At 45.3% G+C, this 72,089-nt stretch overlaps 1 protein-coding gene across 8 annotated transcripts; it reads left to right on the plus strand.

Annotated features, from left to right (window-relative positions):
- The first annotated feature begins 12,274 nt into the window (after positions 1-12,274).
- LOC121004948 (keratin, type I cytoskeletal 18-like) lies at positions 12,275-54,947 on the plus strand. 8 transcript variants are annotated; one of them, XM_040437394.1, is made up of 9 exons: positions 12,275-12,419; positions 12,862-13,130; positions 33,844-33,926; positions 35,453-35,609; positions 36,251-36,415; positions 39,857-39,994; positions 46,108-46,328; positions 47,326-47,381; positions 47,568-49,018. In XM_040437394.1, the coding sequence occupies exons 1-9, from the start codon at positions 12,380-12,382 to the stop codon at positions 47,738-47,740; spliced, it is 1,302 nt and encodes a 433-aa protein (XP_040293328.1). In that variant the 5' UTR covers positions 12,275-12,379; the 3' UTR covers positions 47,741-49,018. The 8 variants fall into 8 exon arrangements, with proteins under 8 accessions (XP_040293328.1, XP_040293334.1, XP_040293327.1 ...); XM_040437400.1 differs by lacking the exon at positions 12,275-12,419 and adding an exon at positions 12,451-12,637 and having other exon boundaries at positions 47,568-49,017; XM_040437393.1 differs by lacking the exon at positions 12,275-12,419 and having other exon boundaries at positions 12,724-13,130; positions 47,568-49,017.
- The last annotated feature ends 17,142 nt before the right edge of the window (positions 54,948-72,089 follow it).

Raw genomic sequence — 72,089 nt, forward strand, 5'->3', positions numbered from 1 at the left:
AGTCATGAAAATAAAGAAAACTCTTTGAATGAGAAGGTGTGTCTAAACTTTTGGTCTGTACTGTATATGTCGCAGGGAAATGATGAAAATGGAGATTTGATCAAATCCCTAAGGGAGATGATCAATTCACGGAAGATGTTTAAAATAACATCTCTGTGGGGTGATTTCACTAAAGAAAGTAAGTGATTTGGTTCAAATCCCTTAACTGTTTTAGTGAAAAGATGAAATAAACAAGTAAGAAGTCCTGGAAAAAAAAAGAAAGCAGTCAAAGGACCTTTCATTACCTCATAGACATGTGACCAGTAATATTGCTATGTTACTGGTCACATGGTGATGATGTCATCAAAGGTCCTTTATCCCATAGCTTTCACAGTTCGCTGATAAAAGGCCCCAGCGACGCCCCTGATTCTAGGTATATACTATTCTGGCAGGGGGAACACAGCCAGGCATATTTCTGTGGGGGCACACTCCTGGCCATGGGTTCAGATATAGAAAAAAATCAAACTCTGACCGAAGTTGTATCTGAAGAACAGTTTAATGAAACTATCAGGACGTTTTTGAACAAGCGGCATGATAAAGAAAAACCTTTGTGGACTCGCGAAAGGATAGAAGAAGCGATCACAGTCATTGAGCAATTTAAATTAGCACCACTACTTAAAGGGAACCAGTCACCTGGATTTTGTGTATAGAGCTGAGGACATGGGTTGCTAGATGGCCGCTAGAACATCCACAATATCTATTCCCCATAGCTCTGTGTGCTTTTATTGTGTAAAAAAACGATTTGATACATATGCAAATTACCCTGAGATGAGTACGAGCTTGAAAATAGGACTCTTCTCTGGTCACACAAGTAAGATATGACTCTTTTATGTTAATTTGCATAAAAGGCGGGAAGTACAAAAATGCATAATACTTATTGAATTCATCTGCAAATATACAGTACAGACCAAAAGTTTGGACACACCTTCTCATTCAAAGAGTTTTCTTTATTTTCATGACTATGAAAATTGTAGATTCACACTAAAGGCATCAAAACTATGAATTAACACATGTGGAATTATATACATAACAAACAAGTGTGAAACAACTGAAAATATGTCATATTCTAGGTTCTTCAAAGTAGCCACCTTTTGCTTTGATTACTGCTTTGCACACTCTTGGCATTCTCTTGATGAGCTTCAAGAGGTAGTCCCCTGAAATGGTTTTCACTTCACAGGTGTGCCCTGTCAGGTTTAATATGTGGGATTTCTTGCCTTATAAATGGGGTTGGGACCATCAGTGGCGTTGAGGAGAAGTCAGGTGGATACACAGCTGATAGTCCTACTGAATAGACTGTTAGAATTTGTATTATGGCAAGAAAAAAGCAGCTAAGTAAAGAAAAACGAGTGGCCATCATTACTTTAAGAAATGAAGGTCAGTCAGTCAGCCGAAAAATTGGGAAAACTTTGAAAGTAAGGGCTATTTGACCATGAAGGCGAGTGATGGGGTGCTGCGCCAGATGACCTGTCTTCCACAGTCACCGGACCTGAACCCAATCGAGATGGTTTGGGGTGAGCTGGACCGCAGAGTGAAGGCAAAAGGGCCAACAAGTGCTAAGCATCTCTGGGAACTCCTTCAAGACTGTTGGAAGACCATTTCAGAGGACTACCTCTTGAAGCTCATCAAGAGAATGCCAAGAGTGTGCAAAGCAGTAATCAAAGCAAAAGGTGGCTACTTTGAAGAACCTAGAATATGACATATTTTCAGTTGTTTCACACTTGCTTGTTATGTATATAATTCAACATGTGTTAATTCATAGTTTTGATGCCTTCATAGTCTAGAAAATAAAGAAAACTCTTTGAATGAGAAGGTGTGTCCAAACTTTTGGTCTGTACTGTATATACACATCCCTTGCTACCTGGAAAGAAATCTTGTGGGGTCTCAGCTCTCTAGGACGTATCATTCCTGAGATATTCCCAAAAAATGACCTGCATTATCCAATACAAGCCTGCCAGCCTTTCACTTAAATCCTAACTGCCATTTACACGGTCACATGTCCCTTATCAGCCAATAGAAGCTCGCAGGTCCTACTCCAGGTTGCCATAACAACTGATCACAGGTTTTAGCAGTTCGCAGGTCCTTAAAGGGCTTCTGTCACCCCACTAAAGTCATTATTTTTTTTTGGAATAGTTAAATTCCTTATACTGCGATATATGAAAATATAATGTTCTTACTTACTTTGCTTCAGCAGTTTCTTATAAAAATGAACTTTTATAATATGTAAATTAGGTTTCTACCAGCAAGTAGGGCGTCTACTTGCTGGTAGCAGCCGCAAAAAAAACGCCCCCCTCGTCGTGTTGATTGACAGGGCCAGCCGCGATCTCCTCATCCGGCCGGCCCTGTCAGCATTTCAAAAATCGCGCGCCAGTGTTCATTCGCGCAGGCGCTCTGAGATGAGGAGGCTCGCCTTCTCAGTGCGCCTGCGCCGATGACATCACCGAAAGAGAAGACGTCATCGTCGCAGGCACACTGAGGGAGTGCTGAGGAGGCAAGCCTCCTTATCTCAGAGCGCCTGCGCGAACGATCACAGGCGCGCGATTTTTGAAATGCTGACAGGGCCGGCCGGAGGAGGAGATCGCGGCTGTCCCTGTCAATCAACACGACGAGGGGGCGTTTTTTTGCGGCGGCTACCAGAAAGTAGACGCCCTACTTGCTGGTAGAGACCTAATTTACATATTATAAAAGTTTGTTTTTTATAAGAAACTGCTGAAGCAAAGTAAGTAAGAACATTATATTTTCATATATCGCAGTATAAGGAATCTAACTATTCCAAAAAAAAAATATGACTTTAGTGGGGTGACAGAAGCCCTTTAAATATTCAGTAATAAGTAATATGACGTATGTCGGCTCAACTATACTGCTACATGCATGGGGGGCAGGGGCCACTATTAAACAGACGGGCGCTGTGGAGTTCACTGTTAAAGAGGCGTGCGCTGTGGAGTTCACTATTAAAGGGGCAGGCACCGTGGAGGTCACTGTTAAAGGAGCGGTTACTGTTAAAGGGGCGGCGACTGTGAAAGTCACTATTAAATGGGCGGTCACTGTTAAAGGGGCAGCCACTGTGAAAGTAACTGTTAAAAGAGCGAACACTGTTAAAGGGGTGGCCACCCTGAAAGTCACTGTTAAAGGGGCGGTCACCATAGGAGCCACTGTTAAAGGTGCGGCCACCGTGAAAGTCACTGTTAAAAAGGCAGTCACCGTTAAAGGGGAGGCCACCGTGAAAGTCACTGATAAATGGGTGGTCACCGTTAAAGGGGCGGCCACCGTGAAAGTCACTGTAAAAGGGGCGGTCACCGTTAAAGGGGCACCCACCGTGAAAGTCACTGTTATAGGGGCGGTCACCATAGGAAACACTGTTAAAGGGGCGGCCACCATGAAAGTCACTGTTAAAAAGGCAGTCACCGTTAAAGGGGTGGCCACTGTGAAAGTCACTGTTAAAGGGGCGGTCACCGTTAAAGGGGCGGCCACCGTGAAAGTCACTGTTAAAGGGGTAGTCACCGTTAAAGGGGCGGCCACTGTGAAAGTCACTGTTTAAGGGGTGGTCACCTTTAAAGGGGCGGCCACCGTGAAAGTCACTGTAAAAGGGGCGGTCACCAGTAAAGGAGTGTCCACCGTGAAATTCACTGTTAAATGGGCGGTCACCATTAAAGGGGCGGCCACTGTGAAAGTCACTTTTAAAAGGTCATCCACCGTGAAAGTCACTGTTAAACGGGTGGTCACCGTTAAATGGCGGCCACCGTGAAAGTCACTGGTAAAGGGGTAGTCACTGTTAGAGGGACGGTCACCGTGAAAGTCACTGTTAAAGGAGCAGTCACCGTTAAAGGGGCGCCCACCGTGAAAGTCACTGTTAAAGGCGCGGCATTGTAAAAGTCACTGTTAAATGGGCGGTCACCGTTAAAGAGGCGGCCACTGTGAAAGTCAATGTTAAATGGGCGGTCACCGTTAAAGAGGCAGCCACTGTGAAAGTCACTGTTAAAGGGGCGGTCACCGTTAAAACGGCGGCCATTGTGAAAGTCACTGTTAAATGGGCAATCACCGTTAAAGGGGCGGAAAAACTATGAAAGTCAATGTTAAAGGGGCGGTCACTGTTAAAGGGGTGGCCACTGTGAAAGTCACTGTTAAAGGGCCGGTCACCGTTAAAGGGGCAGCCATTGTAAAAGTCATTGTTAAAGGGGCGATCACCGTTAAAGGGGCAGCCACTGTAAAAGTCACTGTTAAAGGGATGGTCACCGTTAAATTGGCAGCCACTGTGAAAGTCACTGTTAAAGGGGCAGTCACTGTTAAAGGGGCGGCCACTGTGAAAGTCACTGTTAAAGGGGCGGCCACTGTGACAGTCACTGTTAAAGGGACGGTCACCGTTAAAAGAGCGGCCATTGTGAAAGTCACTGTTAAAGGGGTGGTCACCATTAAAGGGACGGCCACTGTGAAAGTCACTGTAAAAGGGGCGGTCACCGTTAAAGAGGCGGCCACTGTGAAATTCACTGTTAAAGGGGCGGTCCCCGTTAACCACCTCAGCCCCCAGTGCTTAAACACCCTGAAAGACCAGGCCACTTTTTACACTTCTGACCTACACTACTTTCACCGTTTATTGCTCGGTCATGCAACTTACCACCCAAATGAATTTTACCTCCTTTTCTTCTCACTAATAGAGCTTTCATTTGGTGGTTTTTCATTGCTGCTGACATTTTTACTTTTTTTGTTATTAATCGAAATTTAACGATTTTTTTGCAAAAAAATGACATTTTTCACTTTCAGTTGTAAAATTTTGCAAAAAAAACGAGATCCATATATAAATTTTGCTCTAAATTTATTGTTCTACATGTCTTTGATAAAAAAAAAATGTTTGGGTAAAAAAAAAATGGTTTGGGTAAAAGTTATAGCGTTTACAAACTATGGTACAAAAATGTGAATTTCCGCTTTTTGAAGCAGCTCTGACTTTCTGGGCACCTGTCATGTTTCCTGAGGTTCTACAATGCCCAGACAGTACAAACACCCCACAAATGACCCCATTTCGGAAAGTACACACCCTAAGGTATTCGCTGATGGGCATAGTGAGTTCATAGAACTTTTTATTTTTTGTCACAAGTTAGCGGAAAATGATGATTTTTTTTTTTTTTCTTACAAAGTCTCATATTCCACTAACTTGTGACAAAAAATAAAAAGTTCTATGAACTCACTATGCCCATCACGAAATACCTTGGGGTCTCTTCTTTCCAAAATGGTGTCACTTGTGGGGTAGTTATACTGCCCTGGCATTCTAGGGGCCCAAATGTGTGGTAAGGAGTTTGAAATCAAATTCTGTAAAAAATTACCAGTGAAATCCGAAAGGTGCTCTTTGGAATATGGGCCCCTTTGCCCACCTAGGCTGCAAAAAAGTGTCACACATCTGGTATCTCTGTATTCAGGAGAAGTTGAGGAATGTGTTTTGGGGTGTCTTTTTACATATACCCATGCTGGGTGAGATAAATATCTTGGTCAAATGCCAACTTTGTATAAAAAAATGGGAAAAGTTGTCTTTTGCCAAGATATTTCTCTCACCCAGCATGGGTATATGTAAAATGACACCCCAAAACACATTCCCCAACTTCTCCTGAGTACGGAGATACCAGATGTGTGACACTTTTTTGCAGCCTAGGTGGGCAAAGGGGCCCATATTCCAAAGAGCACCTTTCGGATTTCACTGGTCATTTTTTACAGAATTTGATTTCAAACTCCTTACCACACATTTGGGCCCCTAGAATGCCAGGGCAGTATAACTACCCCACAAGTGACCCCATTTTGGAAAGAAGAGACCCCAAGGTATTCGCTGATGGGCATAGTGAGTTCATGGAAGTTTTTATTTTTTGTCACAAGTTAGTGGAATATGAGACTTTGTATGAAAAAAAAAAAAAAATCATCATTTTCCACTAACTTGTGACAAAAAATAAAAAATTCTAGGAACTCGCCATGCCCCTCACGGAATACCTTGGGGTGTCTTCTTTCCAAAATGGGGTCACTTGTGGGGTAGTTATACTGCCCTGGCATTTTCCAGGGGCCCTAATGTGTGGTAAGTAGGTAAATGACCAGTGAAATCCGAAAGGTGCTCTTTGGAATGTGAGCCCCTTTGCCCACCTAGGCTGCAAAAAAGTGCCACACATGTGGTATCGCCGTACTCGGGAGAAGTTGGGGAATGTGTTTTGGGGTGTCATTTTACATATACCCATGCTGGGTGAGAGAAATATCTTGGCCAAATGCCAACTTTTTATAAAAAAAATGGGAAAAGTTGTCTTTTGCCAAGATATTTCTCTCACCCAGCATGGGTATATGTAAAAAGACACCCCAAAACACATTCCCCAACTTCTCCTGAATATGGAGATACCAAATGTGTGACACTTTTTTGCAGCCTAGGTGGGCAAAGGGGCCCACATTCCAAAGAGCACCTTTCGGATTTCACTGGTCATTTTTTACAGAATTTGATTTCAAACTCCTTACCACACATTTGGGCCCCTAGAATGCCAGGGCAGTATAACTACCCCACAAGTGACCCCATTTTGGAAAGAAGACACCCCAAGGTATTCGCTGATGGGCATAGTGAGTTCATGGAAGTATTTATTTTTTGTCACAAGTTAGTGGAATATGAGACTTTGTAAGAAAAAAAATAAAAAATCATCATTTTCCACTAACTTGTGACAAAAAATAAAAAATTCTAGGAACTCGCCATGCCCCTCACGGAATACCTTGGGGTGTCTTCTTTCCAAAATGGGGTCACTTGTGGGGTTGTTATACTGCCCTGGCATTTTCCAGGGGCCCTAATGTGTGGTAAGTAGGTAAATGACCTGTGAAATCCGAAAGGTGCTCTTTGGAATGTGGGCCCCTTTGCCCACCTAGGCTGCAAAAAAGTGCCACACATGTGGTATCGCCGTACTCGGGAGAAGTTGGGGAATGTGTTTTGGGGTGTCATTTTACATATACCCATGCTGGGTGAGATAAATATCTTGGTCAAATGCCAACTTTGTATAAAAAAAATGGGAAAAGTTGTCTTTTGCCAAGATATTTCTCTCACCCAGCATGGGTATATGTAAAATGACACCCCAAAACACATTCCCCAACTTCTCCTGAGTACGGCGATACCACATGTGTGACACTTTTTTGCAGCCTAAATGCGCAAAGGGGCCCACATTCCTTTTATGAGGGCATTTTTAGACATTTGGATCCCAGACTTCTTCTCACGCTTTAGGGACCCTAGAATGCCAGGGCAGTATAAATACCCCACATGTGACCCCATTTTGGAAAGAAGACACCCCAAGGTATTCAATGAGGGGCATGGCGAGTTCATAGAAATTTTTTTTTTTTTGGCACAAGTTAGCGGAAATTGATTTTATTTATTTTTTTCTCACAAAGTCTCCCTTTCCGCTAACTTGGGACAAAAATTTCAAACTTTCATGGACTCAATATGCCCCTCACGAAATACCTGGGGGTGTCTTCTTTCCGAAATGGGGTCACATGTGGGGTATTTATACTGCCCTGGCATTCTAGGGGCCCTAAAGCGTGAGAAGAAGTCTGGAATATAAATGTCTAAAAATTTTTACGCATTTGGATTCCGTGAGGGGTATGGTGAGTTCATGTGAGATTTAATTTTTTGACACAAGTTAGTGGAATATAAGACTTTGTAAGAAAAAAAAAAAAATTTCCGCTAACTTGGGCCAAAAAAATGTCTGAATGGAGCCTTACAGAGGGGTGATCAATGACATGGGGGGTGATCAATGACAGGGGGGGTGATCAATGACAGGGGGGTGATCAATGACAGGGGGGTAATCAATGACAGGGGGGTGATCAGGGAGTCTATATGGGGTGATCACCACAGTCATTGATCACGCCCCTGTAAGGCTCCATTCAGACGTCCGTGTGCGTTTTGCGGATCCGATCCATCTATCAGTGGATCCGTAAAAATCATGCGGACGTCTGAATGGAGCTTTACAGGGGGGTGATCAATGACAGGGGGGTAATCAATGACAGGGGGGTGATCAGGGAGTCTATATGGGGTGATCACCACAGTCATTGATCATGCCCCTGTAAGGCTCCATTCAGACGTCCGTGTGCGTTTTGCGGATCCGATCCATCTATCAGTGGATCCGTAAAAATCATGCGGACGTCTGAATGGAGCTTTACAGGGGTGTGATCAATGACAGGGGGGTAATCAATGACAGGGGGGTGATCAGGGAGTCTATATGGATGGGGTGATCACCACAGTCATTGATCATGCCCCTGTAAGGCTACATTCAGACGTCCGTGTGCGTTTTGCGGATCCGATCCATCTATCAGTGGATCCGTAAAAATCATGCGGACGTCTGAATGGAGCTTTACAGGGGTGTGATCAATGACAGGGGGGTAATCAATGACAGGGGGGTGATCAGGGAGTCTATATGGGGTGATAACCACAGTCATTGATCACGCCCCTGTAAGGCTTCATTCAGACGTCCGTGTGCGTTTTTCGGATCCGATCCATCTATCAGTGGATCCGTAAAAATCATGCGGACGTCTGAATGGAGCTTTACAGGGGTGTGATCAATGACAGGGGGGTAATCAATGACAGGGGGGTGATCAGGGAGTCTATATGGGGTGATCAGGGGTGATCAAGGGTGAATAAGGGGTTAATAAGTGACGGGGGGGGGTGTAGTGTAGTGTGGTGCTTGGTGCAACATATTACTGAGCTACCTGTGTCCTCTGGTGGTCGATCCAAACAAAGGGGACCACCAGAGGACCAGGTAGCAGGTATATTAGACGCTGTTATCAAAACAGCGTCTAATATACCTGTTAGGGGTTAAAAAAATCACATCTCCAGCCTGCCAGCGAACGATCGCCGCTGGCAGGCTGGAGATCCACTTTCTTACCTTCCGTTCCTGTGAGCGCGCGCGCCTGTGTGCGCGCGTTCACAGGAAATCTCGCGTCTCACGAGAGGACGCGCCGGCGCGTCCAGGAGGAATGAATCAACCACCTCCAGGACGCGTCTGTGCATACAGCGGTCCGGAGGTGGTTAAATGGGAGGACACTGTGAAGTCACTGTTAAAGGGGAGGTCACCGTTAAAGGGGCGGCCACTGTGAAAGTCACTGTAAAAGGGGCGGTCACCGTTAAAGGGGCGGCCACTGTGAAAGTCACTGTAAAAGGGGCGGTCACCGTTAAAGAGGCGGCCACTGTGAAAGTCACTGTTTAATGGGCGGTCACCGTTAAAGAGGCAGCCACTGTGAAAGTCACTGTTAAAGGGCCGGTCACCGTTAAAAGGGCGGCCATTGTGAACTTCACTGTTAAATGGGCAATCACCGTTAAAGGGGCGGAAAAACTATGCAAGTAACTGTTAAAGGGGCGGTCACCGTTAAAGGGGTGGCCACTGTGAAAGTCAATGTTAAAAGGCCGGTCACCGTTAAAGGGGCAGCCATTGTAAAAGTCACTGTTAAAGGGGCGATCACCGTTAAAGGGGAAGCCACTGTGAAAGTCACTGTTAAAGGGATGGTCACCGTTAAAGTGGTAGCCACTGTGAAAGTCACTGTTAAAGGGGCAGTCACTATTAAAGGGGCGGCCACTGTGAAATTCACTGTTAAAGGGGCGGTCACCGTTAAAGGGGCGGCCACTGTGAAAATCACCATTAAAGGGGCGGCCACCGTGAAAGTCACTGTAAAAGGGGCGGTCACCGTTAAAGAGGTGGCCACTGTGAAATTCACTGTTAAAGGGGCGGTCACCATTAAAGAGGCGGCCACTGTGAAAGTCACTGTTAAAGGGGCGGTCACCGTTAAAGGGGAGGCCATTGTGAAAGTCACTGTTATTTAATATGAAATTGCAATAAATAAATACTTGAGCAACGCCGGGTCATCAGCTAGTCTGCATATAAAGCTATTGTAATGTTCTGCCATGCCAACCATTTTCTCCAGTCTCAGGAAACTTCTAGCAGCTTGAAAAATGGAGCAACAGTGACCCACACCTATATTGCGCGCGCAATACGCGCATTTTATATTGTCGATTTTCACAATTAAGAAAATAATCGTGAATTCGACAAATATTCACCCATATATTCCCGAAATATCACGAATTCGAATTTTGCCCCTGCCGCTCATCACTAGTCGCTGTCACCTGCGGGGAAAAAATTTGACTGAATGTCACAGATATTTAGGATGCATAAACGTTATACAGGAGATGTAGAGCAGATAATGTTGCTGTCACCAACGGCAATTTTTTTTTACTGAATGTCACAGATATTTAGGATGCATAAACGTTTTACAGGAGATGTAGAGCAGATAATGTTGCTGTCACCAACGGCGAATTTTTTTTACTCAATGTCACAGATATTTAGGATGTGCAAACGTTATACAGGACATGCAGCGCAACCAGAGGGGAAAAAATTTGACTGAATGTCACAGATATTTAGGATGCGCAAACGGGAGATGTGGCGCAGGTAATGTCACAGATATTTAAGATGCGCTAATGTAACACAACAGATGTAGCAGAGGTTGTGTCACTGTCAGCAGCGGCCAAACAATTGCACGCAATATAGCGCAGGTTGCGCTAATAATATATATTGCAGCCAGATAAAACAATAGTCCTTAAAAGGACTTTTGGGACTCTAACACCTTTCAACACTAAACAACTCCTGTAGAGAAACATCTGTGAGGTTTTTCAGCAAAAGCATAGCATTGAGCTCTACAGACCAGTTGTTAAGGATTTTGCCCTTAATGTAGAAGGTTGTAAGTTTGAATCCCCACAGAAACATTTTAAAAATAGAGGCTAAATGAAACTTAAATACACAAGGTGTCCCAAACTGTGAAAAGTTAGATTTTATTGAGAAAAAAAAATGGAGCAAAACGTAAAATATGATCAAATAACACTCGTGTTAACCCACACCAACCTTTTTAACTTGTGTAACCAGTATTTTTTGTTGGGAAACGGAGATGTGTGGGGGCTCATTTTTTGCGGGCCGAACTGTCGTTTTTGACAATAACCATTTGGGTTGTGTATCACTTGATCACTTTTTATCCTATTTTTATTAACGGCCTTTTTTAAGAAATTTTCTGTTACGCCATTCACCATATGGGCTAACTTTTTAAAAATATTTTAATAGTATGGGCGATTTCCCATGTGGCGATGCCCATAACTCAGTTTTTTTGTATTGCCTTTTATTTTGGGGTTGTTATAATTTTAATGTTTTTTTATATTTTCAAAACTTTTTTAAATTTTTTTTTCTTTTTGTTAAGTCCCCCAAGTGGACCACAACTTACAATCATCAGATGTAAATTGCTCCATTAGGCCTCATGCACATGGCCGTGTTCCGCGGCCGAGAGCGGTCCGTGGTAACACAGCCTGGATTCCTGTTGAGAGCAGGAGTGCATGACGTCATTGATTGCTATGACGCCGTGCGCTTCATGCTGCCGCTGCACTACAGTAATACACTATACGAGTGTATTACTGTAGTGCAGCAGCGGCATGAAGCGCACGGCGTCATAGCAACCAATGACGTCATGCGCTCCTGCTCTCAACAGGAATCCAGGCCGTGTTACCACGGACCGCTCTCGGCCGCGGAACACGGCCATGTGCATTCGGCCTTATTCTGTATAGAAATCACTTTATCACAGTTCAATGCTGCCATCTAGTGGCCTGAACTGGGATATACTAACAATGAGCCTGGAAGCCTAGTACAGGCTGGAACTCATTTTTAGTACAGGGTACTTTCCCTGATCTCCTCTGGGGGAAAGCGCGCCTGAAGAGGAATTCTGCGCTTCCGTTTTTTTAATGCTGTCAGATGCCGTGAGTAAGGGGAACTCATTGCTGTGAGGGGAGGGGGTATGTGGCATATTCTAGGGCCATGAGGGCGTGTGAGAACTGTGTGAGGAGCTTTATGGGGTGTAAATCTGTGAGGGAGCGCCGGAATCGACAAAATTTAACTGTGTTGTTAGTACATTATTACAAGATTGGGGGCCGCACTTTTGATTTTGCCCAGGGCCACATTTTGTCTAAAACCAGCCCTGCCCATGCTACACCATTAATTTATGTATAATCGTCTAACATTAGATTGCAAGGTTTATACTGTACTGTACAAACATTAGTTCCACTGACGTGTACAAATTCATAAGTATGCTCTTTCAACATCTACAAACAGCAGAGAAAGAAAAACTAAGATCAGAATAGTAATTACCATACAATTACGCATGTACGGTACTCAAGAAAAGTAGGGAACCTGGACAACTTCCCAGTCATTTCTCTCCTGTTAGTTCTCACAGTCATACCTCAAGAGAAGAGGCACTGTGAGGCAATCCTGCTCATCATACCTCAAGAATAGGCTCCATTATTTTCTATATCTCCTGATCCAGAGTCAACATGACTTGTCCCAAGGGAACAGCTCCCTATTCTTTTGTTGGTGAGTCTATTTAACTCCTTAAGTGACTGTGTGTGTATATCAGGTGCTGTATATAATACCCTTCTAGATACTGGCATTCCTGAAATTCCTCACAACCCCATCAAGAATGTTCAGCCAGACCAAATTAAAGCTGTTCTGGGAATAATCTTGTACTGGAGACCTGCTGGTCCCTTAACTCAAAGAATAAATAGCATAGAAGAAATGATTCAGAGCCCAAGGTGAGTGAAATTTGAGCCGTTAGACATGGTTCACTTGCTAAGCCAATAACATGCAGTTAAAGATAAGCCACAAGACTTTCTTAGTTTGTGTTACTATGGGAGCTGTATAATCACACATTAGATAGTCAGCATGCCCTATGGTAGCAGGTCTGCTCTCATGACATGTGCTGAATCTGGTAATCCCACGATTTTCCATATGTCTTTCAACCTATTGAATGATTTAGGGTTGAAAAGAAGCAATTTCCAAGATAACAGATGGAGCCGGAGACCACACCATGGGGTTACTATGGCCATTAAAAATGTCTACAGTACAAACCAGAAGGACGTTTTGATAGATTTGAATTGTCGCCTGGCTGCGTATCTTGAAAAAGTAAAGACGTTAGAGGAGTCCAACCACAAGCTTGAGCAACAGATCCAACAGGTGTCTGAGAAACGGGTGGTAAGGCGAGACTACAATAACCATCAGAAGACCATTGCTGAACTTGAAAGTCAGGTGAGAATATACAGGTTAATCTTCAGTCCCTCTAAAATGATGTTCCTACATGTGTCTTTTGGTCTGTTCTCCCTTTGATTCCTCCTAGATTAGATCAATCAATTGATGCTGTACTGTGGACCATAATGCAAATGAGTCAACGAGGTAACAGATTCAGCAGAACTGAGGAAGGATCAGTGTATATCAAGATAATGTAACTATGTAACTAAACCCTGTGGCCAAAGGTCCAAAATGTAATTAACCAAGACTAGGCTGTGGAGGGAGAAAAACCTCATGAGCAGGGCATCGGGTTGATCTGTGCCCTATTTAGTACTTTCTGTTGACACCCACCCTTATTGTTAACCATTTAGTGCTACAATCCTATAGTGCTCAACTAACATTGCTGTAAGGCACCGAAATAACACTCAGGCATTTGCCTAAATAACATACCTTTTCATATCTGCAAGCACCATGTGTAGAATTGGACATGCAAGCTCTAGGTCAGGGATGGCCAACCTGAGGCTCTCCAGCTGTTGCAAAACTACAACTCCCAGCATGCCCAGACTGCCTACAGCTAGTAGCCTACACCAGGGCATGGTGGGAGTTGTAGTTTTACAACAGCTGGAGAGCCGCAGGTTGGCCATGTCTGCTCTAGGTGCTCAAGCCACCAGAGTGACCCCTGTTAGTATTGATATGTGATACACCCCTTATCTTGCATGGGGTGGATATTTCTTGATCCTCTTTAAAAACAGCAAAATAAAAATTGGTGGCAATGGGCTCTGAGGGATTTAAAAACATAAAAGAATGGATACTCATCCTCATCAGTCCCCTACTGCTGTCATTCCAATGTTGATCTGGTCTTCACTTTCTGTCCCTGCAAGACACGCTGGCAAATGCTAGAAAATTCCCATTTGGCCAATCATTGGGTAAGGGGTATCACTATCACCGCTAATCTTAAAGGGGTTCTGAAGTTTTTTAAACTGATGATTTATCCTCTAGATAGATCATCAGCATCTGATTGGCGGGGGTCCGACACCCGGAGCCCCTGCCGATCAGGTGTTTGAGAAGGCAGCAGCGCTGGCAGGAGTGCCGCGGCCTTCTTGCTGTTTACCGCAGGCCCAGTGACATCACGACTAGTATCATTGGTGTGGGTGGAGCTAAGCTCCATTCAAGTGAACAGAGCTTAGCCCCGCCCAGGCCAGTGACACTAGTCGTGACGTCACTGGTCCTGCGGTAAACAGCGAGAAGGCCGCGGCACTACTGCCTGCGCCGCTGTCTTCTCAAACAGCTGATCGGCAGGGGTCCCGGGTGTCGGACCCCTGCCGATGGGATGCTGATGATCTATCCAAAGGATAGATCATCAGTTTAAAAAAAAATGCAGAACTCCTTTAACATAACTCATAACTAAAAAGTATTGCCACCATACTTTGTATAGTGCTTGGATTTTTTTAGGGTCAAGCTGTTAGGTCACACGTCTGACAGCAGAATTGAGATAAACTGCAGTCTGTTTGCAAAGGCTACCAGCAGAAAATTGTAAGCTGCTATTTATGTGAATAGAGTAAAAGATGTAAAATCAGACCAAAAACAGTAAATCTAAGTATCTGCAAAGTAATCAACTTGTTAAAAAGATCTAAACTGTGACAATCTTCTATGAGAATTCCCATATCCGTGGAATAAACAGAGGAGGAAAAAATAATGTTTGCTTGTTGGAGTCAAGAAATGTTCCAGACATCAGAGATCAAAGAGAGATGTACTAGGTTTTATTAAAATAACTTTATCATAGTGTACAATCATCAGCATTCATATGGGCTTACCCACTAATGAGGGAAACCATTGTGTTACTTCTATGTAGGTGTGATGTGTAGAGCTGCTTTTGAATACTGTACCAGGCACAATAATAGAAGGACAACTGTTTTGAAGTCTGTGGTTTAGTAGAACTAGGGCATGCATGTTATAGAGACAACCACTCTAACTGCTCTGAGACTCATGGCAAGGAGGAGTCCAGCTCAGTATGGTCCCATCTTTTTTCTCAGTGTTATCCTGCAGAGGACTAGAAGTATTCACATAAGCAGATGGTACTATGGTATATCACAACTGATCTTGGGTTGATCTGAATTCCACAACCCAAACCACTTCTGAGGATAAAGAAGTTGAAGCTCTAGTTAAGCACTGTAGCTCCTCTTTCTCATGATCGGCACAGGTCTCATGGATCATAATGGCGTGGCATCTCATTGATATGCCATAGCATCAAAAAATGTGAATACCCCTCTATAGAATAGAGGGACCTTAATTAATGGAATATATACCCCTATCTTCTTATGGAAGATGGAGGAAAAGTGAATAAGTGCTAGAACCCTGTCCCCCAGATAGATATTGGGCAATGTGCACAAGGATCAGAATTCCAGGATGGCTCTCGAGGCACACTCCTGTCATTGAATATGGTTGTATGTATAACCATTTGGTCTGGTTTCATTTCAGCTCACCTTCATTAGAGTGAGTCTTACACCTCGAAAGTCAATTTCAAATTATGCCTCACCATGTAGGATAGGTGCTCTGAAACACAGCTATACCTTTCTTGTGAAAATCCAGTCCTCTAATCCTGAGAAATGCTTATTTTTATGCAAATAACATTTTCAGTGCACTATGGGTGGAGTATTCCCTTCGGTGCATTTAGTTTTCCCTGCATCATCATCCCAGCTCTGAAATCTCAATGACTGCCAATCAGATAACAGGGGGAAGCACTGGGTGACATTACTGGCAGAGTAATGGGTCACCACAGGGAGTGGTCCTGCCCATGGTGCCCGGATATCCCTATTTGTATAAAAAAAAAAAGAAGAATCTCAGGAATAGAGAACCAGATTGTCACAGGAAAGGTATGCTTACTTTGAAAAGGTTTTTGGGGGTGATAGACTGGCTTCAAAGAGTATTTATAACTGAATTTTTAAATAATTTTTTTAAAATTCTCTTATCATTTTGTTTCTATAGCACCTCTGCAGATCTTTAGTACCAGATTACAAACAGGCTTTGTGTAATCTGTTTACTGCTGTGGTATTGCTATCCATCTGACCCCTACTTCTTGCTAAATTATCAAATGAATGTTCGTAAATGGATGACTGCAGGATTAGACTACACAGGGTTTGTTTGTAGTCTGTTACCATGGAGACATACAGATCCAAGTAGTAAACATGGCATGATAGGAGATCTTTCATGAGGACTATTTCAGACTTTTTCTTTTACTTTAGAGGCATTGGAACAATAAATACATTGGCTGAGACGATAGACATAGCTATAGATTTACTGCTGCTAAAAAAATACACAATGACTGGCATAAAAAATATAATAAACATGTAGATAGTGTAATCACGTAAATGTATTCAAAGCACTGAGTAAACAGAACAAGTCATCTTTTCATTCTCAAAATCTATTTTCATCCATATGGAGATTATGGTATTATGTCTAGTCACATACTGTATGGTATCTTGTTGGAGAACAATGACATCCAGAGCTCCATAAACATGTCTGTAAATAAACATGGCTGAAATACAATTAGGCAAGCAATGCAAATAATTCTATGGCTTGCCACCCATCTTATCATCTGATCATATGATGTCACTGTGCTATCATATCATGTCACTCACATGCTACTTAAATCCTTCAATATATGTCAGCATGTGATCGATCAGACACAATTCTCCAGACTAAATAGAAATGTCCATCAAATTTAGGGATATTTATTAAAGCGTTTACACTGTTGTGGTGTAAAAAGGACACAAATCATGGCGCATGCTATAATTACACAATAATTTGTGACTTTTTAAAAAGTAGAAAGGAAAATTGGGTGTGGCTCATAAATGTTTGGCGCACAGACTGCCTAGAAATATCAGACAAATTTATTAGAAGGCCTGTAGCTCTGAATAAATTAGGTGCATTCTGCTCTGCCGGACTTTGTCATTGCATTGTCAACTGGGAACCTTGTTGACCACCCGCTGTCTATTAAAGGCGGGCAGTGCAGATCCTCATTCTGCAGCAACGTGTTTTGGTGTCGTTGTAGATGAGGGGATGCCAAAACGCTCCTGCGCTAAGAACCAGCTGGCCTAAGTTCTTAGCACAGACTCCTGCTTAACAGCTGTTAACGCTTTGAGTATGCCGTGATCCATACCACAGCATGATCAAAAGGGATTCCCCCCTACGATCAGGTCAACAGGTTTCCCAGAACTTATGATGGACCCCAGGGCTGTCCACACTGACTGGCCTTATACTCAATTTGCCTCTGTTTTGTACATTTCCATCTGAAATTCTCTTTTTTTAGACAGGGAAAAAAAGTCCTGCATGCACGGTCAGAATTTTGTCAGTATTTTGCATGAGTGTTTGATCAATATTTGTAAGCAAAAAGCAGGAGTGGAGCTTTTAGGCAGCAACCAACTGACTACACAGCATTTCTCTATAGTAGTACATTTTTGCATCCCTCTCAGAAGGTCAAAAAAATGCACCCGGGGTCTAACAATGTGGATAGCCAGTAGTCATGCCTCTGCAAAATTCTGACAATGTGGCTGTCACTGCACAAATATGACAGCACGCATCTGGCAATTTGCGCAAGGGACTCGGAGGGCCTCTCTGCCTCCATCTCCACTGCATACGGCCACCGTCTGATGGGGTCATCTGCGTCGTTGTTGTCCTCCAGCTCCTCTCCTTTCCCTTGGGCAGATAAATCACCTAAGTGTGTATAAAATTCCTGGGCATTTATATCGTCTTCCTCTGCCAGTTCATCCTTCTCAGGTCTATAGTGGCCATGAGATGTAGGTGACACATCTGTCCCCTTGCCAATCATATTTATCAACATCCCCTCCAGGATGTGAAGGAGTGGAATGACATCATTCATCCTGTAGTTCTGCTGACTGACAAATAAAGTGGACTTCTCAAACGGTGTGAGCAAATGGCACGGGTCATGCATGAGCTTCCACTGGCTAAGATAAAAAATTATAGCAGGGAGTAAACCTGTCTGTCGTTGACTGCCTTCCTCTGCTCATCCAACGGGAAAACATATCAGGCAATGTTGGGGAAGAGCATTTTGCCTTTGTACCTCGAAGAGGACTTGTTTTGCATGGTAAGAGTGGCTGAAGTGCATGCACAGTTTCCTGAACATTTTTAACAGCTCTTGCAGTCTAGTGAAAGCCTTGAGGAACCGGGTGACAACGATATTAAAGAAGTGCGACATGCAGGGCGCATGGGTCAGCACTCCTTATGCAACACAGACAAATTATTCTTCCTGTTATCAGTAACCATGGTTCCTATCTCCAGTTGACGAGGAGACAGCCAGTATTCCATTTCTTTATTGATGAAGTGGAGTAGTTCCTCCCCGGAGTGGCTCTGTTCGCCCAGGCTGACGAGGTGCAGAACCACATGACAACACCTAGCTTTGCATAGATTATATGATGGAGGACCACTGTGAACTGTGTCTAGAGGGGAGGGTGAGGACAAGGTAGAGGATGAGGAGGCAGAGGAGGACATTGGCACAAAAAACCCAGCATTACAATCCGGAGGTGGCATTGCCATCATCTCGCCAAGTTGCTGGTGTGTCAGGGCCAGAACCACATTTGCCGAGTGGGCTGTAAATAACATACACTACTCACCAAAAGTTAGGGATATTTGGCTTGTGGGTGAAATTTCAGGATGAACCTAAAATGCACTCTAACCTTTACAGGTTAACATAATATGACCTTCCCTAAACTGTTGAATGCACATGTCCAACTGTTCAATGTTTCAGTACTTTTTGCATAACTGGCTGTTCTCTAACAAGGAGCTTAATGGCAAAGTTCACAACAGGTGTTTGATCCATGAATAACCCAATAAATTTCCTGGTTCAATTACAATTGGTATTTAAACAGTGCTCCTCAGCATGCTGTTCACATTTTGACATCATGAGACCAAGACAATATCATGAGACCAAGATGATCAACAAGGCTTCAAGCAGGATGTTCTCAGACAGAAGTTGCCACTGAACTTAGAGTGCCACAGAGTATCATCAGCAGGTTGCAACAGAGATACAGAGAGACTGGAAGAGTCACAGAAAGGCATAGAAGTAGACATCTTTTGGCACATCCCACACTGATGACTGCTTTATTGTGAACAATGCACTGCAGAAGCAGATGATGAATGCCACACAACTCCAGGCACATTTAAGCGACGTGAGAGGCACCCAAGTGTCACATCAGACCATTCAAAACCATTTACATCAATGTGGTCTGCATGCTAAACGACCTGCAAGGGTACTTGACTACCCCACCAGGCACAGGCGTCATAGTCCTGCATGGATCAGGGAGCTGGATGAGGGACCAGGGGGCCTCAGTGCTGTTTACTGATGAAAGTCAATTCACACTGAGCAGAAATAATGTCTGCCAACGATGTTGGAGATGTCAAGGAGAGCGCTATGCATCAGCCACTGTTGTGGAGACGAGCCTTTGGTGGTGGTGGTGGTGTTACAGTGTGGGCAGGTGTGTCTAGTCAATACAGAACTGCCCTACAGTTTGTGAATGGTACAGTGACAAGTCCATACTACATGAATAACATCATTAATCCAGTTATTGTGCCTCTGCATAAACAACACAGGCATAATTTCATTTTCATGGATGACAATGCGCCAGCTCATCGAGGTCACATAATTAGGGAACGGCTGCTGGAGACTGGAGTACCTCAAATGGAGTGGCCTGCACTTTCTCCAGATCTAAATTCCATTAAAAACCTATAAGAGCAGCTGAGTCGCTGGTTAGAGGCTCGTAACTCTGTACGCCAGAACCTCAATGGCCACCTTCAAGAAGATTGGGATACCATGTCTTAGCAGACAATAAGTTGACTTGTGAACAGTATAAGACCTCATTGTCAAGTTGTAATTGATGCTCAAAGGTCACATGCAATGGCGTCGCTACAGGGGGAAAAGGGGGGGCAATTGCCCCCCCTAGGTTATTCCTTCCCCCCCGGGTGCCCCCCCCCCCCCCGCTGATTCCCAAGGCAGCTGCGCTGCCTCTTGTGCCCCAAAGGCCAGCGAATACTGATGAGCGCTTCCATTAAGGAAGCGCTAATTAGTACCGAAAAACCAGGAAGCGGTGAACACTATGTACTTACCACTTCCTGGTCCTCGGCTGTCGGCTGTGCAGGGCTGCGCACAGCGTGAGGGTGCACTGTGACCTCACGCTGTACGCACCAGTTCTGAGCACAGCCTACAGAGGAGGAAGAAAATCGAGGGCAGCAAGGAGCCACGGAGTCCAGAAGCAAGAGAGGTAAGTGTTTTTTTATTTTATAAAAAAAGAGGCTGCTGGGGGCATAATGGGGGCTAATGAGAGGCATAATGGGGGCTAATGAGGCATAGTGGGGGCTAATGAGGCATATGGGGGCTAATGAGGCATATGGGGGCTAATGAGAGGCATAATGGGGGCTAATGAGGCATATGGGGCTAATGAGGCTGTTACAAAACTGTTATTTACCCTGTTAGTCTGAATGGATGAAACACATGGTGAGAACAATGGATGGCGGCCATTTTAACTCACAGACACTGTTCTGACTTTTCAACACGGTGCTATCTTGCCTGTATTTGGTGCACAGAGACATCATTCAGTAGTTTGAAACTACCAAACAGGGGACACATTTATTAGTGACTATTTTCTGTATAACTTGTATATTTTCGGTGTAACTGGCATAAAACTGTATCTTCCAAACTACTGAACGGATCTGGGTGAATTTCGGATATGTGGTTTACCCAGATCTCCCGGTTCCGAGAATATACTTGTTATGGGGTTATTGCATGTTTTGGGGTTCCTGTGATATGTTTTATAAAACTGTATTTCTCTGCCTGTGATAATTATATTCGCCATTGTATTCAGTAATCTTATCACAGGCAGAAAGGAGGATTTTGTGTGGGAGTGTCTGTGTTTATTGTACGGATTGATTGGTTGTATTTCAAACCCCTGTGGGCAGTACTATGTTTGTGGATTGTAAATAAAAGAGGGTGTATGCCCCAGGACAGTCAGTCCTAGCTTGACCTTCAAATCGCAGCCTCGCCTCGTTTTGTGGGGGGAAAGATTATCCTAGCTGTAAAATAGCTAGTGGGATTGTTCTACATTTACAGGATCCTTCTGGATATCGAGACGAAGCGGCTCCTCTCTCTCTCCCTAAACAGAGATCCAGATTATCCAAGCGGTCCAGCTTCCAGCTAGCCTGGGAGTAACCGTAACATTTGGATGGCAGCGGTGGGATTGTCATGGATTTCCTAGGAGAGGTACTGAACGGATGGAGAGCGCTCACGAAAAATTGAAACGTGCGACCCTGAAGGATTCACTCGAAAGCAGAGGGGGGAACGCCAGCAACCGTCCGAGAAGGGAACTGATCGCAGAACTAACCGAACTGGATCAGGGCTTCACGATGGCAGAAACCCCGACCACGAGTAGTGACGAAAAGACCAGGATTGTTCGGGAGAGGCTCTCGCTATACGGGCCGAACCCACCTATGGAACTGGTGCAGCAGTTGATGGCAGAAGCGGACGAGGATATACGGAAGGCTCAAGCCCACGAACTCAGCCTAGTGACCGCACACCGCAATGCCGAAGCACCGCAGGTAATCGTTCCTGTCGAAAACGCCGGGAGGCCAAAGATACCCTATGCGGCTTTTAGACCCTTCCTAGAGAGCGAGACAGGAATCGATGAATATTTGGCGGACTTCGAAAGGCAATGTGCCCTGCACCAGATTCCCAACAGAGAGTGGCCCACGACATTGTCTGGGAAACTATCCAGGCGAGCCCTGGAAGCATTTCGGACTCTGGGCGCTGAAGAAGTGACACAGTATGCGCTGGTCAAAGAGACACTATTGCAGCGGTACGCTGTAACTCCTGACACGTATCGCCGACAATTTCGTAGCACGAAAAAGAAGCCTAACTATACACATATGGAATGGGCGCACCGAATGTGGAGAGCGGAAAATCACTGGATGAGCGGAAGTAAAGCTGTGACTGGTGAGGAAATTTTACAATTATTTCTCTTAGAACATTTTTATAATGGCATGGAGCAGCAGGGGAAGGAATGGCTGCGAGACAGACGACCTTCTACCTTAGAAGAAGCAGCCAAATTGGCCGATGAACATTACGACTCCCGTCTACACGAACCCACGAACTACCGAACCCCAGCACGGGTCGAACACAAAGATGTTTACCGTATGTCGCCACGTATCGAATTCCGAGCCCCGGTGCCCGCGGGGCCCGTACGGTACTCAGGACCACCGAATAACAACTCTGATCGTCCCAGACCGACCTGCTACCAATGCAAGCAACCAGGGCACCTCATATCTAGCTGCCCCCTTAATGCACACCAGACCCCCCGGAATTATAATTACCCCTCTGGGTCATCTCGTCCTGCCCGGGCGCTCTGTGTTAACCAAGAGGCCCCTATGGAGGAATATTTGGGACCACTTCACGAAGCAGATCCTGTATATGCTGCTTCGGATAACCGCCAGCACCATCGGCAGAAGGTATGGCTCAAGGGGCGATCTACCGAGGGGTTAAGAGACACGGGGGCTACCATTACACTGGTCCAGAGCCATTTGGTGCCAGAGCACAAGCGATCAGGGCAGACTGTGGCCGTTAGAGTGGCGGGGGGGATGTGTACAAAATTCTGACCGCTAAAGTACATCTTGATTGGGGAGCGGGAAAGGGGGCCGTGAACGTGGGCATAATGGATAATTTACCTGCCGAAGTACTACTGGGCAACGATTTAGGCCCCATGACTTCTGCCTATGCTCCAGTATACAACAACGAGGCGAACCCAGTGACTACCCGAGCCCAAGCCCGAACGGAGCGAGAACTCTCACCAGTACGGGAGACACAGGTAAGACCTGCCCCGACCTTGACTGACCCGTTAGGTCCCTGTCACGACCGCTACCCCAGCAGCAGTCGTGTCGCACCAGACGGAGGGGAAGGGGGACCCTTATCTACGGATGGGAATAGTATGGCCACCCCTGACTAACCCTAAGCTGGCACCTGTCTGCCCTGATACCCTAGACGGGGTGTGAACCCGTGCGGCGAGCAGGATGCCTAAACCCTCAGTCACCCTAAAAAAGGCATAGAGTTGGGAAAGGCCGATGGGAGCACTAGTCACCATCACTCATGTCTAGGAGAACAGCAGGGGAAGACAGCAACAAACAAACTATATCAGAGATAGACTTATCCAGTCACGAGCAGAGAAGGCGATCCCAATCACGACAGTCCACGCCGGACAAGAGCTCCAAAGCAACACCATCAAACGATCTCCTTCAAAGGTCAGAATAGAACTGGAAGTAAGGACTATATCTGGCAATGACTGCAAGTGAAAGTGAAACTAATATAGAAGCTGGGAGTGGCAGACAGGACTCACCTGAGAAGGATGCCTACAAACTCCCAGTCAGGACAAAAAGGTTCACAAGGCAAAACCCAGATGACATACCCTGAACCACGGAGCAAACTTACAAGCTATCGCGAGTAGCAAGTCGCTGCGACCTTCTCCTCCCAGACCTGTCTGGATCAGTCACAGTCGTGACAGTACCCCCCTTTCTACGAGGGGCCCCTGGACCCTCAAGACCAGGCCTCTCCGGATGGGAGCTATGAAAAGCCCGAATGAGTCTGTCCGCTTTTATCTCTGATGCTGGAACCCACATTCTCTCTTCGGAACCATAACTTTTCCAGTGCACCAGGTACTGAAGAGAGCGGCGAACATATCGTGAATCAACAATCTTTTCTACCTGAAACTCAAGACTGCCATCAACAACCACCGGTGGAGGCGGTAGTGGCAATGGTTCAGGAGGTTCTACATATCTCTTAAGCAGAGATCTGTGGAAGACATTATGGATCCTTAGAGTCTGAGGTAGCTCCAGACGAAAAGCCACCGGGTTAATGATCTTAATTACCCTATAAGGACCAATAAATCTCGGACCTAATTTCCACGAGGGAACCTTCAACTTGATATTTCTGGTAGACAACCACACCAAGTCATTCACCCCAAGGTCCGGACCTTCAGAGCGCTTCCTATCAGCCGCACATTTGTATCTACCACCAATTCTCTTCAAACTTTCTTGCACACTCTGCCACACTGAAGAAAGTGAAGACGCAAATCGTTCCTCCTCGGGAATCCCAGACGGCCCCCCCCTCACTAAACGTACAAAACTGAGGATGGAAACCATACGCACCAAAAAATGGTGACTTATCGGTGGATTCTTGACGACGATTATTAATGGCAAACTCGGCTAACGGTAAATAAGATGACCATTCCTCCTGATTTTCGGAAACAAAGCATCTCAAATATGTCTCTAGGTTTTGATTGGTACGTTCAGTCTGACCGTTGGACTGTGGATGGAAAGATGAAGAAAACGACAGATGAACACCTAAACGAGAACAAAAAGCTTTCCAAAATCTAGAAACGAATTGGGTACCACGATCCGAAACAATATCGGAAGGGACCCCGTGAAGCTTCACGATGTGGTCAATAAAAACCTGAGCCAGTGTGTTAGCATTAGGCAATGCAGCAAGAGCAATAAAGTGCACCATTTTACTGAATCTGTCAACAACTACAAGAATAACAGTCTTCCCCGCTGATACTGGTAGATCCGTAATGAAATCCATTGACAGGTGCGTCCAAGGCCTGTTGGGGATGGCCAGAGGTAAAAGACGCCCTGCCGGACGAGTATGATCTACCTTAGAACGAGCACAGGTAGCACATGCAGACACAAAATTCAACACCTCCTGGCGCCATTTAGGCCACCAGAACCGACGAGACACTAACTCAGAGGTTGCCCTACTACCTGGGTTTCCTGCCAGTGTGGAGTTATGGTGTTCTTTTAGTATCTCCAGTCGTAAATTTTCTGGCACAAACAGTTTACCCGAGGGGCAGGAGGCCGGGGCGTCCCCCTGAGCTTCCAACACCCTCCCCTCTAAACCTGAGTGTAATGCAGAGACCACCACCCCCTTTTGCAAAATGGGCTCTGGTACCTCAACATCACCCCCTCCAGGAAAACTTCGAGACAATGCATCCGCCTTAGTATTTTTTGCCCCCGGGCGATAGGTTATTACAAAATTAAACCTAGTAAAAAATAACGACCACCGAGCCTGTCTAGGGGTGAGACGTTTAGCAGACTCCAGATATAATAAGTTTTTGTGAAAAGTTCCCTGTTGCCAATATCATAGTTCCTTTCTGCAGTAGACAATTTCTTCGAAAAGAAAGCACACGGACGCCATTCACCAGGGGACGGGCCCTGAGATAGTACCGCTCCCACCCCCACCTCTGATGCGTCAACCTCTACAATAAAAGGAAGCGAGACATCTGGCTGTACGAGAATAGGGGCCGAGGTGAATTTCTCCTTCAGAGATGCAAAGGCAGTTTTGGCTGCATGTGACCATTTTGGAAAAATCGGATCCCTTTCGGGTCATGTCCGTCAGTGGTTTGACCACCAAGGAATAGTTTTTTATAAACTTTCTATAAAAATTGGCAAACCCCAGGAAGCGTTGCAATGCCTTCAGGTTCTCAGGCAGATCCCAGTCTATAATCGCCCGGACTTTCTCTGGATCCATGCGGAAACCTGAATCTGACAACACATACCCCAGAAATGGCAGTTCTTTTACGGCGAACACACATTTTTCTAACTTAGCAAACAATTTGTTGGCCCTTAATATCTGCAGCACTTGTCTCACATGGATCTTATGTGTATCCAGATCCGGGGAATAGACCAGGATGTCATCAAAATATATCACAACAAATCTCCCGATAAGGTGACTAAAAATATCGTTGACAAAATGTTGGAATACCGCAGGCGCATTAGTAAGACCAAATGGCATGACCAGATTTTCATAATGCCCTTCCGGAGTATTAAAAGCCGTCTTCCACTCATCCCCCTCTTTGATGCGAACCAGGTTATAGGCTCCTCTGAGATCCATTTTGGAGAACCATTTAGCACCAGCAACCTGATTAAAGAGGTCGGGAATGAGAGGAAGAGGATAGGGATCTCGGATAGTTATCCGGTTTAATTCCCGGAAATCCAGGCAAGGACGTAGGCCCCCATCTTTCTTTTTAACGAAAAAAGAACCCTGCAGCCACCGGTGAAGAAGAGGGTTTGATGTGTCCCTTAGCCAAACTCTCCGAAATATAATCTTTCATAGCCTTCCTCTCCGGGCCGGAAAGATTGTATAACCGGGTTTTAGGTAGTTTGGCCCCAGGTAGTAGATTAATCGGGCAATCATATGGACGATGAGGTGGTAACCCCTGACAACCCTTCTGAGAGAACACATCCATAAAATCTGACAGAAAGGCAGGTAAAGATGTTACAGAGAGTGTAGAGCACCTACTACTCAAGCAGTTGTCCTTACAATGTTCACTCCACTCCACAATCTCCCCGGCCTGCCAATCCACCACTGGATTGTGAGTCACCAGCCAGGGAAGCCCCAATACCATAGGAGCCGGAAGACCGTCCAGGACATAACACGAGATATGCTCTTTATGGAGGTCCCCTACCTGCAGATGGATATTATGAATGATCTGAGTTAACTCTTTCTGAGTAAGAGGGGAGGAGTCGATGGCAAAAACAGGAATAGTTCTGCGTATCGGTTCTGGAGTAAAACCCAGAGCCTGAGCAAACCGTGAATCCACCAAGTTGACCCCCGCCCCACTGTCCAAAAAGACGGAACAGATCTCAGTCTTATTGCCCGCCTCAACGGTAGCGGACAACAAAAACTGAGACATGCGTATGGAGGAAACGAATACGCCCAGACTGTTATCCTCCGCACAATCTGGGGACTCTAGTTTTCCGGCGGCTCCTTTGTTTGTGGTCTCTTGGGTTCTGAGGGACAAACCTTTACAAAATGACCCCTCCCCCCACAACGAAAACAAACCTCTGACCTACAGCGGAACTTAGGAGGATTCACCCGTCTAGTGGCGACCCCTATTTGCATTGGTTCGACTGGATCATAACAAACCGATCCCTGCCCTATAGAGGCCTCCGTAAAATTTAATAGTCTCTCCCTGAGTCGTCTGTCGATTCTTATGGACAGAGACATAGCAGCCTCCAGAGACCCAGGGACCTCGTATACCACCAGCGCGTCTTTTAATTTTTCAGACAACCCCTGGCAGAACTGACTCCTAAGGGCCGAGTCGTTCCATAACGTATCAGTAGCCCACCTACGGAATTCGGAACAATATAGTTCAGCAGACCGGTTCTCTTGCCGAAGTCTACGTAGCTTAGACTCAGCCAGTGAGACCCTGTCCGGGTCATCATATACGAGACCTAGGGCTTCAAAAAACTCCTCCACTGATCGTAAGGCCAGAGAGTCTGATGGTAGGGAGAAAGCCCAAGCCTGCGGATCTCCTTGCAGGAGAGAAATTACAATACCCACCCGTTGTTCCTCACCGCCGGAGGATCTAGGGCGTAACCTGAAGAACAATTTGCAAGCTTCTCTGAAAGTTACAAATTGGTCTCTCCCTCCTGAGAACCTATCAGGTAAAGCCACTTTTGGCTCAGGAGTACCTTGGTTTCCCGTAGCAACGGTGGAACCCAAGGATGGCTGCTGCTGCTGCAGCACTGTTGCTTTTAATCCTGCCACTTCAAGGGATAATCCCTGTAATTGTTTCGCCAAAACCGTAACCGGATCCATAGTGGAACAGAAAAATACAAAGCAAAACAGCAAGCAAAAAAAAAAGGAAATGTCACTTTTTTTTTTTTTTTTAAAAGGCCAGATATACTGTCACGACCGCTACCCCAGCAGCAGTCGTGTCGCACCAGACGAAGGGGGACCCTTATCTACGGATGGGAATAGTATGGCCACCCCTGACTAACCCTAAGCTGGCACCTGTCTGCCCTGATACCCTAGATGGGGTGTGAACCCGTGCGGCGAGCAGGATGCCTAAACCCTCAGTCACCCTAAAAAAGGCCTAGAGTGGGGAAAGGCCGATGGGAGCACTAGTCACCATCACTCATGTCTAGGAGAACAGCAGGGGAAGACAGCAACAAACAAACTATATCAGAGATAGACTTATCCAGTCACGAGCAGAGAAGGCGATCCCAATCACGACAGTCCACGCCGGACAAGAGCTCCAAAGCAACACCATCAAACGATCTCCTTCAAAGGTCAGAATAGAACTGGAAGTAAGGACTATATCTGGCAATGACTGCAAGTGAAACTAATATAGAAGCTGGGAGTGGCAGACAGGACTCACCTGAGAAGGATGCCTACAAACTCCCAGTCAGGACAAAAAGGTTCACAAGGCAAAACCCAGATGACATACCCTGAACCACGGAGCAAACTCACAAGCTATCGCGAGTAGCAAGTCGCTGCGACCTTCTCCTCCCAGACCTGTCTGGATCAGTCACAGTCGTGACAGTCCCATACCCTGGGACACCCTAGATGCTTTCGAGACAGAGTCTAAGACTGACCCGACATTACAAAAGTACCGGGAACGAGCAGAGACCGGAGGGAGCGGGTCAGATAACGAAACCTTTTTATGGGAAAAGGGAAAGCTATATCGCTTGACGGAGAAAAGGGGGCAGCATAGGCGACAGCTGGTAGTGCCCCACAAATACCATCGAGAAATACTCAAGATAGGACACGACATTCCCTTGGCAGGCCACCTAGCTGTAACCCGCACACTACACCGCATTACTCACACGTTCTTTTGGCCAGGGGTACACGCTGATGTTAGGACTTATTGTAATACCTGCGATGTGTGTCAACGAGTAGGGAGGAGAGGCGATCACCCTAAAGCTCATCTAGTAAATATGCCCATTGTGGAGGAACCCTTCAGCAGGGTTGCTATTGACCTAGTGGGACCGCTGGCTACCCCTAGTCCCTCCGGTAAGCGCTACATTCTTACCGTAGTGGACTACGCTACCAGGTACCCGGAAGCTGTCGCCCTATCCAACATCCAAGCGGATACGGTAGCGAATGCGCTGGTGCAGGTGTTCTCCCGGGTAGGATTTCTGAAAGAAATCCTGTCCGACTGAGGCACCCAATTTACTGCCGAATTGACTCAGCAACTCTGGCAGGTTTGCAAAATTAAGTCCCTCCTGAGCTCTCCATACCACCCCCAGACGAACAGACTTTGTGAGAGGTTCAATGGGACCCTCAAACAAATGCTCAAGACGTTTACTCAGGAATACCGAGACTGGGAGCGTTTTCTGCCGCACCTCCTATTTGCTTATCGGGAGGTGCCCCAGGAAACGACCAGGTTCTCTCCCTTCGAGTTGCTCTACGGAAGAAAGGTACGGGGACCCCTAAACCTGATCCGGGAGCACTGGGAGGGAGAGATGGAGACTGACTGCGTCCCCATTGTGCCGTACGTGCTGGAACTCAGGGACCGAATGGAGCAATTAGCCAAATCAGTGCAGGCTAACCTACAATCGGCCCAGAGAAGACAGAAGGTATGGTACGATCGGGGGGCCCGAAAGAGAATCTTTACCATAGGGCAAAAGGTGTTAGTGCTTAAGCCAGTTAAGACAGACAAATTGCAGGCGTCCTGGCAGGGCCCCTACCAGATAGTGGAGAAAAGGGGAGACACCACTTACGTAATAGCTAGCTGCCATGACAACAATCTTAGAAAGACATTCCATGTGAACATGCTCAAGGAATATCTTGAGCGGCCGGAGAACGTGACGGCCGTATGCTGTCCCCCTCAGGAAGACCCCGACAGTCTACCCATTCCAGATCTGTTAGAAAAGAGTCCCCACGCAGATATAGTAGCTCAGGTCAAGATAGGGGACCGACTTAGCCCCACTGAAAGGGAGCAGCTTAACCAACTCCTGCAGTTCAAAAGCCCCACTTTCTCCCAGAAGCCAGGGTACACTACCTTAACCACCCACCAGGTAGATACCCCGGGACAAGCTCCTTTACGCCAGGCTCCTTACCGAATCCCCGAGGCAGTTAGGACAGGGATGAAGAAGGAGATCGATGAGATGCTCCAACTCAGGGTAATTGAGCCCTCCGATAGTCCCTGGGCTTTCCCAGTGGTCCTGGTGCCCAAGAAAGATGGTACAACCCGGTTTTGCGTAGACTATCGGAGGCTCAATGAAAAGACAGTGACGGACGCTTACCCTATGCCCAGGGTAGACGAGCTACTCGATCGTATAGCCAGGGGAAATTATCTGACCACCATCGACCTCTGCAAGGGTTACTGGCAGATCCCCCTGGCCCAGGAGGCTGTCCCCAAGTCGGCATTCGTCACCCCGTTCGGCTTATTTCATTTTAAGGTAATGCCGTTTGGGATGAAGAATGCTACATTCCAGCGCTTGGTCGATAGGCTCCTGGATGGCTTCCAGAGTTTTGCTTGTGCATACCTGGACGACATAGCGATCCACAGTGAGTCCTGGGAGGACCACTTAGCTCACATAGGAATGGTTCTGTATCAGATCCGGGCTGCTGGCCTGACTCTGAAGCCAGAAAAATGCCACTTTGGGATGGCCGAGGTACAGTACCTGGGTCACCGGGTGGGGTGTCGTAAACAGCGACCAGAGCCGGCCAAGATAGAAGCTGTCGCCAATTGGCCCACCCCCACCACTAAGACTCAGGTCCTAGCATTCCTGGGCACAGCAGGGTACTACAGACGGTTTGTACCAGACTACATCACACTTGCCAAACCCCTGACTGACCTGACCAAGAAAAACTTACCTCGACAGGTCCTGTGGTCTCCCCACTGTGAAACGGCTTTCCAAGCTCTCAAAAATGCTCTTGTTAACGCTCCTGTCTTGGCGGCCCCAGCCCTCAACAAACGTTTTATCGTCCATACAGACGCTTCTATGTTCGGGCTGGGAGCTGTCCTCAGCCAAGTAGGCGAAGACGGAGGGGAGCACCCAGTTGCCTACATCAGCCGTAAGCTCCTGCCCCGCGAAGTCAGCTATGCAGCGGTAGAAAAAGAGTGTTTGGCTTTGGTGTGGGCACTAAAGAAATTGACTCCCTATTTGTATGGACAAGAGTTCACTCTGGTTACAGACCATAACCCGTTGGTGTGGCTAAACCGGGTCTCTGGGGATAACGGCAGACTTTTACGTTGGAGTTTATCATTACAACCCTTCAACTTCACCATTACCTACAGACCTGGGAAACAGAATGGCAATGCCGACGGGTTGTCCAGACAAACAGACCTCAGCCCAGCATAACCAGCGGTCTGGACAGCCTTAGTCTGCCCCGAAAAGGGGTCAGACAGTGTCTGCCAGAGTGTTCCACAAAAAGGGAGCACTGTTACAAAACTGTTATTTACCCTGTTAGTCTGAATGGATGAAGCACATGGTGAGAACAATGGATGGCGGCCATTTTAACTCACAGACACTGTTCTGACTTTTCAACACGGTGCTATCTTGCCTGTATTTGGTGCACAGAGACATCATTCAGTAGTTTGAAACTACTAAACAGGGGACACATTTATTAGTGACTATTTTCTGTATAACTTGTATATTTTCGGTGTAACTGGCATAAAACTGTATCTTCCAAACTACTGAACGGATCTGGGTGAATTTCGGATATGTGGTTCACCCAGATCCCCCGGTTCCAAGGATATACTTGTTATGGGGTTATTGCATGTTTTGGGGTTCCTGTGATATGTTTTATAAAACTGTATTTCTCTGCCTGTGATAATTATATTCGCCATTGTATTCAGTAATCTTATCACAGGCAGAAAGGAGGATTTTGTGTGGGAGTGTCTGTGTTTATTGTATGGATTGATTGGTTGTATTTCAAACCCCTGTGGGTAGTACTATGTTTGTGGATTGTAAATAAAAGAGGCTGTATGCCCCAGGACAGTCAGTCCTAGCTTGACCTTCAAATCGCAGCCTTGCCTCGTTTTGTGGGGGGAAAGATTATCCTAGCTGTAAAATAGCTAGTGGGATTGTTCTACATTTACAGGATCCTTCTGGATATCGAGACGAAGCGGCTCCTCTCTCTCTCCCTAAACAGAGATCCAGACTATCCAAGCGGTCCAGCTTCCAGCTAGCCTGGGAGTAACCGTAACAGAGGCATATGGGGGCTAATGAGGCATATAGGGGCTAATGAGAGGCATAATGGGGGCTAATGAGTCATATGGGGGCTAATGAGGCATATGGGGCTAATAAGGCATAAGGGCTGATAATGGGGGTTAATGAGGCATAAGGGCTGATATGAGGGCTAATGAGAGGTATAATGGGGGCTAATGAGGCATATGGGAGCTAATGAGGCATATGGGGGCTAATGAGAGGCATAATGGGGGCTAATGAGGCATATGGGGCTTATGAGGCATAAGGGCTTATAATGGGGGCTAATGAGGCAAATGGGCTGATATGGGGGCTAATGAGAGGCATGGGGGCTGATATGGGGGTGATGAGAGGCATAATGGGGGCTAATGAAAGGCATAATGGGGGCTAATGAGAGGCATAATAACAGTGTCATCTACAGATCCCCATAACAGTGTGTCATCCACAGATCCCCCATAACAGTACGCCTGCGCACTCAGGAGAAACAGAAAGGAGGGTAAAGAATCCGTGGAAGCAAGCAGAGGACGGCACAGAAAAACAACTGAATAGTTTCTTTTGTTAGTAAATAGTTTTATTATAAATGTATCCCTGCATATGCAATACTCTCGTATTTTGTAATCTTATTTATATATACTTATTTTGTTTTTTTCAGTAGTATGATTAAGTGGTGAAAATTATTAGTGCCCCCCCCCCCCATATATGGTTCCTAGAGTTGCCACTGCACCAAATGTCAGAAGCCGAAAACATAGTCACAAAGTCCAGTCCAGAAAATCACAGCCAGGAGAGTCTTCAAATATTGCTAGGAACAGTAGGTGGAGCCAGATCACAACAAATTCACTGGCATACTGCAGGTGCCAGCCTTTCATGTCAAGGAAAAGGCAGCTCACGCCGGCGTGCTAGTATGCTGGGTGGAGCTGCTGACCTGCTCGGGAGCCATGGGGCACATCCTGTTTGGCCTGGGGCTCCTCAGAGAGGGTCGGGTAGCATTTTTAGTTGCCCTGGCAACCGTATGCTGATGCAATACGGAGGCAGCAGCAGCCAGCGGAACCATGACAATTTCCCTAGCACTGTTGTCTGGGTCCCCACTGCTCTCTACTTCCAGCTCCCATCATGACAAGTGAAAAAATGCATACTCAGCCAATCATCGTATCAGGAAGGTCAACAAGGTGGCCAGTGATTGGCTGAGCAGGCATTCTGAGGAATTTCCTGAGAGATAAAGTAGAGAGCAGCAGGATCCTGGGCAGCACCAGAGGAGCCGTGAAGGTGAGCTTATTTTATGTTTCTAAGCAACTCTCACCTTTTTGTTGCACTGAAAAACCCCTTTAAACAAACCCTAAAAATCCCATTAATGAAGACACAAGGCCCTCAGGTAAGTACAGTATATACTGATCGGCTGGTAACTGCAGCCAGTGTAGGAGGTAGATAAATAATACCAAGACCCCAAGAGCCTATTTTACCGAGCTTCTAGTGGGCAGTATAGTTTCACACAAGGGATATATCAAGGACTGTTACTCCCACAGTTCCATTCTGGTGGTGGGTGAAGTTACTTGTGTGCTTCTCGTTATCACAACTCATGGGGCATCCTTGTTGTTGGTGACCTGGCAAAGGGTACTGGGTATTTGTGGTGAATTTAGTGTCAACCTAAATTGAGTGTGTTGAGGTCCAATATTACAAATATTTTAGCTGGGACAATACGTTTAAAAAATATTTGTTATATCTTATATATCTTTTTGGTTTCTTTAAGATAAACAGAATGAAGCTGACTAACTCTGAGCTGTACTTGAACATCGAGAACACAAAATTAGCAGCAGATGGCTTAAGAGCTAAGTGAGTGTTCATTGTCTTATAGCTTTTTCTCAAGGGCATCAGTTACATCTCTGGCTGTGTGCTATGTGGTCCACGCTCTGCATGACCAGACTTGGAGATGATCAATGGTTCTCTTTGTTGCTGTTGTTTATTATTTATGTTTTCTTTATAAGTAATTATATTGCTAATGCAAAAGTGCAAGATTCAAGGGGTTAATGCAAAATCTGTAACAGGTTTCCCATGTATAATGTATTATAATTGTGTCTTCTTAAACATTCCCTGTCACTATGCGAGTGTGTTTATAAATGACTTTCTTATATCATGTCCCATGATACTCCATTATAGACATTACTCGACCTACAACAAGAAAAAGAAGGCCCAGACCTCTGTTTTAATAAGAGATATGACATTGTTTTTACATCAAAATTTATAGCCATCCCAAAAACGTATGAATATACTTGTAGATTCACATAACTCATAAATTTCCATGGAAATTTTAGAATGCATATACCCCCACCTCTCTGCTAAAAAAGTTCCCCCAACCATCTTCTTTCAAGTATCACTGAGGATAGCAGCTTCTTGAGAGTAAGAGAGCTGAGGGAGTGGTGTAACACATGGTTATTTGTAGTCTGTAGTCCTAAGGATGCATAGACGCTGTATCCACAAAACAGTACGTTTTTAATTATTTTTATTTTATTTATGTTTTCATTGGCCTATTCCAAGCCTTGTGTGAGTATAGTTCATGCATGTATTTCATTTATGCATTTTGGGTGTCAACTGGTTTTCTATTAAAGGGAGTCTGTCATCAAAGTTTCACCTTTTTAACCCTTCCCATAGCTTTCTAGCAGCCTTACAGTTAATAAAAACGTTATCTTTATGAGCAATCCTGGACTTATAAAACCGGCAAAAAACAACTTAGTAGCATATGCAAATGAGGGCTCGCAAGTGCCCAGGGGCGGCGTTACCCTCGTAGGTGCCCAGCTAGCTCAGCCTTATTGTCGATTCCCCCGCCCATTCTTTCCCTCTGACCGCCCATCTAGTTACTTCTTGTTTCGCCGAGATCCCGCGCCTGTGCACTCAGTCCGTCGGCCGGTGGATGCACACTGCGATGCCCATACCTTGTACAGCATTACAGTAATTAATGCACATGCGCCGGCTTCGCGCCGTTAGCCGGCGCATGCACATTAACTACTGTGATGCCGTACAAGGAATGGGCATCGCAATGCGCATGAGCCGGCCGACGGACTGAGTGCGCAGGTGCGGGATCTCGGCGAAACAAGAAGTAAGTAGATGGGCAGTCAGAGGGAAAGAATGGGCGGGGGGAAGCGACAATAAGGCTGAGCTAGCTGGGCACCTACGAGGGTAACGCCGCCCCTGGGCACTTGCGAGCCCTCATTTGCATATGCTACTAAGTTGTTTTTTGCCGGTTTTATAAGTCCAGGATTGCTCATAAAGGTAACGTTTTTATTAACTGTAAGGCTGCTAGAAAGCTATGGGAAGGGTTAAAAAGGTGAAACTTTGATGACAGACTCCCTTTAAATCCTCAGGTATGATACTGAACTGGCCACACGTCTTACTATAGAAGATGATATGAAAGAAATGAAGGCAAACATTAGTGATCTGGACATGCAGAAGCATTGTCTGGAAACAGAAGTACAGATCTTAAGTGAGAAGCTGGAGAACCTTAAGAGGGACCACACTGAGGTACTGTAAGCTATTCTGCATATTAATATTTATATTAAGCGAACCTGTCAGCAAGATAGTCAACATTTAGCTATGTACATTACCTTATCTTTCCAAGCATGTTGACTTAGGACTTAAAACATAAGAACTGGAGGGCAGAAAAAGAGCACCAGGTTCCTTTGACTGATGAATCAAAATTTTAAAAATTTGGCTGTAACAGAAGGCAGTTTGTTTGCTGAAGGGACAGACAATTCTGAGCTCCTGTAGGCAGCAGTGAAACATACTGGTTTCCTTGCAAGTTTGAGGTGTCCTCAATGGTGAGAAATACAGGCAGATACTTATCCATCATACAATACCATCAGAGAGGCATCTGATTGGCTCCAAATTTATTCTGCAGGAAGACAACAAGTCCAAAAATACAACCAATATCATTGAGAACTATCTTCAGTGTAAAGTAGCACAAAGAGTCCTGGAAGTAATGACATGGCCCCTACTGAGTCCTGACCTGATACATGGTCCAACAGGTCCTCCTAGAACTGGATTTTATCTGCATTTCACCAGTTCACTTCCATTTCTGGAATGTCCTGTCCAACCATGTATGCCAATGTACTCTGGCATTCTGTGAAGAATAAACTCATATGACATCAATTTATTCATATTAGGATCGAGAACATCTTCTTCAACAAAAGTTGAGGTGTCAAGTTAATGTTGAGGTTGAATCACTGGAGACAACACAACTCACTAATGACCTGGATAAATTGAGACAACAATACAATGAAATAGCAGATCATCACATGAGGGCTTCTGCAACTTGGTTTGACCGTAAGGTAAGAGAAAGTATTCCATGGTGATGTTAAAGGTGTCATTGGGTTTAGAAATCCCACGTTTGAATAACCTATTAAGGAATTCTAAATTAACAGAGGGGAGTTGCAAATTCAAAGCCTGCATGTGTTGCCAGAGAGTGTCAATAAAAAGTGTCTTTAATTCTGAAGGCCCTAAAACATACATACAGTCAGGTCCATAAATATTGGGACATCAACACAATTCTAACATTTTTGGCTCTGTACACCTCCACAATGGATTTAAAATGAAACAAACAAGATATGCTTTAACTGCAGACTGTCAGCTTTAATTTGAGGGTATTTACATCCAAATCAGGTGAACGGTGTAGGAATTACAACAGTTTGCATATTTTCCTCCCACTTTTTAAGGGACCAAAAGTAATGGGACAATTGGCTTCTCAGCTGTTCCATGGCAAGGTGTGTGTTATTCCCTCATTATCCCAATTACAATGAGCAGATAAAAGGTCCAGAGTTCATTTCAAGTATGCTATTTTCATTTGGAATCTGTTGCTGTCAACTCTCAAGATGAGATCCAAAGAGCTGTCACTATCAGTGAAGCAAGCCATCATTAGGCTGAAAAAAAACTAAATAAATCTATCATAGAGATAGCAAAAACATTAGGCGTGGCCAAAACAACTATTTGGAAGTTGGAACATTCTTAAAAAGAAGGAACGCATCGGTGAGCTCAGCAACACCAAAAGACCCGGAAGACCATGGAAAACAACTGTGGTGGATGACCGAAGAATTCTTTCCCTGGTGAAGAAAACACCCTTCACAACAGTTTGCCAGATCAAGAACACTCTCCAGGAGGTAGGTGTATGTGTGTCAAAGTCAACAATCAAGAGAAGACTTCACCAGAGTGAATACAGAGGGTTCACCACAAGATGTAAACCATTGGTGAGCCTCAAAAACAGGAAGGCCAGATTAGAGTTTGCCAAACGACATCTAAAAAAGCCTTCACAGTTCTGGACCAACATCCTATGGACAGATGAGACCATGATCAACTTGTACCAGAGTGATAGGAAGAGAATAGTCTGGAGAACGAAAGGAAGTGCTCATGATCCTAAGAATACCACCTCATCAGTGAAGCATGGTGGTGGAAGTGTCATGGCGTGGGCATGTATGGCTGCCAATTGAACTGGTTCTCTTGTATTTATTAATGATGTGACTGCTGACAAAAGCAGCAGGATGAATTCTGAAGTGTTTAGGGCAATATTATCTGCTCATATTCAGCCAAATGCTTCAGAACTCATTTGACGGCGCTCCACAGTGCAGATGGACAATGACCCAAAGCATACTGCAAAAGCAACCAAAGAGTTTTTTAAGGGAAAGAAGTGGAATGTTATGCAATGGCCAAGTTAATCACCTGACCTGAATCCGATTGAGCATGCATTTCACTTGCTGAAGACAAAACTGAAGGGAAAATGCCCCAAGAACAAGCAGGAACTGAAGACAGTTGCAGTAGAGGCCTGGCAAAGCATCACCGGGGATGAAACCCAGCGTCTGGTGATGTCTATGCGTTCCAGACTTCAGGCTGTAATTAACTGCAAAGGATTTGCAACCAAGTATTAAAAAGTGAAAGTTTGATTTATGATTATTATTCTGTCCCATTACTTTTGGTCCCTTAACAAGTGGGAGGCACATATGCAAACTGTTGTAATTCCTACACCGTTCTCCTGATTTGGATGTAAATACCCTCAAATTAAAGCTGACAGTCTGCAGTTAAAGCACATCTTGTATGTTTTATTTCAAATCCATTGTGGTGGTGTATAGAGCAAAAAATGTTAGAATTGTCTCGATGTCCCACTATTTATGGACCTGACTGTACATTAACGAGTCAACTTGATCTGAAAAAAAGTATGTAATCCTTCAGTTTCCCTGACTTGCTGCTGTAAGGAAATTAAATACTTGCTCTGTTTTCTACAATTCACAGCTGATTACTCCAGGTCTCAGCAGCTGGACACAATGGGGGGGATTTATCACTCCCTGCACTCCAGAATTCTGGCTTCAAAATGTAGTATAAGAAGGCTTTTGTGATTTTTTTGGGGCTTACTTGCACAAAAATTTGCAACTTCTTATGATTTTATTAATGGGCATGATTAGCTATGTTAAAGGGGTTGTCCGGGTTCATAGCTGAACCCGGACATTACTCCATTTTCACCCAGGCAGCCCCCCTGACATGTGCAGTTCATGCTCCGATGCTCTCCTTTGTCCTGCGCTAAATCGCGCAGGGCAAAGGCATTTTCAAGAGTTCTGGTGACGAACCGGGCTCTCCATGGGGCTGTCAGGAAGCCCGGTGACGTTACTGGAAATGAAGGGCGGGCTTTAGCGCTGCCCTAGCCATTAAAACGGCTAGGGCAGCGCTAAAGCACGCCCATCAGAGCCGGTGACGTCACCGAACACACTGCCGGGCGGAAGCAAAAGAGCCCTTGCCCAGCACGATCTAACGCAGGGCAAAGGAGAGCATCGGAGCATGAACTGCTCCGATGCTCAAGTCAGGGGGGCTGCCTGGGTGAAAATGGAGGTATGTCCGGGTTCAGAGCTGAACCCGGACAACCCCTTTAATGAGGTGTAGATTGATAGCTTATCATCCGGATAGGTCATCAATATCAGCATTGGCAGGGGTCATTTATCTGCATGGCCCATATCTATAGGCATAGCGTCCTTGCACTTAAACCAAAGGTACATTTATATTTTAGGGCACTCCTATGATCTTTTGTCTGCCCACATCGATATATGTCCCCTGACAAACCAACCTAGTGTTGGGGAAACGCAAGCGTCGGGACCTTGGATTGGGACATCCGTCTAACTCTATTAGGGCTAACCAGGAGCAAGTAATGGCTTAGCCACAGATAGGTGGGTTCACCCTTTTCGGGGCGGGTGCTCTGCCTTTAGGCAGGAAGAGTTGGAAGGGATTCACTTGGGAGAGCACCGGATAGTCCATACCACCAACATATGCACATTATCAAGAGGATCTACTGCACAACAGACCGTGAGTAAGAAGGACTAATATTAGTCCTGCCTCCAGATATCCTGCATAGCCCATTTTATCTCTTTTTCCAGTGTCAATTATAGTTCAAATTTACGTCAGCTCATAGTTGGCGCATGGCCTTCCAAAAGCTGCATCAGATTTATTATGAGGCCTTAATATTTGGCACCTCTTGCTCTGACAAACATTTCTTTAGGACTGTGTTATGTGTTATGCCTAGTGCAGGGCTCTAGAGAGTGATTCATGAAACAAGGATTCTCTCTTTGGTGTTCTTTGAATGTCTGTACCATTTTCTGATCTCCTAAGTGCTGCACTAGACAGAACGTGATCAATTTTGATAAGTGTTTCTTTAATATCGCATCCACAATCCACAGACAGAATTACCATTTTCTCTATATATGCATATCTGATCAATTTTCTGTTTTTCATTCCTCTAGGAGACTCACGCAACCACCTATCAGAAAGTTCAGTCAAATTTGGATCCTGAATCTCTTGTGAGCCACAGAAGACACTTGAACATGTTGAGAAGGAGTGCCCAAGAGCTGAAAGTTGAGCATGAAGTTCTTCAAAGCTTAGTAAGATGACTACTGAAACAATATATAGAAAGCTGAAATACATTTTATAGAGGTGGATCAGCCAAATTTATCATGTGCCTGTTTCTTCTTTGTACTAGTTTGCAATGTTATAAAAAGTCACTGCTTTATTGAAACATGAATTTGAACAAATATGATAAAAGCACACTATATAAGTCCAATGCCCTACACCGCTGGTATGTCGGCCAAGCCCCACATGAAAAAATAAGCTGTGTATTCACACCATAGGCAATAACAATATACAACTGCATATGACATATTCCTTACAAACATTATTCCAGAATAATTGGAATATGCAAACCTATGCACCATAGGTTTGCATATTCCAATTATTCTGGAATAACTTTTGTAAGGAATATGTCATATGCAGTTGTATATTGTTATTGCCTATGGTGTGGAAAAAGAAGACCCCACACGTATCACCAGAGTAGGATTTCTCAGAGGTCTTTTTTTATAGGTGGTGCGGCCTTATTCTCTTGCTTACCTTGTGTGCGTGTGACAGTTGTAGCATGTAGACTAACACTCATAAGTTATTTATTAAAGTGGAGCCTGCTTATTGTGGTTTATATCTAGGGTGCAATGTTAACATACCATGATGCCACAGCTTAAAGGGGTTGGACACTTGGACAACTGTATACCAGGCACTATTACCATGGATTATCATGCCACTATTATGTCACTTACTTGTTAATATTTAGTATAGGTTCATGACAGATTTTATGATTACTGAAACTACAACTCCAGCTTCCTTCCTTTCTCGGCCAGCTTCCTGTCATGTCTGGACAATGCTCCTGTCTATAACATGGCTGCAGATGGAGGGACATGTGACCAAAATGTCATCATGCCTCGCCCATTGAACCACATTGTCTCAACTCTCAATGTGTGCGCAGATGACAGGTGCACTGTTTTTCAGTGGAAGAGATATAATGACATTTTGGGAACCTGCCAGGAGGCTGACAGAGTACGGGGGTGGCTTAAAGCGAACCTGTCACCATGATTTTGCACACAGAGCTGGGGACATGGGCTGCTAGATGGCCACTAGCACATCTGCAGTACCCAGGTCCCACAGCTCTCCGCGCTTTTATTGTGTTAAAAAAACCTTTTGAGTGATATGCAAATTAGCTGATATGAGTCCTGTAGCCGGAGATGAGTCAAGCGTCAAGGAGCCCAGCACCGCCCCGCGTCCTCCGAATCTCCTCCTTGCCGGCTGACGTCACAGAGCTGGAGCGCCGAAATCTTGCGATGCGCGAGCTAGCGCATGCGCAGTGTCGGCATCATGTTCATTGATGCCAGCACAGGGAACGAACTACGCATGCGCCAGCTCGCGCATCGCGAGATTTCGGCGCTCCAGATCTGTGATGTCAGCCGGCAAGGAGGAGATTCGGAGGACGCGGGGCGGTGCTGGGCTCCTTGACGCTTGACTCATCTCCGGCTACAGGACTCATATCAGCTAATTTGCATATCACTCAAAAGTTTTTTTTAACACAATAAAAGCGCAGAGAGCTGTGGGACCTGGGTATTGCAGATGTGCTAGTGGCCATCTAGCAGCCCATGTCCCCAGCTCTGTGTGCAAAATCATGGTGACAGGTTCGCTTTAAGCAACCATGAAAATGGTCCCTAATAAAGATGAATAGGTAAGAGTAGAATATAGTACTTCCTGGTATAAAATTGCAGTAAATGGCTGTTCTGCTACAGATATAAAAGGTCCTTAAAGGGTTGCCTCATCTGAGACAATGGGGTCATATCACTAGGATATACCCCCATTGTCTGATAGGTGCGGCCACCACCAAGCGCTTTCCCCAGAGAAGTGAATGGGAGAGCACTGTGCATGACGAGCCATTGCTCCCATTCACTTCTATGGGCCCAATGGATCGGCGCTGGCTCTACTATGTTCGGCAGCCCCATAGAAATGAATGGAGGACGGCTGCACATGTGCAATGCACCATCCACCAATTTCGGGGCTCCGGTAAGGAGATAGGTGTGGGTCCCAGCGGTGGGACCTGCACCTATCAGACAATGGGGGCATATATATATATATATATCAGGCAAATATAAATATGGAGGTGCAGGCCAATGGATCCCGCAACAAATCCAGGACAATATAAGAATAAAAAAATGGCAGCACTCTCACAAAAAAAGAGTGAAAAGAAAAACACTTTTTCACCCCTGTGGTCACAACTAGGGATGAGCAAACTTGTATTTCAAGTTTGGTATACAAGGTTCAGGTTCGGGTTATGTAAGAATTCCGTAATGGATTCTGCTACCACGGACCATAACTAAGGGTCCATTCACACGTCCGCATAATGGGTCCGCATCTGTTCCGCAATTTTGCGGAAGGGGTGCGGACCAATTTATTTTCAATGGGGCCGCAAAAGATGCAGACAGCACACCATGTACTGTCCGCATCCGTACTTCCGTTCCACGGCCCCGCAAAAAAACAGAGCATGTGCTATTCTTGTCCGCAGCCACGGACAAGAATAGGCATTTCTATCGTAGTGCCGGCCATGTGCGGTCCGCAAAATGCAGAACGCATATGGCCAGTGTCCGTGTCCGTGTTTGGCGGATCCGCAATTTGCAGACCGCAAAACAGTTGAGGACATGTGAATGGACCCTTATGATCCGTGGTAGCGGAATCCATAATGGAATTCTTAGATAGCCTGAATCTTGAGCGCCAAACTTGAAACACAAGTTCACTCAACACTAGTCGCAACACTAGTCGCAACGTTTTAGCTCATAGCTTGAAAAAAAGACTTTGTGAATGAGCTGAAAACATTGTGACCACAGGGGTGAATAAAGTGTTTTAGAGTGCTGTTATTTTTTTCTTTATATATATATATATATATATACACACTGCTCAAAAAAATAAAGGGAACACTTAAACAATACAATGTAACTCCAAGTCAATCACACTTCTGTGAAATCAAACTGTCCACTTAGGAAGCAACACTCAGTGACAATCAATTTCACATGCTGTTGTGCAAATGGGATAGACAACAGGTGGAAATTATAGGCAATTAGCAAGACACCCCCAATAAAGGAGTGGTTCTGCAGGTGGTGACCACAGACCATTTCTCAGTTCCTATGCTTCCTGGCTGATGTTTTGGTCACTTTTGAATGCTGGCGGTGCTTTCACTCTAGTGGTAGCATGAGACGGAGTCTACAACCCACACAAGTGGCTCAGGTAGTGCAGCTTATCCAGGATGGCACATCAATGCGAGCTGTGGCAAGAAGGTTTGTTGTGTCTGTCAGCATAGTGTCCAGAGCATGGAGGCGCTACCAGGAGACAGGCCAGTACATCAGGAGACGTGGAGGAGGCCGTAGGAGGGCAACAACCCAGCAGCAGGACCGCTACCTCCGCCTTTGTGCAAGGAGGAACAGGAGGAGCACTGCCAGAGCCCTGCAAAATGACCTCCAACAGGCCACAAATATGCATGTGTCTGCTCAAATGGTCAGAAACAGACTCAATGAGGGTGATATGAGGGCCCGACGTCCACAGGTGGGGGTTGTGCTTACAGCCCAACACCGTGCAGGACGTTTGGCATTTGCCAGAGAACACCAATATTGCCAAATTCGCCACTGGCGACCTGTGCTCTTCACAGATGAAAGCAGGTTCACACTGAGCACATGTGACAGACGTCTTTAGACGCGGTGGAGAACGTTCTGCTGCCTGCAACATCCTCCAGCATGACCGGTTTGGCATTGGGTCAGTAATGGTGTGGGGTGGCATTTCTTTGGAAGGCCACACAGCCCTCCATGTGCTCAACAGAGGTAGCCTGACTGCCATTAGATACCGAGATGAGATCCTCAGACCCCTTGTGAGACCATATGCTGGTGCGGTTGGCCCTGGGTTACTCCTAATGCAAGACATTGCTAGACCTCATGTGGCTAGAGTGTGTCAGCAGTTCCTGCAAGACGAAGGCATTGATGCTATGGACTGACCCACCCGTTCCCCAGACCTGAATCCAATTGAGCACATCTGGGACATCATGTCTCGCTCTATCCACCAACGTCACGTTGCACCACAGACTGTCCAGGAGTTGGCAGATGCTTTAGTCCAGGTCTGGGAGGAGATCCCTCAGGAGACCGTCCGCCACCTCATCAGGAGCATGCACAGGCGTTGTAGGGATGTCATACCGGCACGTGGAGGCCACACACACTACTGAGCCTCATTTTGACTTGTTTTAAGGACATTACATCAAAGTTGGATCAGCCTGTAGTGTGTTTTTCCACTTTAATTTTGAGGGTGACTCCAAATCCAGACCTCAATGGGATGAAAAATTTGATTTCCATTTTTTTATTTTTGTGTGATTTTGTTGTCAGCACATTCAACTATGTAAAGAACAAAGTATTTCAGAAGAATATTTAATTCATTCAGATCTAGGATGTGTAATTTTTGTGTTCCCTTTATTTTTTTGAGCAGTGTATATATATATATATATATATATATATATATATATATAAAGAAAAAAATAACAGCACTCTAAAACACTTTATTCACCCCTGTGGTCACAATGTTTTCAGCTCATTCACAAAGTCTTTTTTATATATATATGTAATTTATCAAACTGGTGTAAAGTAAAACTGACTTAGTTGCCCCTGGCAACCAGCCAGATTCCACCTTTCAATTTTCACAGCTTCATTGGAAAATGAAAGGAGGAATCTGATTGGCTCTTATAAGCAACTAAGCCAGGTCTACCTTACACCAGTTTTGATAAATCTCCCCCACTTTGTACTTCTTTGTGTATATAGCATTGTGTGTCGTCACACTATACTAATTTGTGTGGGAAAAGTGACAGTTCACTGTGCGGACTGCACACAATACTGTATTCAGAAGAGAACGCATGTAGTGACCATGTGAGAGCTGTTAGTAATGAGATCTATATCCTGCTTATAACGCCATTGATTGCTGCACTAACGTTATCAGCAGAAATATCTATTGTGTCTACAAATAATGGATTTTCTACAGATTGGAAAGTGAGAAATAGATCTGCTGATTTCAGTTTGTAGCATACTGTAAGACTCACCATGTTGTGGATTGGAATCAAATCTTACTACCAAGTTCTTTGCAAGTTCCAGCAGCCAATATCTAAGTGGCTGCTAGCTGTGCTATGTAACAGGATGTGGGGACGGGGCAGCAGAGCTTGTGCTGGTGCATGTGAAATCAACAGGAACACCCACAGAGCCTCACAGGAGATGACAGCAGTGAGCAAAACTCATAGAAGAGCATTTCTGAGAGCATGTGAAGCAAAGCTGATACCAATAAACAAACAAGTGCAATTGTATCATGTGCTGCATTACAGTAAGATATGGGGTTATTGATTTTTAGTGCACAAAGGTGTCCATAGATTTTAAGTTCTTAAACATTGTTAACTAGCTTGGTCCTCTTGCAAAGTACCTGTGTTTGAAATGGTTAGGAAGTCCCATGATTGTAATTATCAGGAAAACGTATGGGACCCAGCATCTAAGAGGACCAACTGGTTAATTTTGACTGGATAAGGTGGTGGTGAATACAATGCACATTACAGGAAAAGCAAGGAAACTAGCAAAAGTTACATGGCACAAGTATGGCCCATTCCAAGTTTACCAATGGGGCATTGGATATCATCAAGGATCAAGAATCATTGACTTGAATAAAATACCTGTAAGTACACATGATGTGTAACCATGACAAGGGGATATCCTCAACGTTTACAGTAAAGAAGGTTTCACCATCATAATGGGCAGGAATTCCTTACTGTAAAGAACAGTCAGACTATGGAGCTCTCTGCCACAAGATGTTGTGAAGGTTGATTCATAAAAGAGTACCTCCGATAGTCTGTTGATCCAGGGATTTATTCCACTAAATTTTCCCGCTAATATGTGGCTACTGACATCTGCCTCATATGAGTTTTTGCTTTCCTATAGATCAACATTGTAGGATTATTATTTGGACTTGATGGGCCTATCTTTTTTCAACTCAGTAATTTGGTGTAGTTAGATTTTAATCCACAATATGTGTCAATCATGTTCAAGTCATGTAGGGTCCAAAAACATATACAGTTTTCAAAACCCAAGGTTAGACCGTTTGTCACAATTTCCTTTTATTTTCTTGGTAGAACTATGCTCAGGAGGCAGCTCTATATGAAACTATATCGGGCTTTGATGCTCAGCTGCAGAATATCGAGGAAATAGTGCTAAAGAAAGAAGATGAGTTGTCTAAGCTAAAGGCTGAAGCAGATAGATTGGCAACTGACAGTAGGTTATTATGTTACATGAAAGATCTCCTTGAAATGGAAATACAGACTTATGGCCTGCTAATGGTTGAAGAGGAAAACAGGTAGGAAGATGGTAAATTTCGAATTTAGTGTTCACATCAAGCAGGATGTTAGTATTGAGTAACGTAATAAAGGGTTCTTATCTCAGCAGAAATATTTCATTTATACCTCTGAGTTTAAAAAAGAAATCTAAACTTGCAGCAATCACTTTGCTGACTGTGCTACTTTGGGTCCACCAGAACTATAACTGTGTGGGGCCCTCACTTGAGTAAACTTCCTGGTGCACCACAAAGGAAGCAACCGAGTAAGACTGTCGAAAAAAAGAAATGGTCAGTTTAATTCTCTAGGGTTACTGTATAAAAGTCCATACAACATGACAGCAGATATTTACCTATGGATGCCACACCTGTTTATCCACTGCACTCTTTCCGGTCAGTTATGTTCAGTCCCAGCCTGGGGTTCAAGATGTCAGGATCTCTATCCAACTAATGGAGTTCAGCTTAGGTCACTCACCGAGGTTCAGATATGATTTTGTATGGACCCTTTTCCTAGGTCACTCGACCTCTGTTTACTTGGACCTCCCCTGAGGAGCTGTGGCTCAGACTCAGTACAGTATTCCACTACCAGGACATCACATACAACAAAAAACATTTTTGGTGGGAGGACATCCATAATGTACAGTTCCCTTGATGCGCTGCCTCCTAGTGATGCCACTGCTAACAGTTCTTAGACATTAGGAGCCCCCGCCCCACACCTTTCTCCTGTGTTACTGACTCTGGCATCTGATTAATGAGCAAGCACTAACTTTCTTCACTAAAAAGAAAACCATTAAAACAACATTTTCCATCATCCCAACACTTAGCAGTCAATCTTAAATTGGGAAAATATGCAAAAACTCGTTAAACATTCTCTGAACATAGGGCAGTAAGTTGGATGCTGGTGGATATTCTTGTTATGTCGTACCTCTACACCTCACATGGAAATTCAGCTTTGCGGCAAATCAAATTTTTCTGGAAATATTTTCTCTAAGTTTTTGATTTGCTGCTCCCTTTTTTGTAGGATAGAAGAAGTGATTCATGAGCAACCTTGCCAAGGCATTATGAATAACAGACAAAGTAAGTTTATTATTTGATATACAAGACATAGATCATAATTACAATAACTAATTTATGCAGTAGTTTCTTCATTATGTCCTGTGTGCTTTTAGGGTTTCTCTAGAATGTTCTTCTGTTATGGTTTCTCCACAACATCTCCCAGGAGGTCATGGGTGTAGCTTCATTCACCTTTTTATCCTTCTCCAGAAGCTGGGACCTACCAGCCTTCCTTTGCTCCCTTGTGGCAGGCCCATCCACCAGAGTCACCTTTGTCTTCTCTCCAACAAGTCGCAGCCTATTTCTTGCCAGCAAGGCTACTTCTACTTAAAGCATCTTCCTCCATTGGAGGGTGCCTGAGCAATAGGTTCTTAGCTTGCTAATTCCTGCAAAGGTGTGCTGTATTCATTTGTTTGCCTGTGTACTGACTCTCTTTCCATTTCCTGGATATTGACCCTTTGCTATCTGATCTCAGACTGTTTATCGGATTGCTCGTACTTTGCCTGCCCTGATCTCAACCTGTCCCTGACCATGATTCTGCATGATCTTTCAGGGCTCTGCACCGGTGTCTCTGACACTGGGTCAGCTGCCAATCACATAGAGACTATTCCAGGAGGTAGTAGCCTGGTAGTTCGCCTGCAGTGAAGTCCCGATCCCAAGCTTAAGAGGGTGAAAACCAGGAACTGCTAGGATAAATCTAAAGCCAACTGTGTTGGTTGAAAGAGTGGTCCCACATCCTCTAACACTTTCTAACCGGCCACAGAATAATCGACTTCATGGAAGTGCTTTCAGATTTATTTTGAACGCCTTATCTTCTGTTGAAATCTTCTCAATGACATATTCATAATGTTCAAAATTGCATCCATCATCTTATTGATGGTCATCCACTTCTACTCTTTGAAACATAATTGCCTTTTTCATTGTCCTTTGTCTTCCTGTAATATGTCTAAAATAACATGAAACATCACTAAAGTCATTTGTTATTTACATGGATGGTTGGACTTGACTGTATTCCTGTCTTCTGAAGTCTTTGACAATAAAAAAAATTTGCCTAATTTCCCTGTTCTTTTGTGGCCTGCACTGACTTGTGGAAGCTAGAATCTAAAAATACAAACCTAACCTCCACCAGAACAATAAATAGTTTGAATATGGCAACACTATACTGTCATGTAGGCCCTCAAATTCCCTCAAATTCTCTCCAACATCCCATGCCGTTCTACAGGTCACATTCTGTTTAACTAAAAACACTAATATTTAGACAAATTATTTTACAATGCCTAGTCATTAATTTGCTGTTCAGTGAAACTATAGAGAAACCCAACTATAACCCAACACCTCTGGCCTTTGTTCATTAGTTGTTTCTGGTATTGAAGTTAATCCCTAATATAGTGAATTTGGCTAAACTGCATTACCAGGCACAGGCCATGGTCAATACTGTTTTTTCTGAGGAGGGAGCGCACTTTTTCTAATCCTAGACAACCCTTTTTTTTTTTTACTTTGGTTTTGTTCAAGCTTAACATATTGATCATAGGTAATGTAAAGAATATGGAGGCAATATACCTGCACTATTATATTCTCTGTTAAAATATAAGTATTTTGTGCAAATCTCTCTAAAAGTTATAAGGACAGAAGTAGTGAAATATAAAACCCATGCTAACTATTAGTGTAACAGCAGTTATGGATCGTTGGTTTTCACCCACATACCAGGCTCCGTGCTTGGGCGAGCACTGCCCTCCCTGGCAGCCTCCGTCATTGCTCGCATCCAGCTACATTATAGGGCAGGTAGCATCAGTGATCTGCTGCCAGTGTCTCTCCATGCACTGTTCCGGTCCTGGACTCTGTGCCTGCAGATGCTATACCTTCTGGAATCCACTCCACAGTTTCCTTTCTGCCCTGGACACAGCATGCCTTCTAGCCTGTTTCCAGGAGCACCTTGGTAAGGGCAGGCGCATCACTTCCTGTGATGTAAGGGTTTTGCACATGTGACCCGTGCGATCAATCCCAGCCATCCTGCAACTATTTTAGTGGTCTAGCCCTCTTCCCAGGTGCCTGAGCGGCAAGTGTAGTGTACGGGAACTGTAATACCCGTCACTACAAAAGTGTCACTTGGTGTGCTGTCGTCCCTCCTTAATTATGGGGAAGTTGGTATATGTCAGTTTTATAAAATGTCATGTAATGTAATGCATGTATTTCCCTGTTACTTGAAACTTGCATGTACAGGCCTGCTAGGGGTGTTATTCCAGCTTCTAGTCCTTAGAGGGAGCTAGGGATCCCTAGTTTATATAAGGCCCAGACAAGGAAGGGAAAGTCAGTGTAATCTGATCTAGTGTGGAGTGCAGAAGTTTCTAGAGCCTGAGGAAGCTGAGAGAGACAGAGGCAAAGTGCAGAGAAGCAAGAGGTACTCAAAAGAACAGAGGAGGTACTTTATAAAGCTACAGCCAAGGATATAAAGCCAGAAATAGGTTAATGGGCCTTGGTGAAGATTTGCTATATTCCAGGATCAGACAGAAATAGAGTGCAAGCTCCTGTACTGCAAGTCCTGCGTTCAACACTCTGTAAGCACCTTGCTCAATCTGTAATTGCCTGCATCAACCGTATTACATAATCGACTGTATGCCACGGAACTGCGATTCCAATATTGTCTCTGCATGAAAACTACTAAAGTTGGAGTTCTGCTTTAATACCACGTGTTCCTCAATTTATTCCTGCTTTCCGCAAACGGCGTGCCACCGTTTACTTGGCACTGGCGTCACGAACAATTTCTACCATTACCTGCCTATGCAGAGAGTCAGCCGTACCAGGTTAGTGTATATTGCACTACTACACCCAGGAACACTATTACACACAACTTGAGTACGCTGCACAAGGTTCTTGTGTCCTGCAAAGTTGGTGTTATCTGTGCTTGTGTTCCTGTAGAGCTTACGTGTGCTTGTGTTTCTGGACTCCGCTACCTGTTTGATCCTTGCCAGCTTTGCCTTCGAGTTTCATCTTGCTGCTCAGATTGCCTGACCTGTACCAGTGCTGCCTGCCCTGACCCATTTCTTGTTTGACTTTGCCTCTGACTCATCCTTCGGTCCTGCACTGTCACTTTTGGTTACAACTCGACCTGCTCACTATGACTGTATCTCTGGTACCTTGCACTGGTACCCCCTGGTCTGCCTGGACCAGCTGCTTCCTGTGCCAATCCACCTCAAGAAGTAGCAACTTTTTTTTCCCCTCTAGAAAGTCTATCCACACATCTGGGGTATTGTGAAGAACAAGGGGTTCACTTAGACAATGCCCTTAGAGGAGGTTGGTCAGTGGCACACAGGGCTCACACCCGCTGGTTCGTGATAGTGAATTAAATCTTTAGGTGAACCTTTAAGATTGCTCTAAGTGCACCTGTCTCATGACTTTCAAAGGAAACCTGCCATGCTGTGCATGAAGTCCTATCTGCAAAATAGGATGTACAGCAGGGGGAGCTGAGCAGACTGATATATTGTTACAGCATACAGTTACCCCCCAGAGTAAGGTAGTATCTGCATATTGTTAATTTCTTTATTTTATCTAATATAATGTCATGCTACATATTGCACCCAGTATAACCGTGTATGGATGGCACAGAAAGGGTTAACAATTCTGGTTCAGCCCTTGTAGGAGGTTAGATGTAGACTGGCTCCTAGCTACAGTCTAGATTGAAGTTTGGAAGGGAGAGGAAGCCGTGGCTTGTGCTCCCTCTTCTTAGGCCTGAAAAGGTACAGAGACGCATGGAAATCTGCATTATCTAGAGAAGGAGAAAAGGAGCAAGACAAAGGAGAGAACTAGAGAACCTACAGTGTTCATGGCCAAGCATTGCAGTCAGTAAGGTGACCATTTTACCAAAAGCTTTTAAGACTTTACTGGAGTGAGGGACACTGTTAAGACACCCTTCACATCTTGGAATGATCTGGCAAGTTATATCTCTAAAACCCTGTATCTCTCAGTGGACATTACAGCCAGCATTGCAAAAGTACCATTGCCAGCCACTGATTCTGAAGAAACTGCATTCTGTACATTGTGATCTGGGAAGAATTGCACTCTGTACAGTTGGAACTGTGTTTTGCTATTGTTAAATGTACTACAACTCCTATTTTTCACTTCAGTAAAGAGAGACATTTATTCTACTACATCTGGCCTGGTTACGGACTCCTACACCATATACCCCCATTGCACTCGACATGCCTTGCGTTACACCCATACCAACACTCAACATCATGTGCACCTAGATATCATCAGGCAGGAGCCCCAACATCAGGGTGTGCCCCAGGGGAAGAAAAGGTGCACCCTCCTTTCACTGCACTGGCCCAAGGGAGCAACTGTGTGAACAAAGCCACTATAAAAGACAGAGCCTCAACCAGTCCCATCTTCCACTCCCGCTCTTCCTGGGTCGCTGCATATACTTAGTGATTGACTGGCCTACCATATTAGTGTGCATACAGAGATAGCTGTCAACCACTAAGTAGTACCACCTACTGGACTCCTAAGCAAAGAAACAGCGCCAATTTACATGAATAAAATACAAGTTATGCCTCATTCACACGTCCGTGCTTAAATCCGTGAAAAAGTGGTCTGTGATTCCTCTGTGACCGTGCTGGATCCGTGTGTCCGTTTTTTGCTGTCCGTGTCATCCATGTTTCACTGACACTGGACAGCTGAAAAATAATTTTCAAAGCATCTGTTCCTAATGATTCGTGAAATGTGGATTAAAAAAGACGGATGACATCCATGGTTTTCACGGACCCATAGACTATAATGGATGTGATGGATCTGTGAACAGACAAAATAGATCATGCATCCGTGCTAAAAAAAAAAAAACGGACCCATGGACCATGCTAAAACACTGATGTGTGAATACACACATTAAAATGAATGGGAAGTGGAGAACATGTACAGCACATGTCCGTGGAACAATGACGTGTGAATAAGGCTTAATACTGACTTTTTTTCTCAGAAAATGATATAACAAGTTGCTCAACTCCTCCTGCTCTATATCATGCTGGGTGCAAATCAGACACCATCTTCAACATGACAGGTTCCCATTAAGGAGATGTATAAGATTTAATGTAATGGTCTTTTTCATTCCAGAAACAGCATCACTCTTGTGCTTCGGCTGAGCCTGGTTATTCCAGCTAATAAGGCTATTTTCAGACTAGCGTTTCTATTTTCCGCTATTGAGATCTGTCATAGGATCTCAATACCTGAAAAAAACGCTTCCGTTTTGTCCCCATTCATTGTCAATGGGGACACAACGTAACTGAGCAGAACAGAATTCTCCAAACAGCACTCCGTTTCAATTGGTTTTCTTTCATGGGATGTGGAGCAAGACGGATCTGTCATGACCCACAATGCAAATCAATGGGGACGGATCTTTTTAACTCTGACACATTAGAAAAACGGATCCGTCCCCCATTGACTTTCAATGGAGTTCATGACGAATCCGTCATTGCTATGTTAAAGATAATACGACCAGATCCGTTGATAACGGATGCAGATGGTTGTATTATCAGTTACTGAACTGTTTTTTGCTGAGCCCTGCCGAAATGCTAGTGTGAAAGTAGCCTTATACTCATTCCAACCTTTTTTCTTTCACATCAGAGCATATAATAGAGATCTGTCAGTCAAGATGAATGAGTCTTCAGCCTCATTTCCAATAGAGTGCACTCATAAGCTTTAACTCCCATAGTAGTCTCATCGATCTCTCTACTGAATGGACTACTGGGATGCATTAATTCAGATTACTAGTAGGGCTGCCTTCTTAGACACCGGCTGTTGTGACTTTTTTTCATGTTGTATTGTTCTCTTTGAACATTTTTATAATACTATGCCCAGATCAGGATACAGTTGCATCATTGATGTTTTTAGTGTTTCTGTTTTTGATTTCAGAGTCGATGTCTGTCACCACTAAAAACCCAGTAGTTCCTGAGCCATCGAGTGGACATTCAACGCAGTTATCAAATTAGCACCTTAAATAAGTTTATATACTAAAGAGATAATAAAATATTGTATTGATGTGATTTTTTTTTTACTATCCTATTTATCATTGCAGGTAGTTATGATTTAAGGAGACTCCTGAAAACCTATTGTTGGAAACAATTGTGGTCGGCTACCTATTCCAGCAGTTAGATAGCTTTATATGACATCCATTCCGTTGAATAGGTGACCATTTAGTACATGATTAGGCTTAGGTTCAGTTCACACTTCAGTTATTTGGTCTGTAATTTCGATCAGTTATTGTGAACCTGGTGCGGGTCAAAAACACAAATCTTTCCATTACACCTGATCTCTGAGTAGGCTTCACTACTGGTTTTGGCCAGTTTTTAATCTAACAGGGCCCCAAATCTCCTGCTTCCACAGACACAGAGTTGCATGAAAAATTCTGCCTGTAGCTGCCACAAAGGGAAGCTTAGGATACACATCTGTAATCCTGTTCAATGGGAACGTAATAAGTCTGTATGCAGGACGCTCCCCTCAGTGGTTGCTTTACGCAGTCTAAATTTTACCATTTCACTGTACAGGGAATTTGGAGATTTGTATGAGAACACATTGCCTTATCCATATTGTGTATACCAAACACTTTAAAGTCTATGTACACCTTTGGGAACAGTTTTTTTGTTATTATTGCATTGTACTTATTTTGAGCTAAAAATCATTTTTTTCAATTATCTTTATAAAAAATATGGAATTCTAGCAGTAGCCTGTGAATTTTTTATCCTTTCCGTCACCTGGGGAGCAGAAGGACTTCTTATCTCTGCTCTCTGACATTATAAACACTCATCAGAGCTCAATCCTTATCTTTCTGATAAGAATGTGGCTTAAATAAGTGTTTAAGACCTCTTAGTAGTTTAGAGATGAGGGTTATTAGATGACTGACACAAAGTGAAAGTGAATGTACCAGTCACACAGTTAGAAAAACAGTTAACCCTTTGTGACAGAAAGGCTCAATATTTTCAATAAAGACCAATTGAAAATAAGATTTTTAGCCAAAAATGAGTGAAATGCAATCATAAAAAATTGGCTCCAAAAGTGTACATAGCCTTTAAGTTGGCAATATCAAGAAAATATTTTCTGGTCAAAAGTTCATCATGTGCATTCCCTGTTTATATGCCTGTACCACGATTCACATGTACATACTGAGGGTTGATCAGCTGTCAGAAGTTGGCACCAGTAAGATTATAAAAAGGCAACAGTACATTGAGATAAATCTTACAGAAATCCCTCCCCCACCAATCAAACATGGCAGGCCTAAATTCCAGTGCTCCCTAGCTGTCCTCATACACATAAGATAAGCAGCAAATGCCAGAAGATAATGACTATAGCAATGTACTGGACAAGCTAAGAAAAAGATGTAGGTTATACACTCCCACTCAAATGAATGCATTGTTATACAATTTTGCTATGTATTTTTTGTAGAATTTTTATTTTTAATGTTTTGCAGTTGTTGTTTTTTTGCTAAATTGCTTCCATCCAGGGTTGTGGTTGTTGGAACACATATTACACCAGTACAAGGAATAAGCTACAGTCTACAAGATCTAAAGGAGTGTATTATTAGTCCAATACAATATGTTTACTGAAAATGAAAGTAAAGTTCTAATGTCTTTCAAGAATTAAGGGATAAATAAATATTAATGGATTGATATATCTTCATATCTGTTCTTTGTCAGTTTTCTTTTACATGACTAACCACACAAAAACAGCCATTAAAATAGTACAATAAAATTCCTGTAATCCAGGATTTGGTTTCCAATAAAGAATATGAAATTTCACAAGAACCGAATCAGAAGACTTGTGTGATCGGAATTGGTGTCATATGGAGGTTCAGTAGGGTCTATAGACTTCTATGGGCATCGTATTGTGGCATTATAAAACACAGTCTCATGTGAATAGATGGTTATTAATTGGTTGTTAATAATTAGAGTTGAGCGGACACCTGGATGTTTGGGTTCGGCGAGTTCGGCCAAACTTGAAAATAAAAACGAACCCCATTGAAGTCAATGGGGACCCGAACTTTTGGGCACTAAAATGGCTCTAAAATAGTCCTGGAAAGGGCTAGAGGGCTGCAAAAGGCATCAACATGTGCTTAAGAGCATGACAACTGTTCTGCAAACAAATGTGGATAGGGAAAGGACTTAAAATAACATAAAATACAGAAAAAATAAAAATAGCAATCTGGATCTAGGAGTAGGAGGTTGAGGAGGCGGTGGGTGTGGCGGTGTAGGTTGATGTGGCGGTGTAGGTGGAAGCGGTGGTGAAGGAGGAATAGGTAGCCAACACTGATTTGTGTTATTTTTTATTTTTAAATTGGGGTATCCCCCAAAATATTGGGACATATAACAAAATAAAACAAAGAATAAGTGCACTTGAGTACAAGAATGGATGGTTGAGGCAGGTATAAATGTCTATTCTGCACAAGGTACGGACAAGTCCTGTGGGATCCATGCCTGGTTCATTTTAATAAACGTAAGCTTGTCCACATTGGCTGCGGCCTGTGATAATGCTCTCTGCCGTGCTAAACACACGTTCACACTATACACTGGCTGCGGGGCAGGTCAGCACCTCCAAGGCTGACAAAGCTTTTCCACATTTTGGCCATGCTAACCCTGCCTTCTCAGGTGCTGGCAGTGCCCCAGCTACGTTGGCGACCTCTTCCTACTCCTCTGCCTTCACCTTGTGCTTCCACTGTGCCCCCGCTGTCAGGTGGGAATGCCTTTAGCAGCGTGCGCTTGTAGTCGCGCATCTTCCGATCAGTAACAGATGTTTTCACTAAATTTAGTTCCCTGTCAGCAATGCAGAGCAGGGGTTCATTCACGGCAAAAGGGGGTTCATGCCACCCAGCAATAGAACAGAGAATTTTGAGAGAACGAGGCCCATGTCACCCAGGCACAGCAGGGGTTCATTCACGGCAAAAGGGGGTTCATGTCACCCAGCAATAGAACAGAGGATTTTGAGAGATTTAGGCCCCTGTCAGCAATGCAGAGCAGGGGTTCATTCACGGCAAAAGGGGGATCTTGTCACCCAGCAATAGAACAGAGGATTTTGAGAGATTTAGGCCCCTGTCACCCAGGCACAGCAGAGGTTCATTCACGGCAAAAGTGGGTTCTTGTCACCCAGCAATACAACAGAGGATTTTGACAGATTTAGGCCCCTGTCACCCAGGCAGAGTAGAGGTTCATTCATGGCAAAAGCGGGTTCATGTCACCCAGCAATAGAACAGACAATTTTGAGAGATTTAGGCCCCTGTCACCCAAGCACAGCAGGGGTTTATTCACGGCAAAACTAGCTTCATGTCACCCAGCAATAGAACAGAAGATTTTGAGAAATTTAGGCCCCTGTCACCCAGGCACAGCAGGGGTTCATTCACGGCAAAAGGGGGTTCATGTCACCCAGCAATAGAACAGAGGATTTTGAAAGATTTAGGCCCCTGTGACTCAGGCACAGCAGGGGTTCATTCACGGCAAAAGTGGGTTCTTGTCACCCAGCAATACAACAGAGGATTTTGAGAGATTTAGGCCCCTGTCACCCAGGCACAGTAGAGGTTCATTCACGGCAAAAGCGGGTTCATGTCACCCAACAATAGAAATGACGATTTTGAGAGATTTAGGCCCCTGTGACCTAGGCACAGCAGGGGTTTATTCACGGCAAAACTAGCTTCATATCACCCAGCAATAGAACAGAAGATTTTGAGAGATTTAGGCCCCTGTCACCCAGGCACAGCAGGGGTTTATTCACGGCAAAACTAGCTTCTTGTCACCCAGCAATAGAACAGAGGATTTTGAGAGATTTAGGCCCATGTCACCCAGGCACAGCAGGGGTTTATTCACGGCAAAACTAGATTCATGTCACCCAGCAATAGAACAGAGGATTTTGAGAGATTTAGGCCCCTGTCACCCAGGCACAGCAGGGGTTCATTCACGGCAAAAGTGGGTTCTTGTCACCCAGCAATAGAACAGAGGATTTTGAGAGATTTAGGCCCCTGTCTCCCAGGCACAGCAGGGGTTTATTCACGGCAAAACTAGCTTCTTGTCACCCAGCAATAGAACAGATTATTTTGAAAGATTTAGGCCCCTGTCACCCAGGCAAAGCAGGGGTTCATTCACGGCAAAAGTGGGTTCTTGTCACCCAGCAATACAACAGAGGATTTTGAGAGATTTAGGCCCCTGTCACCCAGGCACAGTAGAAGTTCATTCACGGCAAAAGGGGGTTCATGTCACCCAGCAATAGAACAGACGATTTTGGGAGATTTAGGCCCCTGTCACCCAGGCACAGCAGGGGTTTATTCACTGCAAAACTAGCTTCATGTCACCCAGCAATAGAACAGAGGATTTTGAAAGATTTAGGCCCCTGTCACTCAGGCACAGCAGGGGTTCATTCACGGCAAAAGTGGGTTCTTGTCACCCAGCAATAGAACAGAGGATTTTGAGAGATTTAGGCCCCTGGCTCCCAGGCACAGCAGGGGTTTATTCACGGCAAAAGGGGCTTCATGTCACCCAGCAATAGAACAGAGGATTTTGAAAGATTTAGGCCCCTATCAGCCAGGCACAGCAGGGGTTCATTCACGGCAAAACTAGCTTCATGTCACCCAGTAATAAAAGAGGATTTTGAGAGATTTAGGCCCGTGTCACCCAGGCACAGCAGGGGTTCATTCACGGCAAAAGTGGGTTCTTGTCACCCAGCAATAGAACAGAGGATTTTGAGAGATTTAGGCCCCTGTCACCCAGGCACAGCAGGGGTTCATTCACAGCAAAGGGGGGTTCATGTCTCCCAGCAATAGAACAGAGGATTTTGAGAGATTAAGGCCCCTGTCAGCCAGGCACAGCAGGGGATTGTATACGCCAAAAATGGTAAAATGTCACCCGATAATTGAAAATAAGAATTTTTTCAATTTAGGGCACAAAAATTTGCACTTTTTTGCATTAAAATGGCTCTAAAATAGTCCTTGAAAAGACTAGAGGGATGTAAAAGGCAGTAAAATGTGCTTAAGAACATGGCAACTGCTCTGCAAACAAATATGGATAGGGAAATAACTTAAAATAAAATAAAATAACAAAAAATTACAAATTATTAACCTGCAACTCAGAGGAGGAGGTGAATATGGAGTCGGGGGTTGAGGAGGCGGTGAATGTGGTGTTGTAGGTGGAGGCAGCAATGGAGGAGGAGGAGGTAGCCAACAATGTTTTTTATTTTTATTTATTGGGGTAGGTAGCCCCCAAAATATTGGGACAAATAAAAAAAAAGAAAACAAAGAATCATTGCACTTGGCTCGAGTACAAGAATGTATGTTTGATGGTGGTATAAATATCTATTCTGCACAAGGTACAGACAAGTCTTGTGGGATCCAAGCCTGGTTCATTTTAATGAACGTTAGCTTGTCCACGTTGGCTGTGGAAAGGCGGCTGCGTTTGTCTGTAATGACACCCCCTGCCTTGCTAAATACACATTCAGACAATACACTGGCTGCAGGGCATACCAGCACCTCCAAGGCATAAAGGGCAAGCTCAGGCCATGTGCCCAATTTGGAGACCCAAAAGTTGAAGGGGGCAGACCCGTTATTCATTACGTGTAGGCGTGTGCACACATACTGCTCCACCATGTTGGTGAAATGCTGCCTCCTGCTAAGAAGTTCCATATCAGCTGGTGGTGCTGGTTATTGTGGCGTGCTGACAAAGCTTTTCCACATTTCGGCCATGCTAACCCTGCCTTCTGAGGTGCTGGCAGTGCCCCAGCTGCATTGGTCGACCTCTTCCTCGTCCTCTGCCTTTGCCTTGTGCTTCCACTGTGCCCCCGCTGCCAGGTGGGAATGCCATCAGCAGCGCATCTACCAGTGTGCGCTTGTACTCGCGCATCTTACGATCACGCTCCAGTGACGGAATTAAGGACGGTACATTGTCCCTGTAACGGGGATCCAGCAGCGTGGCCACCCAGTAATCAGCACAAGTTAGAATGTGGGCAACTCGGCGGTCGTTGCGGAGACACTGCAGCATGTAATCGCTCATGTGTGCCAGGCTGCCCAAAGGCAACGAAAAGCTGTCCTCTGTGGGACATGTATCGTCTGTGTCCTCTGTATCCCCCCCATCCACGCACCAGTAATGGCCATGAGCTGGTCTGGGTGCCACCCTGCTGTGAACATGGTTCCTACTCCTGCATCTGCTCCTCCTCATCCTCCACCTCCTCATCCTCTAGAACTGTGCCCTGGCTGGACAATTGTGTACCTTGGGTTTGTGGGTGCAGGATCCCACCCTCGGAGCCACTTGGGAATGACTGGCCGGAAACCCTACGAAATGATCCCTCTTCCTCCTCCTGTGCCACATCCTTTTCCATCATCGCCAGGAGCGCTTTTTCAAGGAGGCATAGAAGTTGGATAGTAACGCTGAGAACGGCGTTATCGGCACTGGCCATGTCGGTGGAGTACTCGAAACAGCGCAACAAGGAACACAGGTCTCGCATGGAGGCCCAGTCATTGGTGGTGAAGTGGTGCTGTTCCGCCGAGCGACTCACTCGTGTGTGCTCCAGCTGAAACTCCACTATCGCCTGCTGCTGCTCGCACAGTCTGGCCAGCATGTGCAAGGTGGAGTTCCACTTTGTGGGCACGTCGCATATGAGGCGGTGAGCGGGAAGGCCGAAGTTACGCTGCAGCGCTGACAGGCGAGCAGCAGTAGGGTGAGAACGCTGAAAGCGCGCACAGACGGCCCGCACTTTATGCAGCAGCTCTGACATGTCGTGGGTAATTTTTAAGGAATCTCTGCACCACCAAATTTAGCACATGCGCCAGGCAAGGGATGTGCGTCAAACCGGCTAGTCCCAGAGCTGCTACGAGATTTTGCCCATTATCGCACACCACCAGGCCGGGCTTGAGGCTGACTGGAACAAACCACTCATCGGTCTGTTGTTCATGGCCCGTCCACAGCTCCTGCGCGGTGTGGGGTTTGTCCCCCAAACAGATACGTTTTAAAACTGCCTGCTGTCGTTTACCCCTGGCTGTGCTGAAGTTGGTGGTGAAGGTGTTACGCTGACTGGTTGAGAAGCTGGTAGAGGATGAGGAAGCAGAGTAGGAGGAGGAAGCAACAGTAGGCAAACTGAAGCGCCCTGCAATCCTCGGTGGTGGAAGGACATGCGCGAAACTGCTATCCGGCTCAGGCCCAGCCGCCACTGCATTTACCCAGTGTGCTGTTATGGAGATATAACGGCCCTGACCGTGCTTACTGGTCCACGTATCCGTAGTCAGGTGCACCTTGCCACAGATGGCGTTGCGCAGTGCACACCTGATTTTGTCCCCTACTTGGTTGTGAAGGGAAGGGATGGCTCGCCTTGAAAAGTAGTGGCGGCTGGGCACGACGTACTGTGGGACAGCCACCGCCATAAGGCTTTTAAAACTATCCGTCTCCACCAGACGGAATGACAGCATTTCAAAGGCAAGTAATTTAGAAATGCTGGCATTCAGGGCTAGGGATCGCGGGTGGGTAGGGGGGTACTTCCTCTCCAGCGTTTGGCATATGGAGAGCTGAACACTTCCGTGTGACATTGTGGAGATGCTTGGTGACCCAGGTGTTGGTGTTGCTGGCAGATCCTCTGTTTGTGGGGTGCCAGGTGGCACTGTCACTCCAGAGGTGGATAAAGAGGCCGCGACTGCAGCAGAAGAGGAAGCAGGAGGAGCCAGAGACCATTCTTGGTTTTTGAGGTGTCTACTCCACTGCAGCTCGTGCTTTGCACTTAAATGCCTGGTCGTGCAGGTTGTGCTCAGGTTGAAAACGTTTATGCCTCGATTCAGGCTCTGATTGCACAGCGTGCAAACCATTTGTGTCTTGTCGTCAGCACATTGTCTGAAGAACTGCCACGCCAGGGATCTCCTTGGAAGCTGGCTTTGGTGTGCTCAGTCCCTTGCTGCGGTGAGCAGTAGGAGGCGTACTGTCTAGATGACTGCCGCTCTGCTTTTGCACTCTGCTCCCTCTTCTGCTGTGCTGGTGGCTCTGTGCGACCACCGCCTTTTCATCCAAACTACATCGGTCACTCGCATGACCTTGATTCCATGTGGGGTCGAAGACCTCATCGTCCTCAACATCATCTTCCACCCAGTCTTCACCCCTGACTTCCTTGTCGGTCTGCACACTTTCGAAAGCCCCAGCAGTTGGCACCTTTGTTTCGTCATCATCCAAGACGTGCTGCGATGGTCCTCCCATGTTCTCATCTGGAAAAATAAGTGGTTGGGCATCGGTGCACTCAATCTCTTCCACTTCTGGGGCAGGGCTAGGTGGATGGCCCTGGGAAACCCTGCTAACAGAGTCATCAAAAAGCAGAAGAGACTGCTGCATGACTTGGGGCTCAGACTGCTTGGCTGATTTGCAAGGGGGTGAGGTGAAAGACTGATGGACATCGGCTGTAGGTGCCAACTGTGGTCTTTCAGCAGGAGACTGGGTGGGAGACAATGTGAAGGAACTGGATCCACTGTCAGCAACCCAATCTACTATCGCCTGTACTTGTTCAGACCTCACCATTCGTAGAGCAGCATTAGGCCCGACCAAATACTGCTGCAGGTTTTGTCGCCTACTCGCACCTGAGGAAGGGGTTTCACTTGTGCGTGTAGCTGGCACAGATCGACCACGTCCTCTCCCTGCAACAGGAGCTCCACCAGCAGCACCACGACCTGGGCCACGTCCCTTATTTGAAGCTCTCCTCATATTTTTTTAATTTAGGATCTTGCCCTAAATGGGTGTTAAATTAATAGTAGAATAGAATGACAGTATGTGAAGGGTGTATCTCACATGGCCTGAACCAGACGAGGGCTCAATAAAAGATTTTTTTGCCCAAAATTGCTGTATTTCAAATGCCTAATTCAAACCCCTGTATGTAGAGGTAGTATCTCAGAGGGCCTGAACCTCTGTAGGCCTGCAGTAAATATATCTTTGCACAAAATGGCTGTATTTCAAATGGCTGTATTTAAAATGACTAATTCAAACCCCTGTATGTAGAGGTAGTATCTCAGAGGGCCTGAACCTCTGTAGGCCTGCAGTAAATATATCTTTGCACAAAATGGCTGTATTTCAAATGGCTGTATTTCAAATGCCTAATTCAAACCCCTGTATGTAAAGGTACTTTCTCAGAGGGCCTGAACCTCTGTAGGCCTGAAGTAAATATATCTTTGCACAAAATGGCTGTATTTCAAATGGCTGTATTTCAAATGCCTAATTCAAACCCCTGTATGTAGAGGTAGTATCTCAAAGGGCCTGAACCTCTGTAGGCTGAAGTAAATATATCTTTGCACAAAATGGCTGTATTTCAAATGGCTGTATTTCAAATGCCTAATTCAAACCCCTGTATGTAGAGGTGGTATCTTACAGGGCCAGAACCTCTGTAGGCCTGCAGTAAATATATCTTTGCACAAAAAGGCTGCATTTCAAATGGCTGTATTTCAAATGCCTAATTCAAACCCCTTTATGTAGAGGTATTATCTCAGAGGGCCTGAACTTCTGTAGGCCTACAGTAAATATATATTTGCACAAAATGGCTGTATTTCAAATAGCTGTATTTCAAATGCCTAATTCAAACCCCTGTATGTAGAGGTAGTATCTCAGAGGGCCTGAACCTCTGTAGGTCTGAAGTAAATATATCTTTGCACAAAATGGAGTGCTATTTAAACTAATGACCCCACCCAGTGCACCTGATGGGAGGCGGGTCCAGCACGGCTCCAAAACAAAACACTAAACTCGTGCTGCTATTCTGGCCGACCTCCACACATAGTCAGGGCGGGGCATGACAGTACCCCCCCCCCTTCTACGGGTGACCTGCGGACACCCCGGACCAACCTTATCCGGATGGGACCTATGAAAAGCCCTCACCAGTCGGCTGGCGTTAACATCTAGAGCCGGAACCCACGTCCTCTCCTCAGGGCCGTATCCCCTCCAGTGCACCAGATACTGAAGGGAACCCCAAAGAATTCTTGAGTCGAGAATCCTGGAGATCTCGAACTCCAAGTTTCCCTCGACTAGAAGAGGAGGAGGAGGCAATGGCGATGGTTCCACCGGTTTCACGTATTTTTTTAGCAACGACCTGTGGAACACATCATGGATCCTCCAAGTCTGCGGAAGATCCAGCCGAAACGCTACAGGATTGATCACCGCAGAAATTTTATACGGACCAATAAATCTTGGACCCAGTTTCCAAGATGGCACTCTTAATTTGATATTTTTAGTGGACAACCACACCAGATCACCCACACACAGGTCCGGACCAGTCACACGTCTCCTGTCAGCCATTCGTTTATACCTCTCACCCATCCTCTCCAAATTCCCTTGAATCCTCCGCCAGATGGAGGATAAGGCGGAAGAGAATCTCTCCTCCTCTGGCATCCCAGAGGAACCAGTCCCAGAAAAGGTACCAAACTGAGGATGGAAACCGTATGCCCAAAAAATGGCGACTTACCCGTGGACTCCTGCCTACGGTTATTCAACGCAAATTCTGCTAAGGACAAGAATGAGGACCAGTCCTCCTGATTCTCAGCCACAAAGCACCTCAAGTAGGTCTCCAGGTTTTGATTAGTACGCTCCGTCTGACCATTTGACTGCGGATGAAAAGCCGAAGAGAATGAAAGTTGAATGCCAAGCCGAGAGCAGAACGCCCTCCAAAACCTGGAGACAAACTGCGTGCCCCTATCAGAGACCACATCCGAAGGAATACCATGCAATTTCACAATATTATCCACAAAAATCTGCGCAAGAGTCTTAGCGTTAGGCAGACTAGTTAGCGATATAAAGTGAGCCATTTTACTGAAACGGTCAACTACCACCAAAATCACTGTTCTCCCGGAGGAACTCGGCAGATCCGTAATAAAATCCATAGACAAATGCGTCCAAGGACGAGACGGAATAGACAATGGAAGAAGTGAACCAGCCGGTCGAGTATGAGCAACCTTTGACCGAGCGCAGGTTTCACAGGCTGTCACGTAATTCTCAATGCTCTTACGTAACCCTGGCCACCAGAACCTCCGGGACACCAGATCACAGGTGGACTTACCACCAGGATGTCCAGCAAGGACAGTATCGTGATGTTCCTTGAACACCTTGTATCGCAGGCCCTCAGGAACAAACAACCTCCCTGGGGGACAAGAACCAGGAGCCCCCTCCTGGGCTCCCAACACCTCCATCTCCAATTCAGGGTATAGAGCGGAGACCACCACCCCATCCGCTAAAATCGGTGCAGGATCCTCTGAATCACCTCCCCCAGGAAAGCTGCGAGACAAGGCATCTGCCTTGACGTTCTTGACCCCTGGGCGAAAGGTAACCAAAAAATTTAACCTGGTAAAAAACAGTGACCATCTGGCCTGCCTAGGGTTCAGACGCTTGGCAGATTGCAGGTAGGCCAAATTCTTATGGTCTGTATATACCGTAACGGGGTGAGACGCCCCCTCCAACCAGTGACGCCATTCCTCAAAGGCCAACTTGATAGCCAACAACTCTCTATCTCCAACATCATAATTCCTCTCGGCAACCGAGAGCTTCTTGGAGAAAAAGGCACACGGGACCCACTTGCCAGGGGATGAACCCTGTGACAACACCGCACCAACCCCCACCTCTGATGCATCAACCTCAAATACAAATGGCTGACACACATCCGGCTGCACCAGAATGGGGGCAGTCGCAAAACGCTCCTTAATAGCCGAAAAGTCCTGCAATGCCTCATCCGACCAGACAGAGACGTCGGCGCCCTTCTTGGTCATATCAGTGAGAGGTTTTACTATGGTAGAGTAGTTCGAAATAAATTTTCTATAATAATTCGTAAACCCCAAGAACCGCATCAAGGCTTTCTGATTCTCTGGTCGTTCCCATTCCAGAACCGCCCGGACCTTCTCGGGGTCCATACGAAAACCAGAATCAGAAAGCAAGTATCCCAAGAACGGAAGCTCTTGCACCGCAAACAAACATTTCTCCAATTTAGCATATAATTTATTCTCCCGAAGGATCGTCAAAACCTGTCTCACATGATCCTGATGGGTCTTCAGATCAGAAGAATAAATTAAAATATCATCCAGGTAAACTACTACGAACCTCCCCACCAAATGATGAAAACTGTCATTGACGAATCGCTGGAATACTGCTGGCGCGTTCGTCAACCCAAAAGGCATAACCAAGTTCTCAAAATGACCCTCGTGCGTATTGAAGGCCGTTTTCCACTCATCCCCCTCCTTGATTCTGATCAGATTGTAGGCCCCTTGGGGCCACAAGAGGGCTCTGCAATGTGGAGAATCACAATGGGGGATAATGTGACCATATACAGCAGGTAACAGACAATTAACAGAAGCTGTGAATATTGGAGTAGTTGCGGGTGCAATTGCTGTCCCCTAGTGTTGAACAACTACCTAGCTCTTATTCACAGCGTCCAAGCAATGGATGCTGTAGGGTATAATTGGACGGTGCAATACTACTCATAAAGATGGCATATAACAATAACTGTAAATCACTAGTCCCACCCTAATCCAGATACCATGTTACCTACCCATGTTGCTGCTGAAAATGGTGACACGGTTCCCCCACTGCTTCGACCTCAACACGTGTTTCGCCACGTAGGCTTCGTCAGGAGGTACAAAAACCAATCCATTGCTTGGACGCTGTGAATAAGAGCTAGGTAGTTGTTCAACACTAGGGGACAGCAATTGCACCCGCAACTACTCCAATATTCACAGCTTCTGTTAATTGTCTGTTACCTGCTGTATATGGTCACATTATCCCCCATTGTGATGCTCCACATTGCAGAGCCCTCTTGTGGCCCAGTCTCCATGTTCTGTCCCTTTTGAGTCTCACCTGTAATGTTCATGTGATTTATATTTAATAAAATGAGATTTTTTTACCTTGTTAAATCCTTGCTCTTTTTTTGTACTAATATGACCTTTTGCCAAACTCTCGGCGATATACTTTCGCATGACCTCTCTTTCGGGTTGAGAAAGGTTGTAAAGCCGAGACTTTGGCAACTTAGCCCCTGGGATGAGATTAACTGGACAATCATAGTCACGATGAGGGGGCAATTCCTGAGCCCCACCCTCTGAAAAGACATCCGAAAAATCAGAGAGATATTGAGGTAAAGCCATAATGGACACACCAGAGATAGATGTGCCAAAACAATTATCCGAACAAAACTCACTCCAACCGATGATTTGTCTCGATTGCCAGTCTATAATTGGGTTATGTTTAGTCAACCATGGTAACCCGAAAACTATAGGAGCTGGCAAATCCTTCAAGACAAAACAAGAAATAATTTCAACATGTGAATCACCCACCCTTAAGTGAATACCATGAACAATGTGAGTAAGGCTCCTTTGAGAAAGAGGGGAAGAATCAATTGCAAAAACATGAATCTCGTTCTCTAAAGTGCACGTACTTAGTCCTAGATTTTGAAGGAAAAGAAAGTCAATTAGGTTTACCCCAGCACCACAATCAATGAACACCTCAACAAAAAAAATTCTTGACTCCAGCGCCACCATAGCTGGAAGGAGAAAACAGGAACTGCAGGGAGCTTGCATACCTGCCTGCTCCACCACACCATTCATGCTACCAAGTGTCAGGGAAGTTTTTTTTTTCTTTTTCTCTACCACCTGCGGTTTAACATAGGGACAAGCAAAAACAAAATGACCACTCTTTCCACAATAGTAACATAGTTTGTGCAATTTCCTTAAATCTCTACTATCAGAATGGCAAGAAATCGGACCCAATTGCATGGGTTCCTCCACTACCCCCGCGTTACCTGTAACATCACCCGGGGAGGCAGTAGAGGTGAAACCACTCACAGAAGGGATACCTTGCGCAGGGGGAGCCCTATACCTATCTCTGATACGTCTGTCTAGCTGTACTGCTAAGGACATGGCGTTCTCCAAAGAGTCTGGGTATTCATGAAAAGCAAGGGCATCCTTCAATCTTTCAGATAACCCCTGACAAAACTGGCTACGTAACGTGGGATCATTCCACTCTGATTCAGTAGCCCATCTCCTAAATTCAACACAGTAAGCCTCTGCAGTATGTTCCCCCTGAAACAAATTACATAATCGCAACTCTGCCATTGAGACCCGATCTGGGTCATCGTAGATTAATCCCAGAGTCTTAAAAAATTCCTCCACCGACCGGAGCGCCCGAGAACCAGGTGGCAGAGAAAAGGCCCATGATTGCGCGTCCCCTTTAAGCAGAGAAATAATTATACATATCCTCTGACTCTCATCACCTGACGACGATGGACGCAGCCGAAAGTACAATTTGCAGGACTCTCTAAAACGGACAAATTCATCCGTACCCCCTGAAAATCGATCAGGAAGAGCCACTTTAGGCTCCACACAAGCTTGACCTCCTCATGATGCCAGAGCACTCTGACAAAGTGTGACCAAACCACGCAGCTCCGCAACCTGTAGGGATAGCCCCTGCATGCGGTCAACTAATGCTTCAATTGCCATCATCACAAAACCGCTGAGTAATGACAGTCAAAGTTTTGGGCGGATTATAATGTCACGGCGGACGTGCACTCAGACTAACAGATAAACCACCAACCAGGCTCTAGGTGAGAGGCAGGGGAAGGGTCACCTCCTAGCTAATCCCTGACCTCTCTCCCTGCACTGCTCAGCCCACATGCAGACCTTGGTGGTAGGTATGATGTGTCCCCGTGCCTGGGCTGAAACACCCTAAATTCCCTGAGATGGTGAAGAGGGGAACTAGGAGCAGCCTGCTCGCACAGAACATGGATGGGAGAGATGACACAAAACAATAAAACTAGAAACCACACTTGTCTTTCTGAGCTGGAACAGCCAACCTTCCCTCCTAGCTTCCAAGACCAAAGTGATTCCTATAATCCGCTCAGAGCACTGGGCTGGAGTGCTATTTAAACTAATGACCCCACCCAGTGCACCTGATGGGAGGCGGATCCAGCACGGCTCCAAAACAAAACACTAAACTCGTGCTGCTATTCTGGCCGACCTCCGCACATAGTCAGGGCGGGGCATGACACTGAACCTCTGTAGGCCTGCAATAAATATATATTTGCACAAAATGGCTGTATTTCAAATGGCTGTATTTCAAATGCCTAATTCAAACCCCAGTATGTAGAGGTAGTATCTCAGAGGGCATGAACCTCTGTAGGCCTGCAGTAAATATATCTTTGCACAAAATGGCTGTATTTCGAATGCCTAATTCAAACCCCTGTATGTAGAGGTAGTATCTCAGAGGGCCAGAACCTCTGTAGGCCTAAAGTAAATATTAGGGATGTCCCGATACCATTTTTTTAAGACCGAGTACGAGTACCAATACTTTTATTTAAGTACTCACCGATGCCAATTACCGATACCAATTATGGTGTGGTAATGTTTTTACAGCAAATTCTAATTTAATTTACAAACCTTGTACAAAGAAACAGCGGCGCAGTTGCTAATAAAAAAAAATTAAAGCTGGAATTTGGTTGCTATGGACAACTGCTTTACTTTTCCTTTTGTACAAGGGTTAATAAATGGGCATATAACAGTGTTTCCCAACCAATGGGCCTCCAGCTGTTGCAAAACTACAACTCCCAGCCAAAGGCTGTCCGGGCATGCTGGGAGGTGTAGTTTTGCAACAGCTGGAGGCACACTGGTTGGGAAACACTGGCATATAAGGAGGGGAATGGGCACATGAAGGGAGAGAATGGGCCAGTGTTTCCCAACCAGCATGCCTCCGGCTGTTGCAAAAGTGACAAAACTACAACTCCCAGCATGCCTGGACAGCCAACTACTGCCATATAAACTGGTGGACTCGGAGGCCTTTAGAAAATTTGTTGCCATTGGCACACCGCAATAGAAGGTCCCCGAAAGGAAATATTTCTCCCAGAAGGGCATCCCAGAGCTATATGGCCATGTTCAGCGGCAAGTGAATGTATCTCTGGCACATAGTGTCGGTTCCAAGATATATCTGACCACAGACACGTGGTCTAGAAAACAAGGGTAGGGAAGGTACAAAACTTTTACTGCCCACTGGGTGAACCCTCTGACGGCTGTCAAGCATGCAACCCGTGGCACCCGTGTGGATTTGGTGTTACCGCCATGGATTGCATGCAGGCCTGCCTCTTCTCCTCCTCCTAGGCTGACTCCTCCTTTTCCACTGCTACCGCCTCTTCCGCTGCACCCCCAAGCTCCCCAGAACCTATTCGACATGCCAGGTGAGACGTTGCCATGCTGTGCTGCGGCTGTTGTGCCTGGAAGCCAAAAGCCACACCGGTCCTGTACTGCTTTCAGCTCTGCGGTCACAGGCCGATCAGTGGCTAACCCCGCTCAATTTGACAGTTGGTAAAGTGGTGTGCGACAACGGTGCCAATCTGCTGAGCGCGCTGAAACAGGGCAAAATGACACATGCGCCATGCATGGCACACGTCCTGAACTTAGTCGTGCAGCGATTCGTTGCCAAATACCCCGGGGTCCAGGATGTCTTGCGGCAGGCCAGGAAAATCTCTCACCATTTTCATGCCTCCAATGACCGTCTAATATACCTCCAGCCACATAATCACTTGATCTTTTCTGTACGGTGAATGCCTAATTGTTGTGGCCTCGGTTTATTCAATAGGGGGGATTTCGTTGTTTTTAATCCAATTTTATATTTTTATTTATTTTAAACATATGTATTTGACATGCATTTGTACTGGACTACAGTAAAATCGTTATCCAATGACCGTCTAATATACCTCCAGCCACATAATCACTTGATCTTTTCTGTCCAGTGAATGCCTATTGTTTGGGGCCTGTACTCCACCGCCTGCAGTCAAATTGTTATCCAATGACCGTCTAATATACCTTCAGCCCAATTAATCACTTGATCTTTTCTGTACGGTGAATGCATAATTTTTGGGGCCTGTAATCTAACTGGCTAACAGTAAAATTGTTATACGGTGACCGCCTAATGTACCTCCAGCCACATAATCGCTTGTTCTTTTCTGTACGGTGAATGCCTAATGTTTGGGGCCTGTACTCCACTGGCCTGCAGTAAAATTGTTATCCAATGACCGTCTAATATTCCTCCAGCCAAATAATCACTTGATCTTTTCTGTACGTGAATGCCTAATGTTTGGGGCCTGTACTCCAGTGGGCTACAGTAAAATTGTTATTCATTGACCGCATAATGTACCTCGAGTCACATAATCAGTTGTTCTTTTATGTCAGTTGAATGCCTAATGTTTGGGGCCCGTACTCCCGTGGCCTAAAATAAAATTTGTCTAGGCTCCAGCAGGGCACATTTTTGAGAATTTCCCTTTAAGACACATAAAAATGGCCCCTGATTAAAAGACATATTTTTTGTGGGAATTTTTGTCATTGATCCCCCTCTAGTATGTAACTGTCCATGTTGTGGGACTACTTGTGCACTTCTGGTAAGTATTTGGTGGCTGCAAATATGATCTGAAGGTTTTCCAGGTTCGCCTGCCATTAAAGTGAATGGGGCCCGCCACAAACTTGCGGTTCGCGAATATTTGATCGCGTTTGCGCAATCACGAACCGTCCCAGCCGAAGTTCGTCCATCACTAGTGATAGTGCTCATTCCCCCATTTCACCATCCTCCTCCCAGCCCCAAAGTAATCACAGTGTTCGTTCCCCCATTTCACCATCCTCCCACAAACCCCAAACTAGTCACAATGCTTATTCCCCCATTTCACGACCCAACTAGTCACAGTGCATGTTCCTCCATTTCACCATCTTGCCCCCCACTGCCAATTTAGTCAACGTGCATGTTCCCCAATTTCCCCATGCTCCCCCGCCACCAAACTGGTCACAGAGTTGTTCCCCCATCTCCCCAAGCTCACCATCCTGCCCCCAACCCCAAACTGATTACAGTCCTCATTCCCCCAAGTTCACCATCCTCCCACCCCCAAACTAGTCACAATGCTCGTTCCCCAATTTCACCATCCACTCCCCACCCCCAAACTGGTCTCAAAGCTTGTTCCCCCATCTCCCCAAGCTCACCATCCACCCCTACCCCCAAACTGGTCAAAATCCTAGTTCCACTAAGTTCACCATCCTCCCTCCCAGCCCCAAACTAGTCACACAACTAGTTTCCCTATATTACCAAGCTGACCATGCGCTCCCCATCCCCAGTCTATTCACATACCTTTCTGTGGCAGTCCTAAGGAGGCTCATCGCAGCAGAAGCAGCGAGGTAGCAGACAGGCGGGCAGCAGCGTAGCAGAGTCCCGGACTCTGCTATTGCTCCACTGTGAAGGCCGTGGCAGGAAGCGTGAAGGTCAGGCGTAACAGACATGTCGTGTGTGGTGCATCTGAAGATTTTTTTCATTAAAAGATACAGTGCGGTGGTTGGGCAAGTAACACATAGCGACAAGACTGAAAAGATTTGCCGTTATTTGACGACAGCTGGAGTGCTGGCAGAATGCTGGTTACCTCCCCTCTGTACCCTTACTGAAGGCTAATATCAATTCATTTATAACTTCTAGTGCAAATAATAAAGGAATGGCACAACATAGAGCCATAAGAAAATATGCTCCAGAATTGTTATTACATGGGGAATGCATGAAGCTATTAAAACAGGAAAGGTCCTCTTCAACACATAATTAGTTTTCAGCAGGCAGATCATAAACAAATTATTACAGGTTTGTGCCACTTGTGTCCTATGATGAGCTATATTTGCTTTTCCTTCTGGAGACTGCGTCACTTCTGGATTAATCAGCCTCACAGATACTTCAGACTCTGTTGTGCCTTCTCTTGAAGATTCCAGTGTTTTAATACATG

The sequence above is a fragment of the Bufo bufo genome, chromosome 6 (assembly GCF_905171765.1).
Source record: "Bufo bufo chromosome 6, aBufBuf1.1, whole genome shotgun sequence".
Lineage (NCBI taxonomy): Eukaryota > Metazoa > Chordata > Amphibia > Anura > Bufonidae > Bufo > Bufo bufo.

Bases quoted from the DNA above. Each gene is read 5' to 3' on its own strand.
- LOC121004948 (XM_040437393.1), top strand. From the start codon at position 12,768: ATGCCCTATGGTAGCAGGTCTGCTCTCATGACATGTGCTGAATCTGGT. The intron at 13,131-33,843 runs GTGAGAATATAC...GGTTTCTTTAAG, and splicing joins TTGCTGAACTTGAAAGTCAG to ATAAACAGAATGAAGCTGAC. The intron at 35,610-36,250 runs GTACTGTAAGCT...TATTCATATTAG, and splicing joins TTAAGAGGGACCACACTGAG to GATCGAGAACATCTTCTTCA.